The sequence below is a fragment of the Solanum lycopersicum genome, chromosome 10, assembly GCF_036512215.1.
Source record: "Solanum lycopersicum chromosome 10, SLM_r2.1".
Taxonomy (NCBI): domain Eukaryota; kingdom Viridiplantae; phylum Streptophyta; class Magnoliopsida; order Solanales; family Solanaceae; genus Solanum; species Solanum lycopersicum.
In genome coordinates, this window is record NC_090809.1 from 45028025 (window position 1) to 45100113 (window position 72089).

Genomic DNA, 72089 nt, shown 5'->3' on the forward strand with positions numbered 1-72089 from the left:
AACTTCAAACAGAAGGTAAGACTGTCGAGATGGATATGAAAAGCAAGGCTGTGCTTCAGAGGCAAAACTCTATGGTCAGTTGCTGTTCAGAAGATGAATCTAATGTTTCTCTCGAGTTGAGACGGAAATCCAGAGCAAGCAGGGGTTCAGCAACTGACCCCCAGAGCATGTATGCCAGGGTATATATATAACTAACTGCATGCCTATTACATTTTCTTCATCTGCTACTATATATGTAAAGGATTTTCTTCTTTCTCTAACAGAAAAGAAGAGAGCGAATTAATGAGAGATTGAAGACCTTACAGAGTCTCATACCTAATGGAACCAAGGTAATTAGTTAAGTCAGTGTAACTGCATTAGTCATTGATCAATCGTCTGCTGAGAGAATGTGAACCTAAAATGGAAAAATATTTTATGACAGGTTGATATTAGTACCATGCTTGAAGAGGCAGTTCAGTATGTTAAGTTTTTGCAACTCCAAATCAAGGTAAGCTTTATTATCTTCCCTTCACAAAGTATTGCAATGCATTAAGGATTTTACAACACGAAGACGATATACATACACAATCATATTCATGCGGAGAGAACAATCTATGAGCTCAGACTCTCCAAAAATGTTTCTATTATCAATCTTCCAAAAATACACTACTTCTAGAGGATCTGACACAAACTAAACAACATTTTAAAAGAGTTGAACAGTGTAGGTTGAAAAATATCATCATATTGTGTGGACAGGAGTGGTATTAATAAAAACATTGTTGAGGGGGTGGGAGGAAACCAATGAATAAAATAGCTACTATATACTATATTATTTTATTTGCATATTTTAACATGTTATAGAAGGTCATTTACTTTTTTTCTTCTGTTACCAAAGAGATAGTCACACATTTTAGAACTCTTTACTAATGTTAATATTTTATTATCGTTAAAAATTATTTTTGTTATAGTGAGGCAAAGGTTTTGGGAAGGAATTTCATGTGCTTGTCCCATGAAAAAATATATATATATGACTTGCACATACAAAGCGTGTTTAAAATATAATTAACTAATAAAAATGTACTCTATTTGATACTTTGAAATGAAGAGTTGGATGTTAATGTGGTATGTTTTGTGCATGCAGCTGTTGAGCTCTGATGATCTATGGATGTATGCTCCCATTGCCTACAATGGAATGGACCTTGGGCTTGATCTGAGGATTGGCAATCCAAAATGATAATGGTTGCTCAAAGCCTACACATGGATGCATTCGATTTCTCTATTACTTTCGCTGTCTTAATTTATGTGACATTATTTTTTAATCCGTTTCTGAGAAAATATATCACATTTCTATAATTAGAAATAACTTAACTTTAAAATTTTACTTACTTAAATGACTTATAGCCACACAATGGCTAAAGAGCGTTTTAGATCACAAATTTCAAAAGTCTTTATTTTTTATTTATTTTTAAAGTTTGTGTCCTGTAAATTGAAACCAAGAAATATAGATAATATTGTAATCTTATAACTGTGTTAAATTAAACTTAATGACTAGCCATTATCTAATCCACAACAACTAATCATTCTTCTGATCAAACATATATTCAAATTGAAGTTTCCTTTCTGCCTTCCATCTCAACTTGATGAAGGGTTTTATATTATGTTGACTCAGAAATATTATGGAAGTTTGCAAGAAAGTACTGTAATATAAATTAAGTTATAATGTGTTATCTTTTCAATTATAAGCTGATTGGTTGTATATTGTTTGTGAAGAGTATTTTTTTAATTTGTGATCCATTGATTCTCATCAACAACCCAACACGTTGCATTGAATTAGGTCTTTAAATCGGTCTAAATTACAGTAGGTGATATCGATTGAATTAAGGGTTGGTTACGTTTGATATAAATTTTAATAACGTAGGAATTAGTAATACATTAATTAGCAATGCATGATTTATTTTCTATTAGTGTTTGGTTCATTGCTTCTTATCTAATTTTGTGTTTGGATTAAAACTTTACAAAATCTTTCTTCAATTATACCTTTAAATTGTCATGCGATTTTCTATTTTATGTAATTGGGTCAAGTAGATAACGACCAAACAATATATATATATATATATATATATATATATATATATTTTGGCCTTCTAACTTTAGGAGAAGATCAATTTTAACGTCATGTTTGTTATTTTTTCACTTGATTAATTTGAGAGTAAATAATTGTCATCTTAATAAATCGAAAAGAACGTAAACAACAATAAAATCGAATAAATCATCCATGTTTACATATACAAATTGCAAGTTGTAGTTTTAATATGAATGCAATTTTATAAATCGTTTAAAGTATAAAAATTAGAAAACCACATATTATATATCAACAAATAATAAGTTCAATTAAGATCATAAACGTCATGTGGTCATATATTTGCCCTTTTCAATTAGTAAATATTAAATAATTCACATTTCAAATATTGTATTGATTTGTATTTTGAATTTATTTAGCAACAAATAACTCCCTCTAAATAATAAAATTTATAAGCTAATTTATTTAAATAAATTTACTACTATAAATATAAAACATAAATACAGATAATAAACAAAATTATTAAAATTATTTGAGGGATATTTTTATCTTTACATAGATTAATCCCATAGTATTAAATCCTACTCCCTCCGTCCTCGTTTATATGAGTTAGTTCTTGATAGGAAGTTCAAGAAAGATCTTTTTTTAAAAAAAAATTGTGGTCTAAAATGATTCATAGATATTCGTGTGGCTAAAAATCATTTCACCAAAGATAAACTAGATATTTTAAAATTAATTTGTTATTAAATATAAAAATGTGTCATTTTTAGAAAAATATTAAAAAGGAGAGTAAGCCATATAAAATGGGACAATAAAAGTATGAATTTACTAATACCGCCAAATGATAGGTAGTAATTGATTATACATCTAATAATACCATATATAATGTATAAATAATACGTAGATTAATTATATATAAACCCAAAATTCTAGCAAACACTCTATCCTAACTAATATGATACATAATACATGAACCACTGTTTCCTACGAAATGACACCTAAGGGTAAAAATGTCATATATAAATTAATCAACTTTTTGAGTTTTACACTTGAATTATTAAGAGTATGAGTTTCGTACTTGAACTATCACTCAATTGTAATTAGTGAAATGTATCTCAACAAATTTCTGATGATGCCTGTATACTCTCTTTTTTGCTTAAAATTTTTTCCATGAGGCATTCCATTTGAAAGGTAATTCCCGTGTAACAAATCTAAATAAATCAATATTAAGTTAAAACTTAACGTTAAAAGTCAAAAATACTTTTGTATAAATTGATTCGCTCCAACTGTGATATTCACTATCTTAGGCATGATCTCGATATCTCTAACTTGAGAGTTGAGAGGAGAGAGTTAAGGATATATAAATGTAATGACTCAGAAGATTATTTTTGAAAATTTTAATTTTTTGTTTAAATTGAGTTAATTAATTGATGAATAATTATAAATAATTAACTTAATTAATAGTTAATGAATTAAAAAATAATTTATTTAATACCTTATACTATTTGATCTATATTTAATATAAAAAATAAATTACTAGAATTTGTCACTTTTATTACATAATTATTTTAATTAAAAGAAAAAGAGGAAACGGATGACGGCTATTTCCATCACTAGAAGAATTGATCTGTGAGTGCAGGTGATAATTTATGGATAAGCAATCATCAATTCTTGTATATTTTATTATATAATTATGTATAGTGGAACAGAAAGAAGAAAAGAGAAGCATTGGAAAGTGGAATTATTGGTTTGTTATTATTAATATTATATTATTGTTTATAGATAATAAAGTGAAACAAACTACAATAATTCATCTTGAAATTGGAAGTTTCTGTATTGTTACTGTATCAGCTTAAGGAGTGGAGGAACATTATATTCATGTCCCTTATTGGATACTTGGCATTGACCTATAAATTATTTTATTTGAAACTAAATATGATATAGTATAGACTTCAACTGGATCGTGTTTGTAGTGCACTTTATTAGTATCGTAAATTAGTAGGTTGATTTTTATCTATTGAATTATCATATTAAGATCTAAATTTGATATACTAAGATGCGTGATTAAATATCAGGAGTATTATATTACATGAAAGCTATTAGGATTATTAGTATTTGAAGAAATTATGACTTAACACTAAGCTTGAATTTGAGAAATATGAAGTTTGAATATTAATTGGCATCAATATTAAGAGCTTGATTATAGAGTGAGGTGTTGTAAATTTTGAAATCTCATTGTGATCATCTATTTGAATAGACTGTATTGGTTTATAAGTCAACCAAAAGAGGAAGACTCAAATTCTGGAGTCATTGTTTGACTAATTGAGGCAAGTAGATTTCTAAACTCTTGTTAAAGTGTATGAAATGCGTGTATTTTCTTGTGGTATATGTTTGGGAGTAATCAGATTTGGTGATGGGTTGACTGTCTACATCGATTAATTCTAATGATGAAAAAGGGGGTAACAAAAGGCAACATGATTAATTGTTTATGTGTGATATGTTGAGAAAGATTTGAAAGCTTGTTGAATCATTGTTGTGGTGATATGATATCTGTGTTGTGTTGAATTGTGCAATGTCATAAAAATAGTCATCTCCTCATTATTTGTGTGAACATGTCATTTGTATTATTATCAGACTGGTTGTTAAAAGTATTATGTACATTTACAAAAAATCACAACTTAAAGAGGATGTACCATTGTGAGGGACATATCACGTGCCACGATGAATATTATATTTCGAGGGACGTATCGCGCTCCGCGATGGTTATTATTATCGAGGTTCGTGTCGTACGCCTCGACAGATGCATGGACAGATATGTCCTCCCATGGGTCCCGGACTGAGTTACAGCGGGTGTTTATCACTAGTTCAGACATGCATCATTATACTTGACATTGCATTACACATACTTATCATTACTGAACTTAATTTTGTATCTTATTTATCTTGTGATTGCCTTTTTACGGAACTTGTGATTGATGAATACTGATCTTGTTATTGAGGATATGAAGTGTTGTTTCTAAGGACAAGTAATTTGTGAAAGTGTTGTTATTTTGGATATGTGATTTGTCAAAGTATTGTTGTTGATGATATGTAATTTGTCTAAGTGTTGTTGTTAAGCTACGTGCTATGTAAAATGTAAGATGTTAAGTTGAACTGATTTTTATGCAGGTTATAATTGTGGAGATTCGGTTGGGATGGTAGGAGTACCCATTTTTCTTCCCCTTAGCTTGTGTATAGGGATTTACTTGCTGAGTACCGTGTGATTTGGTACTCACCCCTTGCTTCTACAAATTTTTGTAGGTTATGAGCCTGGATTTTTATGGTACTTGTCATTCGCTTCTAATCCGAGGCTTCTTGGAGATTTGTGGGGTAGTTGTTTGTCGTCTCAATTGACCTTCTTACTCCTGTTAATGATCTTGTTGTATTCTAGATATAAGGTCATTTGAGACTTGTAATTTCTTTGAATCAATTGTAATACAATAGAGGCTTATACGCGTGACAACCAGGTTTTGGAGGTATAATTTAAGTTGCTAGTAAATTTTTTTGCATTTTATTGTAATAGTTGAGTTTTAGGTTGACTTGTCTTAGTGACATAAGACAAGTGTCATCACGTCTAATTTTGGGTTATGACAAAAAGTAATTAATTTAATAATGAAGTTGTAATATATACTAGATGGAGATTTTATGGGCAAACACTTTGTGACAAATATTTTGTCTAGTCAACACTAAGTGTGTTTTACTAACCATGGGTGCAGGGGTGGCTCTTTTGTGTAAAAAATAAGTCATATATCTTAGGCCCCATTTTTTTTTTGGAGGGGGGGGGGGGGAGGGGGGGAGGCTCAAATTTTTACCAAGAACTGATCCAAATCGCCACCCCAAAGCTTTCAAAACTCAAAATGGTGAAATGGGGTTCAAACCCCATAATTTGCAAGTCAAAAAACCCTTAGATGTCACTTAAGTGAACCAGGTTCCGTTTAAGAGAAACCCAAAAAAGTTGCAATTCTCGCTTTCGCTAACCAGATTTCACTTAAGTGGTCATCGTTAAAATGAACCCCGTACAAAAGGCCAGTCTCACTTTTGCGACGAGGTACTTCTTAAGCAACCATCGCTTAAGCGAACCAAGTTCCACTTGAGCGAAGATTGCAGCACCAGAAACACAATCGATATAACATCGAAAGAACCCTCGGAATTCATTTGGAATCCTGCGCACACAAAATACATATGCAAATCAATTAAATCAAAATTAAAGACTCAATGGAATAATCAAAATACAAATATAAGGTCTCCTTGACCTGACATCCGTTAAATTGTAAGAAACTAACTCAACACCTAAAAAGGTTTTAAAAAAAACAGCTCGGAACGTCTCAAAAATAAACTAAGACCTCACCTAGGTCTAAAATTATTCCTGAATCCAATGAAACCCTTCAAATTTTGATCCGAGCATATGAAACCTCAATGTTACCAAAGTCAACCCAAATGCTAAAATTCTACAATTTCACAACTAAGGACCTCAAATTCACAAAAAGACTCGGAATCAGAAATCAACAACTCTCACGTAATAGATTTCACATTTCGGGACTAATGAAATTGATGAAATTCTATCAAGACACTCGAAACTCTAAAAGACACCAAAAACTACTTTCTTAACAACATAGCCTTTCAAACTCAAAACTTACAAAAATTTAAAATTTTAACTCAAAGTTCAAGACTACTCTTCAGACTCAATCATAGAAAAATTATGATTAATATCAGGAGGGTAAAACAGTAATTTTCACAGAAAAATAAAAAATGACTGACCGAGTCATTACAATATGTCTAACAGGCTTGTTATAGTGAGATGACCCTCCAGACTTATTCAGTATCATTTTTCTTAATCTTATAGCTGACCCAAGATGAGATTCTAGGACACTCTAGTTAGAGTTGTAGATATTTAGATGTATGTTTTTGAGAGATGTTATGATTTTGTGTAGTCATTTTGATGTAAGATTTCGAGATGACTTGGTTATATAAACAATTTATGATTTGAGATTCTAGAAAGGACTAGCAATTTTGACGTAAGATTTTGGGATATGTTAGGTTATATCAACGCTTTCCCATGTAAGATTCCAAAATGGACTAGCAATTCTGACATAAGATTTTGGGATATTATTTTTAATAAACTATTTTGCCTTGTAGGCGTTTTTATTTAAATAAAAAAAATAAAAAGAATAAATTACTTAAATACACACTTTTATTTTTTATAATTTTCATTATTCCCTACTATTTTAAAATATCTCCAAAATCCCTTCTTTTCCTTTCAAATCTCATTGTTCTAGATACATTAAGTTTCACATTCAAGCACACGTTTCTATTCCTAATTTCACTCCCTTAATCCCTCCATATTTTACTCCCTTTAACCTCTTCCTATTTTCACTCCCTCAATCTTTACTTCCTTCATTTTTTAATTTTTCAGATTTATTCTCTCTCCATAAGATTTTTCAAGAATCAAGTAAGTTTTCGCTTCACAATTTTTTTCGAAGAACTACCAGATCTCCTCCATTTTCACATTTTTACAAAATATATAAAGAAAAAGTGAAAGACATGATGTATCCTCATTGCTCCTTGCAACATCATCGTTTCCGGTGATTGTCTTTTGCTGATGAAATCATTTTCCATTGTTGACAGTGAGACAAAGATACAGAAGTTGGTATAGAGCAAAGTAAAAGTGTAGGGGGATTTCTTGGTCATTTGTTTCGTTTTGCTTTCAACAAATTAATTGTTGAATTATTTTTTTTTTGTACTTCATCCTTTATAATACATATGATTTCATATTTAATATATCTAGTTGATTTTGTTTCTTAAACTAATGTATAATGCCTTCGTTGATTTTCAATGTAACTCGTTGTTTAATCGATGTACTGATACATGTATTAGATATGTACCACATGTTATAATCTTTAGTCAATGCACTGATACATGTAGTATATATGTATCACATGTTTTGCATGTAGTATGAATTTTCTGAAAACTGATATCATGTATCAGTAAGGTATTAGTTGTTTAGTTGATGAACTGATACATGTTTTGAAAATTGTAATAATGTATCATTCACTAAGTTTAATAACTGCGTCATCAACTGTGCTTGATGATACATATAGAATCATTGTGTGTATAGTGTTTTGTTGATGTACTGATACATGTATTAGATATGTACCACATGTTATAATGTTTAGTCAATGCACTGATACATGTAGTAGATATGTATCAACAACGATAGAAAACGAAATTGAATCTCCAACAACGATTTCGTCGATTTTGTAACTTTCATACTGCAATTCGTTCACCCAAATTCCGGAATGTCTCATCAAAATTGAAGTATTCATCTTGAAAAATCCACAGTAACAACAATAAAATTATTGTAGTTCAAAATTTAACAGATTGTTCATAAAAAAATGTATTCAAACTAGATGATATAATTTTTGATTTTCAAAATTTGAAATTAATATCCAATTATGTGCTGAATTTATGCTGATTAATAATTTGTTACCGTAAAATAAGCTGTTTTAGTAAAAACATTAAATTTACCGTTTTTTCCCCATTTTTTTCTCAACAGTTTAAACTTACCATGTATCACTAGAGTCTAAAGTAACACGGCACAACAAATTTAAGGGATTTTTTGTAAATACTAAATATATCGGGACAAAGTGTAATTATTGAATTACACTATGGGATACCTTAAATTTTTACAAATAAAAATCTCTTATTATACATGATCCAATCAGGCCAGACCCAAAATAGATCCAATCAAATCTGGCCCAAAAAGAAAGCATTATAAGTACTAAAAAAATCTTTAAAAAGAAACAAATAAAACTAGAGATACCCTAGTTCTAACACTTGAATTTTTATTGTCGCTTTTCTCTCAATGTCTTCCACTAGTTGCATGTTCTTTAGCTTCGATTGAGGTAAGGACACTCTAGATCTTACTATTTCTTCTTTGTTTTGCTTGTACTTGATATGGTGTCTCACAATTTCTTTTGTTTGTTTTTACTTGAGAAATTTTTTCTCCTTTGTTACCATCTGTTGTAATTGTTGAGCTTCGAGAGTTCTTCATTATCATGTACACCTCTCTTTTTTCAATTCATGCCTTTCTTAGCTTGATTATGCTAAACCTACTTCTTGTGCTTCCATCCATGTGTTTTATTGTATATCCTTATTTTTATTGAATCTTGAAACTATATCTCCATCTACCACTATGTTGTTGTTAGGTTTCAATAAGTCTTTTGATGTAAGATTCTAGGAAAGACTAGCTACTTTTATGTAAAATTCTGAGAGATGCTAGATTACCTGGGGTTATCCCAAGATCATATTCAGGGAAGATGTTGGTATTTACTATTGAATTGTGTCTTATAGTGTAACATTTACTTATACCCGTCTTGCTTATGGTGTTCAAACATGTTATTTCTTGTATACTTATCGTTGTTAGGCCTTTGTATGTGCACTATGGTCTAAGGGGATCCAATTAGGTTTACATAACTTTACTGCTTTCATTAATTTCCATTGTAGCTTTACTTTGATGCATGTGTGATTCTTAAGACTTTACTATTGCCCTATTTGTGTTAAGTATCACTTGCTATTCTGTTGTAATCGCGAGCTCGATCGACCTATGATGCCTACTAAGTACCCGTTATTATAGTACTCATACTACACTGTACATCTTTTTTCCTCATTTTGAGCTCTAGTCGAGCCCAGTTGATTCTCCTGTTGTCTTTGTATTCTGAAAATGAGCTTATTAGCATATTGGTTGACTCATCTCTTTCAATACATTTTGTACCACTCTTTATTAATTCCAGACATTTTTTATATTTCTTATACCTTGTATAAATTTTTTATGATTCTATCTATTTCTTCTACTCCCTGGGCCTGTTAGGACTGAAAATAAGCAGGTGTGATGCGGAAGCTTAATAATCAACCCAGAATGACCATGAGTAAGAAGACAAACGAGAAACACACAAAAAGACACAAATATTTAACGTGGTTCGGTCAATCGACCTACATTCACAAAGGAGATGAGTTACCCACTATAAATATGAGAGTACAAAATATAGAGAGAAATAACTCAACCAATTCACTCAGAATATAAGAAGGTATACAAAATTCTCCCCCATAGCTGCAACTCTCAAAATCCTAGGACTACATGGTGAATGTTAATTAAGTTCAAAGGAACATACATATGTTTATAGAGTCTAAAAACCTTTCCTACAACAAAGAACTACTCAAAATATTATAATATTTTCCTAAAAGGAAAACCTATTTATTGTAAGAAATCGGGGCAAATAAACCCCGATAAATATCCCCTTTGGCAATAATTTCTGATAAAGTAAATTTGTCCACCTTCTTCACATAATCTTTAGGATCTTTGACCTCTTCTCCATTATCTTCTCCATCAAATCTACGTCTCGACACAGAGAACCTCTTTGAAACAATTTTTCAAATAAAGATCTTCATTATTGTCAAAAAGGTTACGGTTAGAACTATAGTCGCCAAGATGAACACCCAAATCTAAAATGGTTTCTTCCTTGAACCATGACTATGATACCACTTGTTCATACCAGAATAAGCAGGTGTAATGCGAAAGCTAGCAAAGAAAATTTTGAAAGACATGAGTAAGAAGACAAATGAAAAACCCACCAAAAGACACAAAGATTTAGCGAGGTTCGGTTAATTGACCTACATCCACAAGGAGATGAGTAATTACTATAACTATGAGAGTAAAAAATATAGAGAGAAACAACTTCAACTATTTCACTCGGAATACAAGGAGGTTCATGAACAAAATTCTCCTCCATAACTACAACTCTCAAAACCTTAGGACTACATTGTGAATGCTAATTCAGTTAGAAAGAACAAACTCATATTTATAGAGTCCTAAAACCTTCTCTACAATAAAAGGACTGGTAAAATATTAAAACTTTTTTCTAAAAGGAAAACCTATTTATGGTAAGAAATCAAGATAAACAAAAACCAACAGATCTCCCACTTGGCCTGCATTTCTGACAAAGAAATTTGTGATATAGTATATCTTCTCCATAATCTGTTTCATCAAATTTATGTTTTGACACAAAGAAACTATTCGAAACAATTCTCCAGCACAATTTTTCATTACTATCAAAAAGGGTGCGGCTAGAACTACACCCACCAAGATGAACACCCACTTTTTTCACTTGGTTCCATCAACAAACCGTTGCACCTGCCTCTGATACCACTTTTTAGGCAAAAAAATAATCAGGTGTCATGTGAAAACTAGCAAAATAAATCTCAAAAGACAATGAGAAAGAAGACAAACGAGAAACACACCAAAAGACATAAAAATTTAACGTGATTTGGTCAATTGATCTATGTGCACAAAGGAGATAAGAAATCCACTATAAATATGAGAGTACCAAATATGGAAAGAAATAATCCCAACCAGTTCACTCAGAATACTAGGAGGTATACAAAAAATCCACCCCATAATCGCAACTTTGAAAACCCTAGGACTACATGGTGAATGATAATTAAGTTAGAAGGAACAAACATATATTTATGGAGTCTCAAAATATTTCCTACAAGAAAAAGACTAAAAATATTAAAACTTTTTCCTAAAATAAAAACCTATTTGTGGTAAAAGAAAAAATCAATGCAAATAAACCACAACAAATCACCCTCTTAGCCTGAATTTCTAAAAAGGTAAATTTGTCCACCTTCTTCACATGATCTTTAGGATTTTAGATCTCTTATCCATAATCTTCTCCATCAAATCTACGTCTTGAAACAGAGTACCTCTATGAAAATATTTCTCCAACAAAGATTTTCATTACTCTCAAAAAGGTTGCGGCTAGAACTACATCCGCCAAGATAAACATTGATCTCTAATATGGGTCCATTCTTGAACCATGACTCTGATACCACTTGTTAAGATCCAAATACGCAGGTGTAATGCGGAAGCTAGCAAAGCAAACCTCAAAAAAACTAGGAGTAAGAAGACAAACGAGAAACTCACCAAAAGACACAGATTTAGCATGATTCGGTTACTTGACCTACGTCAACAAAAGAGATTAACAATTACTATAAATATGAGGAGAGTACAAAATATAGATATAAACAACCTCAACCAATTCACTCGGAATACAAGGAGGTGCATGCACAAAATTTTCCCCCATAACCGCATCTCACAAAACTCTAGGACTACACTGTGAATGCTAATTGAGTTAGAAGGAACAAACATATATTTAAAGAGTCCTAAAACCCTCTCTACAATAAAATGACTGATAAAATATATAAAATTTTTTCCTAAAAGAAAAATTTATTTATGATAAGAAATCAGGGCAAATAAACCCTAACAAATCTCCCCTAGGCCTAAATGTCTGAAAAGAATAAATTTGTTCACCTTCTTCACATAAGCTATAAGATATTGTATCTCTTCTCCATAATCTCTTCCATCAAATCTATGTCTCGACAAAGAGATATTCTCTACAATTTCTCCAACAACACTCTTCATTAGTGTCAAAAAGATTGCGGCTAGAACTACATCAATCAAGATGAACATCTAATTTTTAACTTGGTTCCATCAACAAACCGTTGCACTTGTCTCTGATACGACTTGTTAGGACAGAAAATAAGAAGGTGTAATGCGGAAGCTAGAAAAGCGAAGCTCGTAAGACCAGGAGTAAGAAGACAAACGAGAAATACACCAAAAGACATAAAGATTTAACGTGGTTCGGTCAAACGACCTACGTCCACAAAGGAGATGAGAAATCCACTATAAGTATGAGAGTACAAAATATAGAGATAAATAGCTTCAATCAATTCGCTCAGAATACAAGGAGGTACACAAAATTATCTCCCATAACCGCTACTTTGAAAACCCTAGAACTACATTGTAAATGTTAATTAAGTTAGAAGGAACAAGTCTATATTTATAAACTTTCAAAACCTATCTTACAAGAAAAAGACTATCCAAAATATTAAAACCTTTTCCTAAAAGAGAAACCTATTTATAGTAAGAAATTAGAGCAAATAAACCCCAACAGGCCCATTATTATTGCTTACATGCTGAGATCTGACTTACCAACTAATGGAATTTAATTAATAGGATCAGAGCCTCAAGATAACGGGTGTTGTTGGTGCAAAGATATATCTAGTAGAATCATTCGAATCAATGTGGTGACATATGTATCCCAAATTTGGAAGTCTATAAAGAAATCCTTAGGAAGATTCTTTCTTTGATCCCATATCATGTGTTCTTAGGCCTATTTATTTTTTCGAATTTTCATTTGTTTCACTCTTTCACGAATAGTGTACATGCGAGATTCCGCAACCGAGAGCGATGCTTCCAAGAATTAAAGTAATAGAAAAAATAAAGTATGAAAAGGTACAAGAAAGAAAGTTTAATTCATAATCTTATTTTTCTTTTGCACATAAGATGCTTAGAGTATATAAAACATACCGAAGGATACACTAAGATAATCAATGTACGGTGTTGGGAGAAGTTCTCGTTGGGGGGCTAATATTTATGGATCCTCATATGACGGCACCAAAGAATTTTAAACTTAGGAGTGGACATGGATGACTAGTCCATCGACGGGGGAGGCATCAAATAATGTTTGTCACCCTTTGCTTTAGTTTTTTTTAGCAGAGTTGAAGATCCAAACTTGGGTCTTAATGAATATTGGCATTGATTGGAGGCAAGTGAGGCTTATATTCTTGTTGTAAACTGTAATGACCCTTTAGGTAATTTCTATATTTATGCCTTTCTTTCATCGTTTGTAGTGTACATATAGCGGCCAAAAGTCATCTATGACTTGTTGGGACTGATAGCTCAATTGCATAGTCGTTCATTTGGGTTTCATGTCAATTTCTATGTTTTGGCTTTTTTGAACCTTGAACGATTGATTTTTTTACTAAAATTTCAATAAGACGACCTGCGAAAGTCATTTTAGATTAACTTTGGAATGTCAATTTTGTTCTAGAACAACCCTTCGTGTGGTTGTTGAGTCTTTCGGGCTAATACTGAGCCTCCTTGTGGCTCCTTGGCTTAAAACATAGTTAGGGTGTGAGACTCACTTTTTATAAAAGGTGTCATCACGACTTGAATTTTTGGGTCGTGAAACAATATAATCAAATTTATAGTAGAAAAATATAATAACATGATTATATATACTTGCTACTATGCATATATATATAACCGACAATATAGAATCTCTAAATTTTTCCCCTTTGATTATTTAATAATATATAAAGTTTTGAACAAAATAATAGTTATATAATTTTATATGAATCGTGATATGAATTATTCCATCTTCATCGCTTTAATGAATTATTTTGAAAGGTTGCCAGAATGTTACAAATTTGAGATAATTTCAAAACAACTCTAACAGATGTAGTAAGATCAATCATTTTGAGATTCAAATTCGTTGCAGAATAAGATGAAATTTGGGGAAGATTTTTACCCCTGTTTGTGAAGAAATAATTAGGAGATACGAGTTTTCTCTTGTTTTCTACACCAAAAAAGAGCTCTTTTTCAGTTTGTTATTCTCCCATTCTCCTTGATGGAGGCAAACCAGTTAAATTTGATTTTTGATGTGGTTATATTTTACGATTTTATTAATTTTTTAATAGTGATATTGATGGTGTTTACATACCTAAATTATGTATCGGTAATTACTATCTCTCTAAGGAGGCAAAATCGAGATTTAAGCTTTACAAATTTAATTTTCTAGGTTCTTAACATTGAACTTGTAATATTTTTAATGTTGCAGTTCATATCTACTATTTGTTGAATTTATCATGATTTTTTACTCATAAATTCATGTCTTGGAATGGAAGTGTTGGGTTAAGATTAATCCAATATTAATATCTACATATGTTTCTACTCTCGCCAACACATGTACTAGACAATAATAGAGTAAAAAATGTATATATGGAGATTAAAAATATCTAAGGTATCACTCCTATGGTTTAAACTTGTAAGCTAAAGCAATATCTGAACCCTCTAAATTACTAATTAAACTAGAATTTTTTTCCCTTTATGTTAATTGGATTCAACTATTCATATACAATTAAAAAAGTATTTAACCCTAAGTCCCTCTAATTTCGAGCAAGATGATTTAATTGAACCCTTTGTCTACCTCTTTCTCTTCTCCTCACAACTCTTGACCATCCTTGATTATCTTTCTGTTTCTGCCCTTTAGACAATCAACCACTTGCTAGCATATCCTTTTATTTCTTTAGCTTCTTTTTTCCTATGCAGCAAACACTTGTGTATTTTCATTCTGGCTCTTTTCACCCCATTTTTTTAGCACATTCATGTGGGAATAAAATCTTGGCAGCCATACTAGTTAAAATTACTAGCAAAAAACGTGAAATTTGATAGTAATATTTGTGGAAGTAGATAGTCAAAGTTTGGTAGAATTTAGGTAAAGTTTGGAGCCAAATTTTGTGGTTATTACATTTATGTCAAAGTTGTTTACCTACAAGTTTGAATTATTAGTTTCCACTGATGTCATTAATGACATTAAATGAGCATATATTTCCTATAAATAGAGCACTTATGCTCATTTGTAAGGACACACCAAAATAGAGAAGAAATAGAGAGTAGAGAGAGTAATACACAAACTACTTCTTAGTTTATGAGAAAATAGTGTGCAACTAATATTATTGTGATTTGTAAGACATAAAAGAGTGTTGAGTAATATTCTTTTGATACTATCAAATTTTTCATAAATATTATTGTATTACTTATTAGGGTATCATATTTACACCCATTTAAATATTTGGGTTGTTACTCTCTTCATATTGCTATTTAGTTTTGACATTATCTTGGGTGTGATTATCATTTTGTCCAACAACGTGGTATCATAGCCATGAAAAATAATAGTATGTTGTCCTTTCAGAACCCTCATCTCACAAGAGAAAATTAAGAAAAATGGTGTTTACCAATAAAAGTCATTCTTGGCGCTCAAGATGTTCGGGACATTGTATACAAAGGGTATACAAAGCCCTCTAATGAGGAAACTTTGTCCTCAAATAAATAGGAGGTCTTGTTAAAAACAAGAAACAAAGATCAACAAGCCCTCACTCTTATCCATCAATATTTGGATGATGGCATGTTTGAGAAGGTGGCTGATGCAACCACCTCAAAAGAAGTTTGGGAGATTTTACAAAATTCTTTCGAAGGAGTTGATAAAGTAAAGAAGATAAAACTTCAAACTCTAAGGGCTAACTTTGAAGTTTTAAAAATAAAAGAATCTGCATCCATTTCAGATTTTTGTTCAAGATTGATGGATGTTGTAAATCAACTAGGAAGATACGGGGAAGAAGTAGACGATGTGCGTGCGGTAAAAAAGATATGTCGTTCTTTAATATCTAAATTTGATTATGTGGTGTGTGATATTGAGGAGTCTAAAGGTCTAGACTCTATGACGGTAAAACAATTGGAAGTTTTTTTACGAGCCCATGAAGAGAAAAATGAAAAGGAGTAAAGAAGAGACACTAGAGCAACTTCATAAAACTCATGCATCCTTCAAAAGATTTGAAAGTAAGAAAAGTTACCAAGGAAATGGAAAAAGGAGAGGCCATAGAGGTCGTGGAAACCGAGGAAGAGGAAGAAGTTATACTAATCATTTCAACAATGAAGATAAAAATCATCAGTCAATCAAAGATCGTGGACGTGGTCAACGAGGAGGTAGAGGACGTGGAGCCTATCCAGGTACAAATGAAATGAGGTATGAAAAATTTAAAATTGAGTGTTATAACTATCATACAATTGGACGTTACTCTTGGGAGTATCGTAGTAATGTTGAAGAGAAAGTTCATTTTGTTGACAATAACAAAGATGAAAATGAGTCAACGATGTTATTAACACTCAAAGAAGAAGATAAAGATGATTGAAACTCATGGTATCTTGACAATGGAGAAAGAAATAATATGTGTGGCAAAAAAGACAAATTTGTGGAGATAAAAAAGACGGTGAAAGGCAAAGTGTCTTTTGGAGATACCTCAAAGATCAAAATTGAAGGAATAGGTACGATTTCGATATCTTGTAAATCTAGTGGCCATAAATTGATTATCAATGTTTATTTTGTGCCAAATTTATTAAGTAATATATTGAGTTTGAGTCAATTATTTTGAAAAGGATATGATATTCAAATGAAAAGTATGCATCTTTGGCTTAGATATTCAAGTAACAACTTAATTGTTAAAGTTCATATGACAAAAAATAGGTTATTCCCTTTGAATATCAAAACGATTGATGCAAAGTGTTTGAAGGATAATGTGCAAGATGACTCATGGTGTTGGCACATGAGATTTGGGCACTTGAACTTTGAAGCGCTCTAATCAATAGGAGACAAGAACATGGTTTATAGGATACCATTAATCAACCATCCAAATCAATTGTGTGAAGCTTGTCTTTTTGGAAAACATGCAATGGATGTTTTCCGAAAGAGACTACATCAAGAACAAATACTCCACTTCAACTTGTACACACTCATGTGTGTGGTCTAATCGATCCACCTTTTTTTGGTAAAAGTAAATACTTCTTGCTCTTTATTGATGATTTTAGTAGAAAGACTTGGGTATACTTCTTGAAGCAAAAATTTGAAGTTTTTGTTGCCTTTAAAAATTTCAAAGCACTTGTAGAAAAAGAAAGTGGCTATGAAATAAAAGCATTAAATTCCTATAGATGAGACAAATCCACTTCAAAAGAATTTAATGACTTTTGTCAATCTCATGGATTCGTCGCCCTCTAACGGTACCTTACTCGCCCCAACAAAATGGAGTTGCAGAAAGAAAGAATAGAACAATTCTTAATATGGCTAGATGTATGTTGAAAGCTAAATATCTACCAAAAGAATTTTGGGTCGAGGTTGTTTCTTGTGCAGTTTATTTGAGCAAAATGTCTCCAACAAAAAATGTACGAGATAAAACGCCTCAAGAAGCATGGAGCGGAAGAAAGTCAAGTGTCAAGAACTTGAAAATATTTGGGAGCATAGTCTATGCTCGTATTCCACATCAAGGAAGAACTAAACTTGACGATCGTAGTGTCAAGTATGTGTTTGTTGGCTATGACGCTAGTTCAAAAGGCTACAAATTGTACAAATCCAAGCAATAACAAGGTGATTGTGTGTCATAATGTTGAATTTGATGAAGAAAAATCATGAAATTGGGGAGACTCCGGAAGAAAGAACGTATGATTTTCTTCCATACTTTGGAGATGAAGAAGAACAGGAGACCATGGCACCTGCACAAGATGCAACCCACCTCCTTCACCAGCAAATGTTACATCTCCATTTTCTCGAGAGAGTTCAAGTGAAGACCACGTAGGATGAGGAACATTCAAGAACTCTATGATGACATAGAATAAATTACTTGATTTTTTGTGTTGTCTCTTTGTTGATAGTGAACAATGAATTTTGATGAAGATTTTACTGACAGAAGGTGGAGACAAGCCACGAAGGATGATATCCAGTCAATAGAGAAGAAAAACACTTGGGAGTTTACAACTCTTCCCAAGGACCATTGAGCAATTGGACTCAAATATATATAAAAGACGAAGAAAAATTCTCATGGAGAGATAGAAAGATACAAGGCAAGACTTGTGGCTATAGGCTAAAAACAAAGCCATGGCATCGACTATGAGAAAGTATATGCACCCGTTGCCCACATGGAGACAATCCGTCTATTGATCTATTTAGTGGCGCAAATGAAGTGGAATATCAATAAACTAGATGTCAAATCAACATTCTTGAAAGAATATCTTAAAGAAGAAGACAATGTTGATCAACCATTGGGTTTTGTGGTAAAAAAAATATAAAGATAAGGTGTTGAGGTTAAAGAAAGCCTTATATTGGTTGAAGCAAGCTCCACCAGTTTGGAATAGTCGCATTGACAAATACTTTAAAGACAATGAGTTTACTAGTTGTGTCCATGAATATGCTCTTTGCATTAAAGTTCATACTAATGGAGACATTCTGCTTTTTTTTTCTTTAGGTTGATGATCGCATTCGAATGGGTAACAAATCAGTTTTATTTGAAGCTTTCAAGAAAACTATGTCCCTTGAGTTTGAGATGACGGACATAAGGCTCATGTCATAATAGTTGGGCCTATAAGTGAAGCAAACGGAGGGAAGCATCTTCATATATCAAGAAAGTTGTACAAAAGAGATATTGAAGAAGTTCAACATGTTTGATTGCAACCCCGTGAACACCCCAATGGAAAGTGGAACAAAATTGTCAAAGTTTGATATTGGAGAAAAAATTGGACTCCACTTTGTTCATAAGTCTCGTAGGAAGTCTGAGGTACTTGACATGTACGAGACCAAATATAGTCTTTGCGGTTGGAGTAGTAAGTCGCTTCATGGAAGATCCTACCTCCACTCACTTGAAGGTCTCTAGAAGAGTTTTACGTTAATTAAAAGGTACGATCGACCTTGGACTATTTTTTTTTCTTCTAAAGATTTTAATCTTGTCGGGTATTATGATAGTGATTATACGGGAGATGTTAATGATAGAAAAAGCACATCGAATGTTATGTTTTTCTTGGGTGATTGTGTTATTTCTTGGAGTTCAAATAAACAATAAATTGTTACTCTCTCAACTTATGAAGCGGAATACATGGCAGCGACATCATGTACGTGTCATGCTATTTGGTCGAGGCGATTATTGAAGGAAACTAATTTACCAAAAATTGAAGTCACAATGATTTGTGTTGATAACAAATTTGCGCAAGCACTAGCAAAGAATCTCGTGTATCATGATCAAAGCAAGCACATAGTCACAAGGTATCACTTTATCTGAGAATACATTTCCAAGAAAGAGGTAGAGCTCAAGTATGTGAAATCTCATGATCAAGTTACAAATATCGTTATACAAAAAGCCTTTAAAGTTTGAAGATATTCACAGATTGAGATCAATTCTTGGAGTAAAGAAGAAAAATCAAAATTAAAGGAGAGATTTGTGGGAATAAAATCTTGGAAGCCATACTTGTTGAAATTATTAGTCAAAATGTGAAAGTTGGTAGCCACATTTGTGGAAGTAGGTAGTCAAAGTTTCGTAAATTTAGGTAAAGTTTGGCAGCCAAATTTTGTGAAAATTGGCTACCACAGTTATGTCAATGTTGTTTACCTACATGTTTGAATTGTTAGTTTCCATTGATGTCATTAGTGACATCAGTCATCAAATGGCAGATTTTTCCAATAAATAGAGCATTTATTCTCATTTTTAAGGACACACCGAAATAGAGAAGCAATAGAAAGTAGAGAGAGTAATCCACAAACTACTTCTTAGTTTGTGAGAAAATATTGTGCAAGTAATATTATTGTAATTTGTAAGAAATAAAAGAGTGTTGAGTAGTAGTCTTTTGACACTATCAAGTTTTTCATAAATGTTATTATATTACTTATTTAGGTATCATATTTACACCATTTAAATATTTTGGTAACGCTGTTACTCTCTTCCTATTCCTATTTAGTTTGGACATTATCCTGGGTTTAATTATCATTTTGTCCAAAAACTCACACTTTCTCTTTTGCATCACTCTATCTTCTGGTTAACCTATCCTTCACTACATAGCACATTAAGGATCATTATGTGGATCAAACTAAGAAAGGGTGCCAACGAAATGTATTTGGATCATCATACGGCTTATCAAAGAATTATAGGCTAAAAGGAGCTTCACTAGGGACAATATCCTGGAGGCACAAGCTAGAATCAAATGGGCTATGCAAACAAATGCCTAGATAATATTCAAAAATTCGTACAAATTCTAGATGAAGTTTTATGCACGATCAAATCAATCCTCACCACAAATTGAACCATGACATACATGCAAGATTACATAAATAGCATGCTCACACACGATACATTGAGTGCATTTCGCTAAAATTAAGCCTAATTTGTTTTTATGTTTTCAGAGTCCAATCAAAGAGCCTAGGTGTTTCTCATGGATTAACTTCATTAATTAGAATTCTCAAGGATGAACTACCCATGACGTCTGATTGACTTCTAATCAAGGTTTCAAAGCACAAAAGGACGAGATTCTGGAACTAATACTTAATGACTAACTTTCTCTTAAAATGGTCGTCATCCATTCATCATCGGAAATCTTCAAATTGCACACAAACTTGACTAATCAAAAGACAACACAAAACATAAACCTAGTCTATTTAAGGGTCCTCAAGAAAAGAAATCGAAAACAAAAGTTGAGGAGGCCAACCTAATAATAGAAGAAGACTCAACAAATAAATAAACCACTAATAGGGAAATCCATCACACTTAGACAAAGCATTATATCCAGTGCAACAATAGCAGAACATATATCGAGTAAAAGAAAGAACTCCCTTTGGCATCTACGCTGCCTCACCATCATCATCAACGTTCTCATTCATCACATCAGCTGCACCATCAACCAACACGAGCATTGTATCAGCATCATCAACATCCTCATCCTCATCTTCATCACTAGCATCATCAATAGTCGCCTCATCATTATCCACAAGCTTTTGAAATGTGGGTCCATCCTACACATGTTAGAATATGTGCGTCAACTACCAGTCAACGGACCAGGTCCCTTGACACAACAAGAACAATGCAGAAGATTAAACAATATGAAGAACACAACACAAGAAATTTACGTGGAAACCTCCTTGCTCAAGGGAGTAAAACCACGACCTGTTGCACAGGTTTTACAACCGTTTTCACTAATCTTCTCAAGCAAAAGTGAAACCCGGTTATAATCAATGTGAGAAAAAGTTATTAATCTCACGATCAAGTAATCTACCTATTACTTGAAGAGCTAAGCGGATACAACACTGCCCACTAAACCACCTAACTCTAGATGACTTAGAATTCGACTAAGCAACAAACAAATGTTGCCCACTAAATCAGTGAACCTTAACTGATTTAGACTTTTACAAACCCTAAAACAAATATCTGAATCCTTTATAGATTAGGAACAGATTTACAATGTAAGTACATAGACACAAAGCTCTAAATACAACAAAGATTCTTCTTTACTCTATCAGGTCCTTCTGTTGAGTTCAGCAATGTTCTTCCTTGAAGATGGCCTCTGTTCAAGCTTGTGAATTTTCAGAGAAAATCCAAGTTTAATTTGCCAAGTCTTTGATTTGTGTTTGTTGGAAAAAGATAATATAATTTCACACAAATTCGTTGAAGTCCTCCCATTGGCTGAAGGCCTGCTGTTGGAAAAGCTGTACACCTACCGCATCAGAGATGACAGCTTTTCTGACAGCTGTCTTTTCGTCCTTTTCACGTCACAGTCTTGCGGGTACCAGGTCCCTTGCTTGCGGGTATCAGGTCCCTTGCAAACTTCTATATGAGTTCTTGAAAAGGCTTGCTGGCTGACTTCCTTCTTTGGATGAATGAATAATATGGTGTTTGTCATGCTAAAAGTATCAAACATAAAGAGTTATTATCCGTTGGACAAACACCCTCCTCCATTCTGATTGGTGTAGTACACTGACGCCTTACCAACCTCTGACGTGACAACTTTACAACTTTAACCAATTATGTACTGATGGAGGAAACTCTGCCTGGTACCAGGTCCCTACATTTGTGAGATACTAAAACATACAATCTCGTCCGCGCTTCTTATTGGTGTAGGATACTGCACTTTTCACCTACCACCTGACATGACAGCTTTTATGATTGTATCCCATTTATATCTGGATGAGAGCACTCTGCCAGGAACCAGGTCCCTGCATTAGTGAGGATCATCAAAACACCTAGAATATAACATTTTCCCCCTTGATGATAGCACACAAATATACCTCACACTGAGTTTATCATTCATCTTATTGTCAGCAGTTCCAATAACAAGGATTTGGTTCCTTGTTAGATCGATAAGTTTGTTAAATCGTCAAAACATCATATCAAGTTCGATCTATCATCTTAACTCCACTTCGAACTAACATTTTCCCCCTTTTTGATGATAACATACTTATTCACCAGTTCCCCCTATCAAAAAGAATTCTTAGGGTAACTTGAGTTTCATCATCTCGAAGTTTGTCAACTCATCAAAATATCAACATAACATTTTCCTCCTTTTTGATGATGACATACTTATTCATCAGTTCCCCCTATCAAAAAGAATTATTGGGGTAACTGGAGTTTAATCATCCCTAAAGTTTGTCAAATCATCAAAACATCAACATATCATCTTCCCCCTTTTTGATGATGACAAACATCTTCTTCCCCCTATCGACAGGACCAGGTCCTCGTCAGGTAGCAAGCATTTATTCCCCCTGTCAGCTTGACCATATCTCTTCAAGTAGCTACCATTGATTCCTTCTATCGATGTGACCATGTCTTCTTCAAGCAGTTATAACACTATTGATCTCATACCTTACCTTAACAACTTTCCCCCTTTTGACATCATAAAAAGGGTTAAAGTAATAAACCAAGTTGACAGAAATATAGTTCTTGCAAATTCATGGCCACTTGGGCAACACAGAGCATGAGCAAAAAGGCATAAAGTAATGAGACAAGTCAGTAGAAACAAGACATTTAACATCCATAAATAAAACATTAGTCATCAAAGCATTGCATGTATGATTACAGATGAAAACCAGAACAATGCCCATGAGATAAATGCGGATTGGCATAGAGAGGTAGGAAGAGAAGGGATGATTTAGGCAAGGGATTGAAAGAATAGAATTAGTAGAGCATATCCCTAGCATAAGATTTCAAGAATCTTCTCTTAGCGTACAACATGATGTGCAGCCCAACCTGTATGTTTAACCTTCAGGGCTGCCAATTTTTATATATATTTTTTTTTTTACTTTTTTTTTGTTGGCACCTGGTCCCTCTGATAGTGTTGTTTCAGAAGCTGCACTTTTAAACAACCCATTTCAGTATTCCAGTTAACACGAGCAACTGTCATAGCTTCCAACACCAGCCTGAGTTTTTCATAACAAAAAGATTGGTAACACAAACAACTCAAGGCCTCCGAGATGAATAGATCAACAATTGAGGAATCAAGAAGATTTTCCTTTTCTTTTTTTTTTACACCTTCCTCTTCAGAAAACTTTGAGTTCTCAGAATATATCAACTTCTCCTTTTTTTAGCATCATCTTTTCCACTTCTTCATTTTTCATGGAGGACCAGATCCCTCTTCACACTTAAAATATTTTCATCAAAGAATTCTCCAGCAAGAATCAAGGGGTTAACAATTTGAAGTGTTTTTGAAAAGAAGAGAAAAAAGAATTTTGAAGCACCTTGATATTTGGAAGGCAACTCAATTTTTCTGGGGAAATAGAAGAAATATGGAATATAAAGAAAGAGAAAATAAGGTATCATTTTGGCACTCAAAAGATGAGACAACAGTCAGATTCCTGAAGGACAGACATGTGGCAATTTCAATGGTTCTCATGCATAATTCAAACTGCAATGTTAAGATTGCTAACCTTCGAGAAAGGACCAGGTCCCTCTCTGTAGTTTGAATGTCATTGTCTAGATCTATCCTGACCTCCTTTTTTCTTCATCCCCTTTTCCATGTGCATATACCTACAAAAGGTATGAAACTGAATTTGCTAAAACATACATAACCGAAAAGCAAGGATACCTGCTCCCTTTTCATAGTCATTAAAAGAGTTGATTGCTTCAGGTAGGATCCATTCAAGAAAGTTTTAGCATTTCCATCATCATCTTGATTAATTCAGCCAAATTTTTATGAGCTTCAAGATGTTTCCTGATCCACAAGAGTTGACCCCATCAAGTTGCACTTGCTACATTTATTACCTCAGTTGATGAAAGAGCAATTGAATCTTGCCTTTTAATTCCACATGAGTGAAAGATCAGCGTAACACAATCCACTCTTTAGGTACTCAATCTATCAGCTTGATACTTAGCATAATCAACAATGCCATGTACTATAAATCAAAAAGTCTCCCAAAGGACAGAATAGGACCAGGTCCTCTATCTTCTTCAGATGACTTAAGATTTTCTCAGCAGCCTTCAAAATATTTTCCTTTGTACATGAGTAGAGTCTTTGAACCAGATCGATCAGCATCCAGCTTCTAGTTAGTGCCTAAGAAAGTATGAATTGTCTATACACCCAAAACATGAAGCCCTTTCAGCAGCTTCTTTGAACTGGTACCAGGTTCCTTCTTTGATCAGACATCAATGACCCCTGAATGTTGTGCTCTCTTCTTCTCTGTAGCTAAGCTCCTATGAGAGTATTCGACTGATCCGTGCTTAGAGCTTCAGTGAAGATGTCATCCACTTGATCTTCCTTCTTACAAAGCTTCATGATGACATTATCCCTCTTTATCATTGTCTTAACTTCAAATATTTACAACATTTGATAGCTCATTAATGTGCTTTTCAGGACAATCGAGGGTACCTTTCGAGGTGCGCTAAATTATAGCTCTAAGAAGAAATTTAGTTCTTCCATTATGCTTATTTGAACACTTACTTTCAATGAGTGAAATAGAAATAAGATATTCACACAACACCTCAAAGATTGCCTCAAAGATGACATCATCAATATATACCTAAATGATCAGCAGTTCCTTGCATATTGAATTCAAACAGAAGAGTTTTTGATAATTTTACCTCTTTTGAAGACATTTTTTAGGAGCAACTTGGACAACCGATCAGCTCGTTGGGTAATCGACTATCAGAGTTTGCTTCTTTCAAACTGAGCTTGATTAGCTTCTTCATTCTCACCTTCGAAAGTCACATTATCAGTTTAAACTGCATCATCTTTTTACATCGTTATCTAGAGGTTTGGGTCCCTCATCAGGTTCGTCATCCCTGATAAGCTTTGCTGAAGAATATTCTGATTTGCTTCTTCCTTAACATCAGTCACAACCTTTGTCATCTGCAAATATCCTTTTATGCAGACTAGAGCACGTTCCTTGACACAGGTTTGTGAAGCAAAGGAACACACGCATGAGCATGTATCTTGTGTCATACCTCAACATTCTTACCTCGAGCATTAAGTTCAGTGAGACTTTTCTTGCCATCACCAAATACGACACCTCCACCTTGAAGTGCCTTGAGAGAGAGGAAGTACAGTGCTTTTAGCATCCATCGTTCATGAATCGACACTGGTTGTTGCCACTTCCTCTCACAAGAATGTCATATCACGTGTTAGCCTTGGGAACCCACTTTAGTTGGAGTTCCCAGTAAGCAGTTAAAGAAGTGATAAGAGAATTATTTTTCCAGTGAGGTGAATTGATCTTTTTCAATTTAGGAATAGAAGCACGACCAGGTCCCTTCTTTTGCAAGTTCTTCTGTTTACCAGGTCCCTTCTTCTGCAAGTTCTTGTGCTGACCAGGTCTCTTATTCTACTTTTTGCTTTGCTGACCAGGTCTCTTCTTTTTCTTGTTCCTCTGTTCAGAAGATTTTGTGAGGTTATCTTGATTTTTTTTACAAGTTGGACAATCCTTTTTCAAGTGACCCTCACGACCACAATGAAAGCACAACAAATTGTCATGCATAGACACATTTTTGTTTTGAAGATTGTAACAAGGACCTTTGCTTGAATTTCCTAACCCCTTCCTATAATTTTGAACTTGACTGGGATGATTGGCAAGCAATTTTGAAGATCTGGACTATTTGAGAGATTTGTTCAGTTCTTCTTTGACGCGGACCAGGTTTCTCTCCAACTGATTATTTCTCTCCAAGGCCATAGCAAGTTTTGTTTCAGCAGTGTCCAGACTAGTTTCTAGCTTCATTTGCATTCTACTAGCCTCTTCTTTTCCTTTGCCAGATTTCTTACTCAACATCTTCAATCTCTGCTTGAGTTCTAGATTTTCAGCTTCTAGAACTATCACATTTTCTTCCACAACAGACATTTGGTCAACCAAAGCTACCTTTTCTTCATGAAGAATATCTAGGCTATTGTTCATCAACTCTGTTTCAGTTGTTGACTCAATGATAGAGTCAATCAAAACAGCAGCTAGAATTCTCAACTTCTTAACACAGTAAACATGCAAGTTTTGTTTAAGATCGGAAAGGGTTACCTCTTCTTCATCTTCCTCATCATCAGATTTTGCCATCAAGGCAAATGTGGCATCAAACACATCTTTATCACCTTTGACTGCAAGCATGGGTACATCTACATGACATTCTAATTCATCTGACTCACTTGAGGAGTCTCCCCATACATCAAAAACTTTCTTCATGATGTAGCCAACTGCAACTTTTCTTACTTTCTTATCAGAGACCGGGTCCCTGTTTCTGCCTTTTTCTCCTCTAGGTCTTTGATAAGTTTTGACTTCAACCTTATGCATAGGGCAATCTTTGATGAAATGCCCTGGCTTTCCACACTTGTGGCACAGGTGGTTTGCATTTACAGCTCTGTTTAAGTTTTCTGCCTTTTGTAAGCCTCTATGTTTCGTTTCCAATTTTTGATACCTTCTCGTGAGGCATGTCATGTCCTTATCTTCATCAAATATCATCTTGATAGCTAGAGACTTCTCTTTCTTCAAGTCCTTCTTTGATGCTTCTTGATTTCTGTTAAGTGGAGCAACCATCTTTCCACATGAATCTCTCTTGGTGTTAACCAACTATAGAGCACCCGCTCAGATACCACTTGTTAGAATATGTGCGTCCACTACCAGCCAACTGACCAGGTCCCTTGACACAACAAGAACAATGCAGAAGATTAAACAATATGAAGAACACAACACAAGCAGTTTACGTGGAAACCTCCTTGCTCAAGGGAGTAAAACCACGACCTGTTGCACAGGATTTACAACCGTCTTCACTAATCTTCTCAAGCAAAAGTGAAACCCGGTTACAATCAATGTGAGAAAAAGTTATTAATCTCACGATCAAGTAATCTACCTATTACTTGAAGAGCCTAAGCGGATACAACATTGTCCACTAAACTACCTAATTTTAGATGACTTAGAATTCGACTAAGCAACAAACAAATGTTTCCCACTAAATCAGTTAACCTTAACTGATTTAGACTTTTACAAACCCTAAAACAAATATCTGAATCCTTTATAGATTAGGAACAGATTTACAATGTAAGTACATAGACACAAAGCTCTAAATACAACAAAGATTCTTCTTTACTCTATCAGGTCCTTCTGTTGAGTTGAGCAATGTTCTTCCTTGAAGATGGCCTTCTGCTCAAGCTTGTGAATTTTCAGAGAAAATCCAAGTTTAATTTGCCAAGTCTTTGATTTGTGTTTGTTGGAAAAAGATAATATAATTTCACACAAATTCGTTGAAGTCCTCCCATTGGTTGAAGGCCTGTTGTTCGAAAAGTTGTGCACCTACCGCATCAGAGATGACAGCTTTTTTGACACCTGTCTTTTCGTCCTTTTCACATCGCAGTCTTGCGGGTACCGGGTCCCTTGCTTGCGGGAACCAGGTCCCTTGCAAACTTCTATATGAGTTCTTGAAAAGGCTTGCTAGCTAACTTCCTTCTTTGGATGAATGAATATAATATGGTGTTTGTCATGCAAAAAGTATCAAACATAAAGACTTATTATCCGTTGGAAAAACACCCTCCTCCATTCTGATTGGTGTAGTACACTGACGCCTTACCAACCTCTGACGTGACAGCTTTACAGCTGTAACCAATTATGTATCTGATGGAGAAAAATCTGCCTGGTACCAGGATCCTGCATTTGTGAGATATTGAAACATACAATCTCGTCCGCTCTTCTTATTGGTGTAGGATACTACACTTTTCACCTACCATTTGACATGACAGCTTTTATGACTGTACCCCATTTGTATCTGGATGAGAGCACTCTGCTAGGAACCAGGTCCCTGCATTTGTGAGGATCATCAAAACACCTAGAATATAACAAACATCCTCATCCTCATCTTCATCACTAGCATCATCAATAGTCGCCTCATCATTATCCACAAGCTTTTCAAATGTGGGTCCATCCTACACATGTTCAATACACTTTTCGTCAATGGGTAGCTCTCTGCAAATTAGCATTCATCTCCCATCGGTATCTGGGATCCCACCAATGCACAATTGAAACTTAACCATACCAAACATGCTCCCTATTCAGTTATCATCATAGGATGATGATTAGTAGACAGCAACATGGACCCATTGGATATTTGTGGAGCCTTAGTCTTCATGAAATCCACAATGTTACAGACCAAGTAAGGAGCCTTAGGTGGGCACATGATAAAATTATTTATCTTAGTACATCTGCTAGAGTTTTTTTGAAATTATTTCAAATTTTCCACCTTTGGAAAACCTTTCAAAATGATTCATTTGGGCAATGAATATGGAAGAATTCATATAAAAATATATAACTATTACTTTTGTTCAAACTTGAAATATGATTAACTAATCAAAGAGGAAAAGGTTTTAGAAAGCCATCTTATTGATTATATTTATAGTAATAAGAACAGATAATCATGTTATTATGTTTTTCTAATGTAAATTTGATTATATTGTGTCACGACAGAAAACTCGAGTCATGATTGCACATACTATAACCTAAATAGTAATGCATCAAATCACAACATATCTTCGCACTGCTTGAACAGATAAATATTTGGAATCACCGGCCTCATGAAGGATCAGATGAAGAATATCACCAACTCTCATAACAAAAAGACGGTCTTCAAACCTCAAAACCCCGTCAAAATTGAAGGTAGCCTTCCCAACACCACCTTAAAAAACCCGATCTCAGAAAGAAATCAAGGCATCATCCTCAACTAACGACCATTGATCCGCTCCAATAAAGACGACTAAACTCCCACATATGCTGACACCTGCCTAGAATGTAAAACATCTATTTGAATCATCCTATTGGTTAAAAACTAAATGTCTAAAGCCAAAGGTCATTCCAAAGCTGAAAGAAAGGCTAGACTACTCATACTCACCGTCTTTCGACTCAAGGCATCCTCTACTACTTTCTCCGTGCATACATGGTATAGAATATAGAGGTCGTAGTCCTGAAAGATCTCAATCCACTTGCACACACATGAAAAAAGGAAATCACAACTCTTAAGCTCAAATCCTTTCCAACCACTCAGATTTGTTGGGATATTCTAGGAGAGGATCTATGGAAGTTAGTAGTGGTTTTCTTTGTAAGGTTTTTAATCAGGCATCCATAATGCGTATTATTAGATATATGTACTCTTTCTCATTCACTAGATTTTATTCCAACTGATTTTATCTACTGATGTTTTAACGAGACACATAATCTATTGACTTCAAGGGAGAGTGTTATAAATATATTTATATTATAGTGAAAGTCTAATTATGTGGAGTCATTTTAGAATATGGTTAGGAGTCTTTTAAGGGGCCAAGTTAGGGTTTTCCCTATAAATAAAATGTCCTTCATTGTAAATTAGATTTGTGGATCTCTAAATATATACTTCAAGAGGAATAAAAAAATTTCTTTTATCTTCCTACTTTATTCTTCTTCTTGTTTATATAGTTTCATAACAAGAATAAAATTAATTTGATATAATACATATCTAATTCAGATTTATTTTTTTATTTTAATAAGACTCCTCAATATCTGGTTTAAATTTGGATACTCTCTCTGTCCCTGATTACTTGTCCATATATTTTTTAGTTCTCTAATTATTTGTCCATCAAGAAAGGACAATTTCTTTACCTATTATACCTTGAAAATCTTAAGGTTTTAATTCATTCACTTCATAATTAATAAGGGTAAAATAATAAATTCACTATGTCAATTATTGTTTTCTTAATAGATTTGCCTAGGGGTGTCAGAATGGGTAATTAACATGGGTATCCACTCATATTCACCCATTGAAAATGGGTTGGATATCCAACTCATTTAAAATGGATAAAAACAAGATGTTCATTCACACAAAAAAAGGGGTGATAAAGGGTACTAAGTAAGTCTTTTTCATTAAAAAAATCCATAAAAAATGATTTTTTTTTACATTTTTATTTGGGATTTGGGTTGGGGGGGGGGGGGTAGAGGGGTGTTGTAGTAAATTTTGTAAAAATAATTAGAAATTTAATGGATTTTTTTTTAATTTTGGTAAAAAAAAAATTAGGATAGAGAGGTTGGAGGCTGATAGAGGGTAGGGGGCTGGTAGAGGGGTGGGTTTGATAAATTTAATTTTAAAAAATAAAAAATCTATTTTTTTGTATAGGGTATGGGTAGGGTGGGGTAATTCTTTTTTGGGAAAAGGGTCAAAATTATTCTGAACTTTGTTTTATTGGTTGATTTTATCCTTACCATTAAAAGTAGGTTATTTTTATCCCTGGCGTTAATAAACTCAACAAATATATCCTCCTTAGACGGAAAACTCCAAATCAGTTGAAATTATCCGATTTTTGTTTAAAAAATAACCAAATATAACCCAAATCCGACCCATCTAACTAAATAACCGAAATAAATATACTTAATTAACCAAGATTATAATTCCCAAAGAAGAGAGAAACAATTCCCAATTTGTATCACATTTTCAGATTACATACTGATTTGCCACACATTATCATCTCCAAAATTTTAAGAATGATACAGTCTTCTTGTATGACTCAAGAATCTGTCAATTCTTTAAATTTGTATCCAAGTTGGGATTTTTGCGTTTGATAACTCAAATAAACTCAATAAGAGTTGCTATATTCTGCATTCACTTTGGGCTCTTTTTGTTTTTGATCCATGAGAAGAAGCCACCAATGTCATGTATTTAGTTTGAATAGTCGTAAAAATCATGGTATTTCAAGCATTAGAAGAGTTATTCTTCAGTTCATTGGGAAAAAATTTCATTTGTGTTTGCCTCTGTCGGTGTTAATTGTGAAGTTCTCAATGAGTTGAGAGAAGATGGGATGTTAGCAAGAATGATGTAGTAGTACCCATCAATGGTGTTGAATCAGAATGTCCAAAAAGCTATTAATTTGGATGAGTCATGCTACTGGTGTGGTCACAGGGCAGCTGTTGAAGCCTTGACAACTTTCAGCAAACAATTTGAAGTCTTTTCGATTGATTTTAATAGACAGTGTACGATTTATGTGTTAGCTATAATATTGTATGTTCTTTGGGTACTTAACCAAGAACATTGAGAAGAAGGGGAACAACACTAAGATGAAGAAGATTGGAAATGGGTTAATTTGTTATGAGTTTTGTGTAGTTTAGTGGTTCGGTTTTGGTTTGGGTTAAATTTTTTTTTTTGGATAATTTCAATAAAAATTGGGTAATTTCAACTGATTTGGGGGTTTCCGTCCAAGGGTATATCTATTGAGTTTATTACCAACAACGGTAAAAATAACCTACTTTTAACGGCAGGGGTAAAATCAACTAATAAAACAAATTTGAATAGTAATTTTGACCCTTTTCCCTTCTTTTCTAATTTTTTTGGGATGGGGATAGGAGGGCTGGAGGGGTGGAGTAAAGTGAGAAAAAAAACTTTTTTTAAAATTGTTCTTAAAGCTTTTAACAAGATTTCCATTATAATATGGATAAATATGGGTATCCGTATTATTCATTGGGTAACTCATTTTTATCAATATAAAATGTGGGTCGAGTAGAGTAATTTATCAATTTTTGTTTAACTCATTTTTTATAGACTCATATTCGACTTGACTCGCTCATTTGCCTCTCTTAAATGTATCAATTCAAAAGTGAACAAGTAATTAGGGACAAAGAGAATAATTTGTAGGTGGAGTTGTGTGAAACTCGTGGATTCATTCCCCCGAGGCTTTGTCCAAGTCTACCATGTGATGCATATGAAAGTTTGGAGTTCTTTCAAAAAAGACATAATACATAAACATAAACTTTAACTTGGTTTTAAATTATATCCTTCTACTTTGAGCGTGTAACGTAGGTACTTAAATTTGTATAAATTTAAACAAGTATAAACGCATGTCCTACATAGCATAATATATGTAGGACGCCATATAGGATACAAAATTTTCGTATAAGGTTCCATGTAGGACGAATCTGTCTATTTATTCAATTTTATACACGTCTAAGTGTCTACTTGTGTACACCCAAAATCGAAGGTCATAATTATCCGTTGAAACCAATAAGGTTCAAAGGCATTTTTATATATTATGCCTCCAAAAATGTGAAAAGGATAATTTAATATATCTATACAAGAAAATAATGAGAATTATCCATGTAACACGACTTCTTCAATGAAGGGCTACTAGCAGAATTTATTAAAGAGCTTCTAATTTTTTTAAAAATACACTACAAACCAATACTCAGGGATCGTTTGATAGAGTTGTAGACATCAAAAATTTGAAAGCAAAGATGAGCTTAATTTCAGTTAGGATTTTTATAGATTATCTTAAATCCTACTCCACGTTTATACAAAATATATTCTTTTGAATAGTCATCTCAAAATTTTATAAACTTCTAGATATGCAAACAAAAGATCAAGGAACTATATATTATCTTTTTCAAAGTCATTGTCTGATGTTCTTAGCAATCCAAATCATTCCATTTGAGAAATATGCTATTAACTCCCTAGAATTATGGAGAATACTTAAGATAGGAAAAACAAGGGAAAAAAAATAAAATTGTACTCGCAGATAGATAAATAAAATGACGTTTCATCAAATAAGTAAAAATATTGAATAAGTAATATTTTATCTCAACTTTCAACAAATAAGATATATATATTATTTTGATTTTAAATTTACATGCATTAAATATTTTACATTATTTTATATTATCAAGTGCCCGTTTCACTTTTAATTAAAAAGATAATGTAAATTTTTTAAGATATAAATTGTACTTAAAGAGGAACATGATAACTCACCATGGATGTAAAAGTCAAAATTATGTTGGTATTGTCATACGCAAACACACTCATGACACTAAGATAAAAGGGAAAACAAACTACGTTATACTAAAATCTCAGTAAGTTAATACATCATAAATTAATAATCTCTCTAAGGTAATTTTTTTTTTGTCCTGACTTAGGCCAACGTAAAAAAATCACCAATTTCGATTAGATAAGAAGATAATATATTTTCAAATGACCCCTATATAAATATATGGTCTCATTAATATTATAAATTAATAATTCATTAAAAGTATAACTATATATACGACAATTTAGAAAACTATGATTCTATTATGTTTTATTTTTGTTAGTTAGTTCTTGTTAAAGTTCATCTCTAACTTTTTTATTACATTTAAATGTTCTGGTGTGTCCATAGCTACAAATTTTTTTGAGTGCATTAGAATGATCTCTTTTGTACTCACATAATACTTTACGTGTTTGATCTGTCATTTTTTATAATTTGACACATTTTGTCACGATCCAACTACTTGGTTGTGTGGTTACCTAGTCTAACACCTATATAGGAGAACCCTTACCACCCAACTACTTGGTTGTGTGGTTACCTAGTCTAACACCTATATAGAAGAACCCTTACCACCCAACTTTAAAAACAGATAATGTGAAACTTAAATAAACTTAAGAAAACTATTTAATATTCTTAAATAACATGAAACACGAATATATGAGTCATTCTTTTACAGTTACTCGAAACAGCCTCAGAAGAAACTAATCTAAATAGGTATAAGAGGTACTAAGAGAGTGAAATATATAAATAAAATAAGATACAACTCCCATTATAAGGAAAAATAAGTAAAAGTTGTCGGAGATTATCATTGTCTTCGTCTAAGAAACATTAGTAAATACTGCAACCAAACTAAGTCAAGTGACATAACAAAAATAATATTAATACAAACAACACATACTTACACATACTTGTAAACATCATCAGTAAAACCGAATCCACCACATAATATCATGTATATAATTAAGAGCAAGAAAATAAAACAACACTATTGGAACTCACACATTTCACAAGTCACCCACCTTCTTCCGATGTCAACTCCAATAAGTCATTTCATCATCACATCATATCATAACCTAAACCCCCCCAATTGTTACTTTGGTTGTTATTAATCCTGTTACTTAAATTACTATTCCCCTCAAGCTCTCATGCCAACTCCTTACCTCATGCCAACTCCTTACCTTAATTAAGACACTCTAATTGTACGGAAATATAAACAAATAATACCCATTAGCAAAACAAAGATAAACAAGTATAACCACGATTATAAAACAGTATGTTCATCCGATCCTCATCCTGTAATACCTCTATATAAGAAAGAGTTAAATTTAGTAAAAACTAAATTGGAAATAGCTAAATTGAGATTTATTCAAGATATTATCAAATTGTGAGCTTTGAGTCAACTTCAAACGATCAAAACTTTCAGCACATGATGAGTCGTTGAGTCTTTTTTCCAATGCCACCGAGTTTGGATAAGGAAGATATGTCCTAAACATGACTTTGACGGAGGCTGATAACTGAATAAGGAACTTAAAGGCCTAAAAATTTTTACATTTGTGTACCATTGCTACAAAATAAATTCTATTGCAAATATTTTTTTTCGTTTCTTATCTGGTGTCTGGAGCCCACATTGAAGTTTCAACCAAATCTGAATCGCGCACTGCAGGATCAATCTCCCAACATGATTTTCTTCATATCCAGGACAAACATGACTTTCACGGAACCTGCAAATAAAAAAGATATGTTTCAAACGTCTAAGTTCTAACTATGTATATATTTTTCGGGACATTCCAGCATATCTCGTACTTCGAACTCTACATGTTCTTCAAGTATGTTAGTATGATTCATTTGGATTAACATATCATTTGTAATCTTTTTTGTAGTGATGTAAGCAAATGTAGTGATGAAGAATGGAAGAAAAGAAGAAACTGTATCGAAAGTGACACACATCTTTTCCTAGCATACACCAACTATATCTCTACCAAGGAAATGCACAATGCAACTACTTGAACTTGATTTGTAAACTTTGTACACCTAAAATGTTAAACGGATATTCAATAGTAATGTGTTTCATTATTTAATCTCTCAATAAAATGTACTTCCTCCATGGCATATTACTTGTCCTTCCAATTTAACGTTAGTTTAGTAAAATACATTATCAGCTAAAGTTTTTTAAAGGATATGTCAAGTCAATGAGGTTCATCAAATAATATAAAGAAGAGAAAATTAAATATACATTTTCCACTCGATCAATTTGCATATAAAAAAAAATGTCATTGGAATGCACAAATTTGTGCCCGTGCAGAGCGTCTAAAACAGAGATACATGAGAGTTTCTCCTTCAATACCTGATAACTATATGGTATCAACCTTTACATTTCCATGCAAAATATTGTAAAGTTTACCTGATTGTGATTAAATTTCTTTTTAAAACAAACATCAAATATAATGTAAATATATCAATTCAATCATGTTTTAGTCACACTTAATTGATAATTATACTATATAATATTCTACTGTCACAAACTTAATTAATATTTGATAAATAAAAAAAAATTAAAAAAATTATTTGTACTCCAGAATAAAACAAAAAGAATGAGAGGGGGTGGAATCAAGAGTAATAAACATAAAAACAATAGCCTTTGGCCTCAAGGGTGGGGTCAAAGGGTTGGAGTTGGGGAGTTGTATGGGTGAGTCAGGATACAACAACCATAGAATATCACTTGTAAAATTTAATTTCTTAGGTACTTATTTTTGTAGAGAAAATATTTTAAATTTTTTTATGCAATCAAATACAAAAAGATAAGAAACATTATTGGAAAAATATTTCTTCGATACGGAAAAAACACTTAATATCCTTTATCTATCCGTAATATATCATTATTGGCAATTTTTTTTTATGGAAAAAACTTACTCGTACTAGCTGCTTACATCGAGTCAATGCAAAATGCATTATTGCTTGATTTAATTAAGTAAAATGAACTATAAATTTAAACACATGACATACATGTAATGACTTAGTGTAAACACCCGTTGCGGATAAATTATACCCCTCTTTTATCTATCCTTCATGCTTAAGAAGTCTAATGGTCAAATAATTAGATTGCTCAAATTCCAAAATTCTAGGTTAAAATAAAATGCTTTTATTACACCCCTTAATTTAGATTGCTCAAATACTTCCTACCTAACATTCCTGTTTTCTTCAAATCAAGGACATAATTTGAGAGATGACTCTACTTTTTATAGATCTCGAAAATCTCTGTGTCCAAGAAGTACCTTAGCATGCCAAGTTTATGTCGAAGGTGCGACTCAGGTAAGCCTTCAATCTTGCAATCTCATCAACATCATCATCAGTGACCACAATATTCTAAACATTTACTATGATCCGGCTCACTTTCTCACCCTTTATTACGAAATGTGTGTGATCAGAAGCACACCTTTTTTTTGTAGCCAAACTAAACTATGGTCTTACTGAACTTCTCAAACCACGCCCTCAGGGATTGCTTCAATCCATACAGGGCTTTCTTCAATCTGCATACCTTTTGTGAATCCCCTTTCCTTCCATATCCGGGTGTTATCTCTATATACACCTCCTCGTGAGAGTCCCCATGCAAGAAGACACTTTTCATATCTAACTGATACAATGGCCAATGGGCTGATTGATTTAAAGTCAAAGGAAAATGTTTGACCTTTTCTCTTCACTTTTCCTTTTTAGCTATTCTTAATTACTTGTCCACATTTCATTTTTTAGCTCTTTCTAATTACTTGTTTATTTTGACTATTCAAAACAAGGATAAAATTCTTTTACCTAGTATGCCCTCAATTAACTAATTTGAAAAATGTAAATTTTCTTAAAAGTTTTAAATTTTAATTCATCAATTTTTTAACCAATAAAAATAAAATGATAAATTTAATATATCATTAATTACTTTTTTTAATAGATATATAAATTTAACAAATGAACAAATGATTAGAGACAAAAAGATACTTCTGTCATCCTTTGTCAATAGCCAAAAGGGCATGTCAGTGTGATCAAATTTTCATTTTAACAAAACATCAAATATAATGTTATATTACTCCAATTAGATCATCTTCTAATCACAATTAATAAATATACTTTTAATAAGAATTTTATGTATGTCACACAAAATAATTATTACTATTATAGAGAAGTGGTCATAATGCACTTTTTTATTGACTCTTCTAATCAAGGTTATTGATGATCTTTTTTGTATTTTTCCATTTTAATTTATTTATTTTACCTTTTATCTAGTATGTTCTGCATTTGAATTAATACAATGGAAAAGGATCTAAAATATTCTTCAAGTATTGGAAATAGTACAAAATTATCATTCATTCACCTATTGACTTCAAATGTCGTTTTCATCCACCTATTGACTCCAAAATACCCTTGTCATCCACCTTTGAGTTCAAAATTGACCACTTATTTAACTGTTTTAAAATTATATTGTTTAATATATTTGGCGCTCAACTATTGGTTATAATTTAATTTATTAATATAATTTTTAAATCAACTCACTACCCACTTATTACTAACTAAACCCCACCCAATTAATAAACAAATTATAATATCAAAATCGTCATAAACACTACTAAAACACGACGAAATTATAGATTCCTGAAAATGACATAAAAAATTATTCGAGTCCGAATCGAAGTTCCAATTAAATTTAAGTTGAGCCGCTTATTTAGGAGGACACTTTCAATAGGATTCTCTTTCAAGTTTGAATTCAAAATTTATTATTAAAGGTAAAGAAGTAGTCATCCCAAATTAATTCATGCACTTTTTGTAAATATATTTTATAAATATTTATTATTTGTTTTAAAACCTTTACTATATCCTTCTTTTTAAAAATTATTTATGAAGTAACATCACATAATTGAGATGAAAGAATAATTAAGATGAACATAGTCAGACTTTTAAGTTTATCGGTAATTTTTATTTAGACACTTGAATATATAATAATTTACTTTTATAAATATTTTTGCCTTAAATTTTTAAAACACTCATTGACAGTAATTTTTTTGTTGTTGCATTAATAATGTGACGGGTTTATTAATTTGGTGGGTTTAAATTAGTAAAGAGCGGGTAGTAGATTGATTTATAAATTATACTAATAAGTTAAATTATAACAAATAGTTGAGTATCACGTATTTAAAAATATATATAAATAGTTTAAATTTATAACCGTTAAATAAGTGGTCAATTTTGAATCCAAAGGTAGATGACAAGGGTATTTTGGAGCCGATAGGTGGGTAGAAAGGGTATTTTGGAGCCAATGGGTGGACGAAGGGTTTATACCATCTCCAATACTTTAAGAGTATTTTAAGCCTTTTTTCGTTAATACTATATAGACTCGGTCATAACCAGACACTTCGTTGTTGGTGTGCCTACTTTTAGTTGAGGGTATAGATAGATTTTATATATTTTACTTTTTAAAAATTTTTTTGGCTCATTTTTCTTTTTATATATATATATAAATATAACGTAAATATATATATATATATATATATATATATATATATATATATATATATATATAACGTAAAATATATTATGAATTACAATAATTAACAACTTAACGTATCTAAAAGCTGTATTAAAAAAATTATTTGATTCTCAAATTTTATAAGTGTCACATAAATTGCGATACAATGAAAATTTGTATTATTTGAAAAAATTACATAAAAATACTGCAAAGCACAATAATTAACAATTTAAAAGATTGGATTGACTGGGTGCGACATACATTTTGATAATGAAAGTAAACTATATTACTTGAAAATTATGTAAAAGAACAACAAATCACAATAATTAACAAATTAAAAATATTTAAAAGATACGTAAAAGAGTCAAATATAGATTGCAAAAATTTAAAGTTGGTCAAATTTAAATTGATGAACTCCCAAAATTTAGATCTAAAAATTGGTCAAATTTAATTTGATGAATTCCAAAAATTTAGATTTAAAAATTGGTCAAATGTAAATTTCTGAAAATTTAGATTTAAAAATTGGTCAAATTTAAACTGCTGAAATCTGGAAAAAAAATTTAAAAGTTGGTCAAATTTATAAATTGCTAAAATTAAAAAGTTAAATTTAAAAGTTAGACAAATTTGTGAATTGCTAAAATCCAAATATTTACATTTAAAAGTCAGTCCAATTTATTAAGGAAAAATAACTTAAATACACAACTATAATTTTTATATTCTCCAATTTCCCCTACTTTTTTTAAATATTACATGATTCTCTTTTCTTTTTTTTTAGTGTAAGTTTTTAGATACATTACATTCTCTCTCTTATAATACACATGCCTATTTTTTCTCCATTAAAACACTCAACCTCTTAAATCAGTTTTTGAATTTTAAATTTTATCCATTTAAACACTAAACCTTTTAATCAGCTTTATGATTTTGAATTTTTAAATTTAATTAATTTTAATTAAAAGACCAAATTTTGAACTTTTGAATTTCAAAATTTAAAAATTTTGAAATTTAAAAAAGTAAAAATATCAGGAAGCAAGACAACTTCCATTAACTTCTACCGTCTTCTTCTTACTCCATCAAATTTCAATTCTTTTTTTTCCTTAATCATCTTCATTCATCTTAACCCATTACATTTTTTTCTTTTCTTCTTTGCAAGATTCTTTCATAAATTAATTATTGGATTTACTACCTCTCTCGTTGATAAGTGCAAGCAAGCCTCGAATCCTCACTTTCATTCTTTAGCTCTATTATGGTAAATTCCCACATTGGAAAGAAAATAGGAAAAAGTTTTTTCATATCCTATGAATCTTCAGAAGGATTCAAACAAAGACTCTGGCGAAATATCAAAATCAAAGGTTGTCAAAATACAACAAAAAAAAGAAAAAAGAAGCAGCAAACATTGTTGTTAGGCCTACATTGTCTCGGGTTAGTATTTTGGTACTTAAAACTGTTGTTGAAATTAGTAAAAATTTTAAGGAATCTAGTGTGCTTGCCGATACATTTGAATAAGTGTGTATAGTGTTTTAGAGGTGAATTGATACATGAATTTGTTGTGTATCATAATATTTTATATGTATCATGAAGTTTTGAAAATTGTTGTAATGTATCATTCAATAAGTTTCGTAAATGCGTCATCAACTGTGCTTGATGATACATATAGAATCAGTGTGTACATTGTTTAGTCAATTCACTGATACATGTAGTAGATATGTATCACATGTTTTGCATATAGTATGAATTTCTGAAAACTAATATCATGTATCAGTAAGGTATTAGTTGTTTAGTTGATGTACTGATACATGTTTGAAAATTATTATAATGTATCATTCACTAAGTTTAATAAATGCATCATTAACTGTACTTGATGATACATATAGAATCAGTGTGTATATTGTTTAGTCGATGTTTCTCATACATGTATTAGATATGAAATTAAATCTCCAACAACGATTCCGTCGATTTTGTAACTTTCATACTGCAATTCGTTCACCCAAATTCCGGAATGTCTCATCAAAATCGAAGTATTCATCTTGAAAAATCCACTGTAACAACAATAAAATTATTGTAGTTCAAAATTTAACAGATTGTTCAAAAAAATTGTTTTCAAAATAGATGACATAATCTTTGTTTTTCAAAATTTGAAATTAATATCCAATTAAGTGCTGATTTTATGCTGATTAATGATATGTTACCGTAAATTTAGCTGTTTTATTAACAACATTAACTGTACTGTTGTTTCCCTTTTTTTTTCTCAACAGTTTAAAATTACCATGTATCATTTACTATGTATCACTAGAGTCTAAAGTATCACGGCTCAACAAATTTAAGGAATTTTTTGTAAATACTAAATTTGTCGGGACAAAATGAAATTATTGAATTACACTATGGGATTCTTTAAATTTTTACATTTATTAATTGGTAATATCCTAATATTCAAATTTTAAAGTTGTTCAAATTTACTTAAATCCATATATTTACATTTACAAGTTCATCAAATTTATAAATAGCTTAAGTCCAAAAATTAAGATTTAAAAGTTTGGTCAAGTTTATATATGGCTAACATGGGAAAATAGTTAAATGGTCAACCCTTTTTAGCATAACAATTTTTGCTATATAAATGCCTTTCCCGCCTCACAAATGTCACTCATCATACAACAACATTCTCTTCAGGGAAACAGACACACTTGTGGCTACTCTTGAGTTTTTTCTCCCAGCTAAACCCTAATCAATGAAGCTCCGTTCTCGTCCTTCTTCCTCTCCCGCCGAAGGTTTCATCGGAAAATCCTTCCTTTTATGGTTTCTGCTTCTCTATACATATGCGATCATACTTTTTTTTTTCTTTTCATGTGAATTTTTGCCCTTTTTTTAATTGAATTTTAGTGATTGCAAAAATTGATATGGGAGTTTTTGTTTTTTTAAAGGTGTGTTTGGTATGGAGGAATTTACATAGACCATTTTCGATTTTTCGGAGTCTGAAACAATTTTCTTCTCTGTTTTTTTTTAAAAAGATCTTCTGTTTTGAGTTTATCCCCATCCTTATAAACAAGTAACACCTACTTTGTTTTAAAAAAATGAATTTTAATTTGTGTGTGTGATAAGGCATTTCTCTGAGATGGTATATATATGTCCTATATCTAGTATGTGTTGTGCATAAAGGTAAATGATGTGGTTGGACTTGATGTGAATTGTGAAATTAGGAAAACAAAGCCGCCAATATCAGGACAGCTCTGATGAGGATGACCTTCTTTCTATACCCTCGGATTCTGAGTACAATGTAATCAGTGATGAAGGTAATTCATAGAACTTTTTATTATTCATGCAAAATGTTGTCAACTTATGAAACAAAATTAATATGCCCTCAATTTGGTCTTTTTTAACTGTTGCAACTACAGTGAAAACTGATGCTTGATACCTATTGGATAACCTGAGGCAAAAACTCATGCAGACAAATATGGATGTGTTGAATAGTGAATGTAAACGGTTAATTATGTGATTGTCCTAATTGGTTTAATCATATATGCAGATGTAGCTGATGAAGTTGTTAATTTAACTGAGGAAGTGGTATGCTTTAATAGAACAAAAAGAAATGGGGGCAAAAAGTGGATTGAAACAAAAGAAGATCAGGGAGAAGAAGAGGAACATGTAGATTTGGTATTGAATGAAGTAGGAGGGGGTGGTGAAGTAGATGCTGGCTACCTTCAATTGATAGGGAGGATAGAAGATAGGAAGAAGATCCGTGAAAAGAATCAAAAGAAGAGACCTATTTTGCTGTGGGAGATCTGGGAAGAAGAAAACGATAGTTGGATGGCTGAAAACTATCCAAATGATCCTGACCTCAATATTCAGGATGAGTTGGTGACTGAAACTGCTCAGCCACCATCTGATTTCATTATGCCCTTGCTGAGGTACCAGAAAGAGTGGTTGGCTTGGGCGTTGAAGCAAGAAGAATCTAATGCTAGAGGCGGTATACTTGCTGATGAGATGGGGATGGGGAAGACTGCTCAAGCCATAGCTCTTGTGCTTGCTAGACGTGAACTAGCGCAAGCAATTTCTGATTCCAGTTTGCTCTCATCTGCCCCTTGTTCTTCCCAGGAGCTCCTTGCAGTGAAAGGAACACTAGTTATATGTCCGGTTGTTGCTGTGATTCAGTGGGTCAGTGAGATTGATCGCTTCACCGCTAAAGGAAGCAACAAAGTTCTGGTGTACCATGGTGCCAATAGGGAGAAGAACATTGACAAATTTGCAGAATATGAATTTGTCATCACTACATACTCCACGGTGGAGGCTGAGTACCGGAAAAATGTGTTGCCACCAAAAGAAAAATGTCAGTGGTGTGGAAAGTCTTTTTATGAACAAAAGCTCCCTTTTCACCAGAAGTACTATTGTGGACCACATGCCGTTAAAACGGACAAACAATCAAAGCAGCAGAGCAATCCTGGAGGAAAACCATCAAAGCTGAAAAAGAATCCTATTGAAGGTGATTCAGAGATTGATACGGGTAAAGGAGGTCGTGGGAAGGGTATAAAGCGCAAAAGCGATACTGATGCTGGTTCTGTTGATGATTCAGCCTGTGCCAGTCAAGATATGTCCCCGAGGAAGTCAGTTTTGCACTGTGTGAAATGGAATCGTATCATTTTGGATGAGGTAAAAAGTTTGTCTTTGTCCTAAAAGCACATTGAATACTCTCATGACATGAAACTTTCGTGTACACTCTTGTTTGGTCTTTGTTACCTTGTTTTTCCATTCTTAATAAAGGTATGTTAATTTTGGTCTTCATAGTGAAGCCCTGAGTAGTCTGTTCCTTCCATCTATATGATCATAGTATACATAAGGCTTGAAGTGTTTGCGTCTGCATCTCAAAAATTTTCTTTACGTGCAATACAAACCCTTCATCTGCAGCTTTCTCTCTCTCTCATATGTATATATTGTGTGTTTTAACTAACCCTTCATCTCAAGTTCTCTAACTGATTGCACTTTTGTGGCATAGGCCCATTATGTAAAAGATAGACGTTCCAACACTACAAAAGCTATTCTTGCGCTAGAATCTTCTTATAAGTGGGCCTTAAGTGGTACTCCCCTCCAGAACCGTGTAGGAGAGCTTTACTCTCTTGTAAGTTTCTTAAATTAATGTTCTTTTGTGGCTAACATAATTGGCATCTTCATTCCCTGAAATTAATACATCCTCACTTTTGGACAGGTCCGTTTCCTGCAAATTCTTCCTTACTCGTACTACTTCTGCAAAGATTGTGATTGCAGAGTTCTGGACTATAGGTACACTTAAAATTTTCTTTCTGATTTTGGCATCTAACTTGGCTTTGAGAGAGTAACATATTTCTCAAGATTTGTTTTATTTTTACTCTGTTATATCTATTCTTTTTTACCATAGAATTTGTCGTTGAATCATGAATGTTTAAATGACAGTTGAAATCTTTCTTACTTGAATCTATTTTTAACTTACACCATTTTGAAATCTCAGTTGTTCCCTCTTCTGCTTGTGTTTATTTTAGCTCATCCGATTGCCCACATTGCCCCCACAAACCTGTTCGGCATTTTTGCTGGTGGAATAGAGTAAGTTATCAAATTGATTTACTTATTCTGGTGCTTGCTGTTATTTCGGACAAAAATATAGTTGCTGACATCGAGACGTTTGATACGTTTTCTGTCTCTAGTATATTGCGTCACCCATACAATCTCAAGGGAATTATGGGACTGGTAAAGATGCGATGGTTTTGTTGAAACACAAAATTTTGAAAAGCATATTGCTAAGACGTACTAAAAAGGGAAGGGCTGCTGATCTTGCACTTCCACCAAGGATTGTAAGTTTGGTTCACATTAACGCAGTGCTCGAGTTGATAATCATTTACTCTCCACTCAGCCTGTTAGTTACTTTCGCGTTCAGGTTACCTTGCGGAAAGATTCTTTGGATGTTAAAGAAGAAGACTACTACACATCACTGTACAATGAAAGCCAGGCACAATTTAATATGTATGTCATCTATTTTAGTCACTACTTATGTAACTGGATACTTTCTTATTTGAAAGGTATTTTTGTTTTTTTGTTGCTCTCGATCTGCTACTCATGGTAATGTTCTTATTCAGTTTGTTTTAATGGGACAGATCATGGTGTGTGTGTATATATATGTGAGTGTGTGACTCTGTGTGTGTGTGTGTGTATATATATATATATATATATATATATATTGACACTCCTTGAGTTCTTCCTGGAAATATTTTACACCGTTTTTCTTCGAAAGTGCTCAATACTAGCTATTTCACCTTCTTCTTATCACTATACTATTTCTTCCTGATGTATTTTGTTGCAGATACATTCAAGCTGGTACTTTGATGAATAACTATGCTCACATTTTTGATCTACTCACACGCCTGCGACAGGTATTGAGACCGTACTTTCAATCTGAACTGTTCTGAATAATGTAATGAAGCCTGCTTGCATTTGGTTTTAGTTGTCAATATTTCTACATAAATTTTGGTAAAAGAACAAGACATGGAAACGAAATATTTGATGTTGTTAATGGGTGAAAATCTACTGTCAGAGCAAATAATTCTTACAAAGACAAAACCCTTAGATGTCCAAAAACTTAAATAAACCTTCAAAACATGAATTACAAATTACTTGGTAAATGTACTTTTACACAATAGCATTGGCAGCACACTAGCGATCCTAGGTCAAAGATCAGCACACTCTTTTCCAATTGGGCAAGTGATTGCAGACCCTTCCGCGTTTCACCCTTTGGACTCACAATCACCACAACATTATCTTCAAAGTACATGTTAACAACGCCCTTTCTATGCCATGGCTTGCCAACAATAATAGCAGGCATAACCTTCTTCATAAGATCTGGTTTACCCTTGTTGACAGTGGGCGTTATCATGTCTCCAACATAAGCTGAAGTTAAATAATGTACAGAGTCTTTGCACCAATGTTATTAGCGCAGTTCACCATCACTATTACTGGTAAACCCAGCGACATCATGAATTCATTGTCCTCATTTTGACATTGTGGACAGTGTTGGTTTGGATTATAGAAACCCAGCCTGATGTGTGATCCAGTGTGGCAAAATGTTAGACAATGATACCAATTTAGCCTACAGTTCCCTTGCTAATAATTTAACTTTTTGCGATACAATCCCGAATTATCCAGTTTAGTTGAATGGTCCTTCAGAAATAGCATTGAATATGTTAAATGCATGTCTAAAATTGTGTTTTTTTTTCTGAAACTATATTAAAGTGCGTATTTTATATTTCTTATTTTAAATTCCTTGAATAAAGAAGAGCAGGAGCGAGCTTTGACTTCATTAGTCTCCTTTGTGATTGCTAGTGGTTACTCTGACTATTTCACTGTTTTTAGCGTGCCTTGGCTACAATTTTCAGTATTTGGGATGTTATTCTCCAGTATATGACCTTGTATACAAACCTTGCCTTCTCCGTTTGCATTTTCTTAACTTCTTTAATAATTTTAGGTTCTTAAAGAAATAAACAGTTCAAATTTCTCGTACTAAGCACAGAATTTGACTTTCTATGATCTATGCATTATTTTATCTCAAAAGTGATAATTTAGAAAAAAATTGCTTATATTTGATGGAATTTATTTTCCTCGATTTTATTTTTGATCTGACCACAGGCAGTTGATCATCCTTACCTTGTGGTATACTCGAGTGTTGCTTTGGCTAGAAGAGAAAGCACAAATGATGCTGGCTCTGTTGAACAACCATGTGGTTTATGTCATGATCCAGTAGAAGATCCAGTTGTGAGTTGCATCCTTCCCCCCTTCCCTGAAAAAAGAAATAAAAAGTAGTAAAGAAAGAAAAAAAGAAACTTGATAATTCACCTAAAGTTAATACTTGTACTACATTAATGTTCCATCTATTATATGATGGATATTTCAAATCTTAATGTGGCCATATTTCTCCGCATTTACATCTACGATGTCTTTTCAAAAGCTATTCAGAATAGCTTTTTTAGACTTTTTTGAGTGCCTGAGCTTCTGTTAATTCTTCTCCAGCACTATATGAAAGACCTCAAATATTTAACTAGAAATGCTTTTAAGAAAGCCTTTAAACACCTAAAAGGACTTCCATAAAATTTGTGGACTTCATCATTTAAATTCATGTACCTCATTTCTTGACAATCTAAGAAAAGATGCTATAAATTCTTTTACATTATTCTGTCGTTTGAAGTTTGAACCGACTCTCTTATAAAACATGTACCTCTTTTGATTATTGCAGGTTACTTCTTGCACACACGTCTTTTGCAAGTCATGTCTAATAGATTTTTCTGCAAGTGTGGGACAAGTTTCATGCCCTTCATGTGCTAAAACACTTACAGTGGAATTCACGGCAAATGATAAGGGGGATCATAAATCTAAAGCTACTATCAAAGGGTTTAGGTCCTCAAGTATACTGAACAGAATTCATCTTGATAATTTCCAGACAAGCACAAAAATAGAGGCTTTGGTATCCAATTACTTTTCAATCAATATATATATCTTGTCCCTTCTTTATATGTTGCTTTATTTTATTATTTTCCTCTCACAAAGAGTGCAAGATGCTGCAATGTTGCATCATTTTCAGGAATTAGATATGTTTCCTAAGGCACCCATACCATCTAACTTACCAGGCATAGGATCAAGATGTTACGCATGCAGAAGTTCAGGATAATGGTTTCAGTCTTTTTAGATATTGTATCTTGGTGAATTTGCTTGATATGCACCTAGGAAAATTGATAAATTTCTCGTGAAGTTTGGAAGTGAGCAAAATGGGGGATACATGAGGTCTAATTGAAGTTTTGCTTACCATTGGAAACGTTGCATCAACTACCGCCCCCACTTTGAGTAAAAACTAATTGAGTTTGCTTACCATTGGAAATGTTGCATCAAATACCACCCCCACTTTTAGTGGAAACTAATTGAGGAATAATAAGTACTCGTAGTGGTCTCAATCTTATATATGTCCTTTGATATTATGTCTTAAACTCGTCTAATGCTTTTCTTGTGAATATCTATGGTATCTCTGTTGTGGTAAAAAGAACCACTATGCGTCGTTCTCATTGCTGCTTCTTTTATTGGCTCTAGAGAGAAGAAATAAGGTTCATGATTGAAAGAGATGGTTCTGCGAAAGCAATAGTCTTCAGTCAATTCACATCATTTTTGGATCTGATACACTATGCTCTACAGAAGGTAAGATATGCTATCTTTATCCCCTTCCACACCTACCCCTCTTGTTGCCATCAGTAGTCACAACAAAAACCATATCTTGTGTGCATAAATGGCAGTCGGGCGTCGGTTGTGTTCAGTTAGATGGATCCATGTCTATGACTGCCAGAGATTCTGCAATTACAAGATTCACGGAGGATCCAGATTGCAGGATATTCCTTATGAGCTTGAAAGCCGGAGGTGTTGCCCTCAATCTTACAGTGGCATCACAAGTAAATTTTTTCTTTCCTTTCTCTGTCAATGCATATTTTTCATTTCTTGTCAAATACCAAGTGAGTTGAATCTATTATTTGATTCCTTCTTCTCCAGGTTCCAAATATTTATTTTGTTGGGGAAATTTTAACTTCCTTAACTGTTCACCGAAAGAACAAATGCTTTTTGGGACGTGTAATTTTTTGTTGAATGACTTAGACTATTTTCCTTGATGTGTCGCTCTCCTCTTGCACTTTACTAGGTTTTCTTGATGGATCCTTGGTGGAATCCTGCTGTGGAGCAGCAAGCCCAAGATAGAATCCATCGAATAGGGCAGTATAAACCAATCAGGTGTGTGTTTGTATTTCTTTAACCAGCTATACCAATGAAGGGAGCTTATTTTTGTTTTCTCATTTCTAGGATTGTGAGATTTGTGATTGAGAATACAGTCGAGGAGAGGATCTTAAAGTTGCAACAGAAGAAGGAGCTTGTTTTTGAAGGGTAAGTTTCTCCAACTTCATTGTTCTAGTTGCATGGGTATTCAAAGAAAATAATTCGACGACTACAAATTGTTGAGTAATTTTGATCCGTTTTCTTAGAAATGATTTCAAGATAAATTAAGAGAATTGAGATTTTCTTTTTGTGAACATATAATATTGGGCTGAGATGAGTTTTAAATGGAGCGTTATGGTCAGAGACTTGTTAAAAGTTGAGTTAAGGATTGGAGTAGGGTCATACACTATTTTATCTTCATTCCTTTTTTTCTTTCTCATTCATATAACTCGCAACTATAAACACTTAATGCTTCTCCCTTCAAATCTCACTTGGACAGATTATTGGCCTATACTGTTTTACACTTGGCTTCCGATTTCCCTCTTTTACTCTTAACACTCTCCTCTATTCTCTCTCTGATGTGCTGATTGTACAATATTTGATGTTTTGTGCAGGACGGTCGGTGGCTCTTCTGCGGCCTTGGGGAAATTAACAGAGGCAGACTTGAAGTTCTTGTTTGTAACCTAAATTAGATTATGCAAGAAAGATCATTTGATCTTTGTTTAGTTTCTTGCTTGAATATTATCCCTAGTGCTGTTGTTTTTGCAAAGTTAAGAAAGTCAATCCTCTTCTGTTGGTTTTACTAATCTTAACTTTATCACCATATGTCGGAATTTCAATTATTGTTCCAACATTTATCTACTTTATAATATTGTTAGTCTTATAATTCCAGTATCATTATTTTTCACTTCAATTGTCTTGTTTTGATCTTTTGTTTTACATCACGTAACACATGAAATTGTGAAGTTTTTAAAAATTATTTTCTTGCGAAATCTTTTTTTCTTTGAATTTTATATCTAAATCATCTGGTATGAGAAACATATCTTAATGTTGACGGAACCAAATGTGTGTATGCATACATTCAGGCGTATCTGATCCAAATTTTTTGTCCATGTGTTTTTATTTTTTTTGCTAACAAGTTATTTTTGAGTTGAGTATCAAAACACGCTAAACTATTTTTTAAAAATTCATATCTAAACTATTGAGAGTGAAAAATACACCTAAATTATAATTTTAAAATCATTTTTTCTTTTATCTTTTTAAACTAAAAATGCAACCTATAATCGGTCAATTCATAATTTCGCCACATCAACATAGAGCATATTACACTTCTTTTCTTTCCTTGATTGTCAAAAAATAGTACTCCTCCGTCCCTTTTACTCGTTGAACTGTGACTTTTTACTTATCATTTTCGATAAATCAAGAAAATACAATATTTTTTGTCTATCATATTTTCAATTTAGTTAGAGATTTAATATTTTTGAAAAAGGTAGAATCCTTTTGATGAGTAAATTGATTTTGAATTCTATCAATTAATGGGGGTCAAATGCAATTATTATTTTCTTAATAGATGTGTCAAGTAAAAAATGGACAAGTAATAGGGAGAGAGGGAGCACTTACAATTTTTTAACATATCTTAGTTAAAATATCTAAAAAAAAATTATATCAAACTTTAGGTGTCACTACATGTGTTAAACCGTTTTTTAAAGAAACACCTTGCAATAGGTTAAAGAACAAAAAGAAAGGCTTAACTCATCCGCAGCCCCTTAAATTGTCCACATAATTCGTTTAAATACCTCAACTAGACCTAATACCTATTGAACACCTCTACCAATCAAGATTTGAACCGCTTAAGTTTTTTTTTTTGATCACTTTTCATAAATTGTGTGGTGTGTGTTAATAAGCTCGTTACATGTATCCGATGTGTATAATATGACCATTTAACAACTACCACGCGTGTTCATCGTGTATTGTTAATGGATTAATTCAAACTAATATGTATTCAGAGATAATGACTATTCAGTTAGCTGCTGAAATTTGTGTGCATAAAGGCTTCACAAATGTGGTGATTGAGACTGATTCAACCATTGTTAGACTGATCATGATACAAGAGGTGTCTGCACTCTGGGCTGTTGATGCAATAGTCAGGAAAATTATTACATTGTTGAGGGATATGCGATTTTCTCATGTACAGGGAAGGAAATGTTGTGGCAGATAGCCTAGCTAATTATGTCATTGATGAGGAGATTTCTGACACTTTTGAGGAGTTCCACCAGCTGCCTGCACAAGCTAGAAAGCTTATCAATGTTGATAAAGCTCGGATTCCTTCGTAATGGGCAAAATCCCTAAATCGTTAATTTTGGCAGAATTAAAGCGATTTCTTCCAGATTGAAGTTGAAATCGCTTGGTTTGTGTTTTGATCTTGAAGATTTCTCCTTGTAAGCTAGGATTGTTAATGTTTGTTTTTTTTACATGTTTTGTGAAATGAATTCAAAAGGCTAGGGTTTTGTTAAAATCTAGGATATGTGATTTATTTTGTCCCTCATTACAATTTCCCAGTAAATATGCTTTTAAGCTTTCATTTTTAATTGTTGTATGGGTTATATGAGTATATTATGCAAATCTTAAGTTAGGGTTTGTTTGATATTTTGCAGGGTTACCTAAAAATTGACCATGGAGGAGATTATATTTACAAACATTTCTCATGGTGAAATCTTATTCGAGATTACTGTCCCTACTCATGTTGAAAATGGTGTGTCAATACCTAGTTATAAGGACCACTTTTCCATTTTGGAACTACTGTGTTATACTAAAGAATTGGGCTAAGAAACTGTTGGAGGCTTTTGTGTTTAGGATTTATTGAATAAACAATTTGTAGTAATTACATCTAACCAACATATCCTACACATAATTAAAGACTTAAAACATGAGGACACTTTTGAAGTATTTATCTGTCATGTATTAGATGTACCCTTACTTGACATTGAAAGACCTACTAGCTATCTAACTAATAATAGTATTGATGTTGGTGAGGCTATTGACCTAGGTAGAAAGGGTGAGGTTGTTAACCTTGGTTGGTGAGGGTGTTGATATAACCTTGGTGAAGAGGGTGAGACTGTTAACCTAGGTGGTGAGGGTGTTGATATTAACCTTATCTTAGACTTTCTTTCTTCACAACCTGGTACATCAAGTGAGAAGATTCTATATGATGCAACAAAATTGAAGAGTGATTCGCCAACCAATATAAATATTGGCTTAAAACCCATGGCCTAAATGGAAGGTAAAAGATGCAGTAGGAAAGCAAAAAAAACAAAAACAAAGGGCCTTGTGGAACCTCCGAGAAGTAGCTTATTTGGAAAGCTGTTATGATTTTGGCCTATGTCAAAAGGGTCTTCAAAAATCTACTCTTTAATTTATTTGAACACTTGTGTAATGTATTTTTAAACACGCCTTGTATTCGCAAGACTATGTATTTTGAACCATGCTTAGCAGCACAATGATTTTTGAACAATAACTAGACAGTCTCTCAATGCATTTGTGTTATGTATTTTTCAACCATACCGTTGTATTATGTATTTTTCAACCATGCATTTGTGTTATTGGCTCAATTTCTAAACAACAACAAGATAATTTCTTGATGCATTTGTGTTTGTCTCGGTAAGACTACTCAGTCCGAGAACTAATTGGTCTGAAAAATTGCCCTGCTTTCCAGAAAACATGGCAAGTTACAAAAAAGAGGCAAGTTACAAAAGAGACTGATCAATATGAACTTAACATAGGCCTAATTATTACAAAACAGACCAATTTGGTACAACACTAATTGGTCCAGATTAGCCTCCTGACTACTATAAAACTAAACAATTTAGTACTATAATTTTGAACTACTATGAAATACACCTTATTAAAGAACCATTTTATAGTTAGCAGGCAAAGAAAAACACTTACAAGTCGGTTAAATGAAGAAATATGGTCACAAACATCAAGGATTGATAGGTTTTGGATATCAGTTGAATGGGATGAGACTTTCAATAGATATCAAACTATCTATTACATCATAATGCTCTTAGATTAAACCAATGATGCTAAAATGTGAAGAATGGGTTACTTTAAATTTGAGAACATGTGGTTTTAGGTTGAAGTCTTCATGGAGAAATTAAAAGAATAGTGAGAGAACTATGACGTTACTTGCAGTCCTTATCAGGTACTTATGGAGACGGTAAAAAGGTTAGGAGGAGAAATAAGAAATGGAATAAGGAGGATTTCGGAAGATTAGATAAGAGAAATTGGAGAAGTTAGCAAAACTCGAGAACTGAATCAGAATGCTGATTGCAGTCAGCTTAGGCAAGGATGCGAGGCACAGCAGCCTGCAGCTTTGCAAGAGCTTCCAGTTCCTCCTTTATTGCTTTAGTACATAAGAAGAAGGGTGCCGACCATCTAAAAGATTTTAGGACCATTAATCTGATAGAAAATGTTTATACAATTATATCTAAGCTAGTTTGAAAAAAGGCTTAGAAAATTTGTTTCTGATAAACAAAATTCTTTCTTAAAGAGAAGGAAGATTATAGATGCTTCTCGTATTGCAAAATGAGGTACTGAACTGGAGAATGAAGTAAGGGGAGCCAGAGATTCGATGTAAACTTTATGTGGAGAAGGGATAATGATTGTTGGTGACTTCTATTTAACATCTCACAGCAAATGGTTTGTGAACAAAAATGGATAAGTTTTGTGTCGTATTCCATTTTGGTAAATTTTGAAGCTGTGGGAGGGTTGTCACAAGGTAACCCTGTGCTTCTTTTTCTTTTATTCATTTCTGTAATGGAAGCTTTCCGTAGCATGACACTAAAATCAGTCCAGAACCAATGGATAAGAGGTTCACAGTAGGGTCCAAAACAGGAGAAGAAATTTCAGTTTCTTATCTCTTATTTGCTGATGATACACTAAGTTCTTTTGTGAAACTCAAAACTGGCCAACGGAGACATCTGAAGATGTTGCTTATTGTGTTTGAAAGAGTCTCGGGCCTGCTCATTAACTTGAAGAAAATCAGTCAATTTCTAGTTAATACAGTGCACGTAACACAGGAGGTTCTTGGATGCAACATAGGATCTCTTCCCACTACCTTTAGGAGCTAAATATAAAAGTAATCAAGTACCTTTCATTGCGAGAGAGTATAACTTTGATCAATAGTTTGTTGGATAGCATTCTAACATATTTCACGACCTTGTTTCCAATCCTAGGCAAGGTTATCAAGCAATTAAACAAAATAACAAGGTTTTTAGGGAATAGAACATTACACAAGTTTCATTTGGTGAAATGGGCCAAAGTGCCAAGGAGAATGGACGAGGCTTTGTCAAGAAGGTGGTGAGAATTAAGCATGAAGGGAACATAAACTGGCATAACAAGATCGATAGATCATCCATTACATGGTGTTGGTCCATGGAATCATCTTAGCAAGTTATGGCAAGAATTTACTGGCAACAAGAAAAACACACTCTTCAGCTACATACCTGTACGGTCTAAGGAGGGTAGAGCGTATGCAGACCTTGCCCCTACCGAGTTAGGATATCCATATATGAAATGCTTCAAAGAAGAATTTAGATTTACTTTTGATTAGAAACAACTTTAACACATTATGGTTCATTCAATACTGATTGTCAACTTTGTCTATCTGAGCTTCATCATAGCAAAGTTAGTCCCAAACCTGGATAAATTTAGAGTTACATTAGGTTTGTTGACAGCTAGCTAGCTAAAAAATAGTCTCTATATGAATTCTCTAATTTTACCTGAGTAGAGCAGAAAGGATGCATATAACATTATTTGGGAAAGGTAACATTATTATATAAAATTGTATGTAATTCAGCCTACGATGAAACTGCATAAAATGCAGGGTAATACCTTATGCATTCTTCCTCCATTTCAAAACACAGATTTTGAACTTCTGCTGATCTATTATTGTATTACCATATTCCAACAACTATAATTGTTAATTATCTAGTATTATAATAATGTTACTAATCTTTCTATATATTTTTACACTTCCTTGAATAAGTAGTCCAAGATTGGAGATGCATATTTACCAAATGACAAGATTCTAACATCGATAAAATTAAAAGGAAGTGAACATGCGGACTATATACATACATACATATATATATATATACTAGTTTCTGGGTACGCGCCACGCGCGTGTGGCCATATAAATAAAAATATTTTTGTGAAGATCGTATATTTTAAAGTAATATTATGTGTTATAAAATAGAAAATACAAATTGCATGTTCTTAAAATTGATAAGTATCCTATACAGTGTTTTTGTTTTTAAGATCTACAATATTTAAATGTTATGTGCTTTGTTTATAAAATATGTGTAAAACCAGTAACATATAGAAATAGTTTACCGTAAAATTAATGTTGTGCATTGCACATATTAAGCCCTAGCAAGGAAATTAAATAATAAGTGACATGACTGTATTTTTCACTAAGAAATTTCTTTGACGAATCCAACAACATCCATAGCTGAAATTCTTGGACAAATCCAAGAACTTTCATAACGTATTTTAATAGCCTTTAACTTTGACATTGATTGAGAAAAAACTGCTCAGAGAATTGATATACTCTTCTTTAGAGTCCATAAAAATGGAGAGGGAACTTGAGGAAAGTGAAAACTATTCTTGGCTTTATATAATACTTTCACTTTAAATGATTAATTAGTCTCTTTAGCTTCTTTTCATGTATTGATCATAGGAAATAACATATATTAATATATTAATTATGGGATTCATTGTATTGAAATCTACAACTTTTAAGATTCTAGCAATGTAAAGGTAACTGCTTCTATATTTTAGTTAATGTGCAACTTAAATCTCTACCTATTTGCTCTCATTAACTAACATTTGTCTCTTCATTTTCTTTAACATTTAAATTATTTAATTTTTATAACTGTTCAAATATTCTCAATTCATTAATAGTAAAAAAAGTTTGCTGCTCAATATTTTTTAAAAATAAAATAATCAAATATGAATCTAACATTTTTATTTAGTATAGGGATAAAATGGTAATTCAACTTTACATATTGGAGCTTCCCACTTATAATATAATATGATGTAGCCACCATATACATGTGACATTTGCTTTTTTAATTTCAACTTTATCATCTCAAACATAATTTTCAAACTAAATAGGTGATTAAAATCTTATAATTTTTTTACATAATAATAAGAATATGTTTTTGGTTAATGCACCTCAGTCCTGACCCAGATATGTTTACCAAGTTCTTTTCGGTAATTCTTTAATTTCAATTTTTTGCATGTTATGTTTAAAATTATAAGATTAAAGAACATTTTGTTACATTTAATACATATTTTTAGTTTAAAACTACAAGATTCAAAAGTTTCTTTACTTTCTTAAACTCTGAGGCTAATTAAAACCAGACAGACTAATTGAAAAAGACTAACGGAGGCAGTACCTAAAACTGAAGCTGGAGTTTTCCAATTGCCAATTGGAGTAAAATTTATCTAGGTTGTGCAGATGAATATACTCAAATACGTTCTGCAAATCCCTTTGGTTTTAATGCTTACTCTGTGATTTGCAGGATTTTCACTATTTGCATGGATGGTGTTGGACAAATTGCACCCCGTAATAATGGAGAACATCTCTGTTAGGAAGATTATAAAGGCTGAAAAAAAATGCTTCAGGAAACGAAATTGCATATGAAAGTTAGGTCTACGACATAATTTAAAATGGTATCAGAAGCAGGGTCCATCTCATCAGATGTTGGAGTCTCCGAAATTAAAAATTGTTCACGCATCAAAGCTAAGCATTGGGCGTGAGTTAGGGGTGTTAAATAATGACAAAAGTCCAACATCGAGTGGTTCATGAGATGGGTGACTCCTTATAAGGCTTGAACAATTCTCCTCCTTTGAGCTAACTTTTGAAATGTGAGTTAGACTTAAGATTTGAAAATGAATTATCAGATGCAAGCTCGAGCTGAAGGAGCTATCGTGTTGGAACTTAAGAAAAACTTTTTCTTAAATATGATAGTTTATTTTGTTAGGTTATTAACACTTTAATATTAATATTTAACATATTAAATTGCTTTATTTTGGAGTTATAAGAATAAACATTGGTAGGCATTTGTGTTTTAAACTACCAATTTAATTATGCTATTCATCTTTGACTTGGTAGCCATGTAATGCCATTACTTTTGGCTTTATTGGTTGAATTCATTGTAGAGATAAAAACATTCCAATAAATATTGGAATGAATAATTTCTACATCATCCATTAGCATTGGTTATCCATCACTTTATTTCATTCTTAATTCCTTCATTAATCTTTGTAACCTATGTAACTCTCATTGTAACCTATGTAACTCCCATTGTAACCTATGAAACTCCTAAAGCCATTATCTTCACTATTTACTACCTCCATTATCTTCCTATTCATTGCTAGGAAGACTTCTTATAGTATAAATAGTGGTGGTCTTCATTTGGTTTGATACACACAAAACACAAGAGAAAACAAAGAGTGAAAGAGTTAGTCTAAAAGAGAGTTCTTATTAGTTGAAGGGAGATGTTCTTTTTTGTGGAGCTTTGGACTCAACTCTTGTCCAGAGTTGTTGAGTAATACTTTGAGAAGGATGTTGTATCCAGGAGGGGACAAGTCAAAGAGGACTACAGCTGGACAGGTGAAAACATTTGTTGCAGTGGGCTTGAATCTCCTTAAAGAGAGCAAGATATCCGCGCCTCAGCCTGAAGAGATTAAATTCTTCATTTTATTTTCAATTGTAATCTTGCAATTTTATTATCTTGTATGTTTTTTTCTCTAACATATTTTATTACAATCAAACACTTCACAACCAGTTGCAGTCAATAAACCATTTTTTTCCAACATTGATAATTTTTAACTTTTTTTTTCTCTGCATAGTATAATATTTCAACAATAAAGTTTACTAGTACAAAAAATTATTTAGTTGATTCTCACCTTAAATATTATACAATTTAATATTTAAATATAAAAATATAAGGTGAAATTAATGATATTAGTAAATATCAAATTTTGTATGGAATATATTGTAATTTTTATCAATTTAGAGAGTAATTTCTAAAATTAGTTGATTTAACTATGATCATGATATTTATTAATATAATATAATCTTATCCTTTAAATTTTAAATAAGACACTATCTCTTATCTAGAGGCGCACTTCTAATCAAAATGGGTACGGAGTAGGGGCATTGCTGATTGCACCTGATGAATCGCACACCCCCATTGCCATTAAGCGGAACTTTTAAGGAACTAAGAATACCTGCAGGCAATGAGACTAAGTCTTATTATTTTTTTCCTGGGCATTGATTTCTTCCTGTATAGCATCTCTCCAGCAAGAATGATTGGAGGACAGGTGCACGAACGACAACTCCAAACGTCACACATCCGCCGCCTACCTACCGTTTAGGTGGCCACCAGCGAGACGAAATGAAGGGAAGAGATAATGGAGGGATGGAGCCAAGTCCGAGATTCCCCATTTTAGGTTGCACCTTTTGAATTTAGATTAATAATATGTCCCTCTTGGTCATTCTAAATTATTTAAAAAAAAAAGGGCAAGAAGGTCATTGCAGACACCATTTTATCTGGTGAAAAAGTATTTCTTGACGACAATAACAAATTAGTGGTGTTTAGCCATGGTTGCTTCATCCGTAGGAGGAGGAAGGGTTTTTCGTGCTCATAGATATATTTATATAATTTTAAGAACAGAGAAATATACAGTGACAGACCTACCTTGGTCCAAGGGGTGTCAAGTGTGACATTCCTTCGTCAGAAAATTACGTTGTATATAATGATTAAATTTTAATTTTATAAATATAAATACATATATTGACACCTATTGAAACAATAGGCTTACAAACACTATATGAAATTTTGTGTTCAAGCTCTGCTAGTGCATTGATTCTTATTTTTCATTTCTAAATGAAGTTAATTGTCATTTTTTATTTGGTGAAAAGGGTTGGGAAAAAAAAAGGTAAGTGAGAATGGGAGCCGGGAGGGGTTTTGAAATATTTTTCCTTTTATTCATTAAAAAGAGAGCAAAATAATATTTTTCATCTTTACTTTTATAATTTATGATAATTATAAACACGTGAAAATTCAAGAATGATGCATGAAAATCACTTCTTTGTTTACTTATTTGGATTGATAAAAAAGGAGACAATAATATTATCTTTCCGTAGAACAATAATTGTTCACTATATTAAAAAACAGTTGTATAATAGTGCTTGTCAATTTTAGATAATTAAGAGATAATTTACTTTTTATGTCTATTTTACCTTTGCTATTAACTATTTATCATCTAACACATTTTTCATAATATTAAATGTAATAAAGTTAGAATAATATAGTAATATCACCCCTATTATTTATTATTTTTAAGTGGTGTGTCAAGTAAATAGTGGACAACTATGGTGGAGAGTAAGACCTCATTTGTGCACTTAATGGAGGTCTGAATCTTAATCATTCAGACTCAGCCTATTAAGTACGTTTGGTTTTATGATCTGAATCAGAATCATTAAGAACTAGTGAACTTAGTCGCGCTTTGCGCGATAAAAAATTACTCGTTAAATTTGCTAAATGATTAATTTTTTGAATAGTTGATTACTAAATATATTTCTAAAGATTCTTTATAGTCTTTAGTCTAAATATATCAAATTTTAAGTCTTAAAATTAAGTTTATTATTAGTACTTAAATTTTATATCTTTTGTAATTTGAAATCGCTTAAGAATTTTCGAAATTATAAAAAAAATCCTAAATTTATTCTCTTTATTTTAATAAGAAAAGTAAATTTAATGTAATAAGTTGTACTTTTTATGAAATTTAAATTTAATTTAATAATATAATAAGCTTAATGTAAATATAGTTTTTTTCTATATCTATTCTTTTCCTTCAAAAGTATTATACTTTCCTTTAGTAATGAATTTTCTTTTCATCTTTCACTAATCTTAGATCATGAAATGTTTGTAAATCATTTTCTATCTTGACTAATTATACTACGATTATAATATACTGCCTATTATTTATATAAAAATGAATAGATTGAAAGATAAATAATCTCAAATACGTAAATAATATAAAGTATTCAAATAAAATTAAACCCAAATGATATATATGTATTAACTAAAATACAACTTTAAACTTACCTATATTTTAGTTACAATTTCTAAATTATTCTAAAAGGTAAACATAAATAAAATTGTGAAATTTCCTAATCCTCAAAATTGATTTCATTATTCAAAATAAAATATATACAATGTTGAAACCATTAAAAAAACCTTAAAAGATAATAAACAAAACGATTCAAGTCTTCACAGTTAAAATTAATATACCTAAAATTTCAATAATATTATTTAGTGTAGGTATAAATTATAATTAGATAAATTAATCAAAGAATCCTTGTTGGAGTACCAAAGAAAATTAAAATAAATTAAAATTAAACAAATAAACAAAATAATCTTTGTAGGAATACCAAAGAAAATTATCCTAGCCTCTAATTATTCAATTTGTACACACTCTCAATGTTCACTTACACCATTTGAAGATTAATGGACATAAACATTAATGTAGGGTTCCTTTTCCTTGTGAGTTTATGAAAGTTAAACTTAAATATTGTCATATGTTCATCTTGTCTTCCATTATAAATAATAAAGATTATTTAAAACAAATGCGCAAAATAATAAGTACACTAAAATCATCAATAATGAGGAAAAAAGCAATTAAAAAAAAGAACAAAAAAAATATTGTAAATAAAAGACATCAAACAAACTGAAATAAAAAGAGTAACAAGAGTGAAATATTGTACTCATCAAAATTGAATTTGAATTTCCAAAATTGTCATATACTCGTCTACTCGTCTACATTGTCAAGTGTTAACAGTAGAAGTTAGTCACAAAGAATCTCTCTCTCTCTATATATATATATACAAAATAAGACATAATCAAAGTGATGTACCTTGGTAACTCAAATTAGATATTGTTCTCATTGAATTTGAATTTCCAAAATTGTCAAATGCTCATCTTATCTTCCACATTGTAAAAGTTAGTAACAAATAAACTATATATTATAAAATTAGAAATAACCAAAGTGATGTACTTTAGTATAAATATGATGAAGAAAGGAAAAATAAAATAAAAAATTCTTGCATTGGTGAAGATGACATGGTTTTAGTATTTATAGTAATCCATAAATTCTTAACTATTGAATAAATAAAGTAAAAGAGTAATGGAGTAATCAATACCTACAATTGTAACTTATATTGGTCATTAGTGTCTTAATTATAATTTAGTAATACTTTTAAGAAGGATAGGGAAAGGTTTAAATATTTAAAGGGATAAATTGTAACTTATATATACCTAAAATAATAAAGATATTAATGGAGGAATTTAAAGAGAAATAATGAATAGAGGATATTTATTTAATTTAACTAATATATCAAGATAAAATTAAGAGAAAAAAAGCTTTAAAAAAAGATAAAATATATAAATTCTAATGCTGACCTATGAGGGGTGCCACATCAGCACTTTCATATCCAGATTTATATATATATATATATATATATATATATATATATATATATATATATATATATATATATATATATAGATTAGTCCATTAAGTTCATTTGTTTTATTTTTTTAAAAGCCTGTTAACTGGTCTGAAGATGTCTGAATGAGTCAGATCCGTAGGAGACTCTTAATAACATTTAGACTCATTGTATAAGTTATCAAATAATAAACTACTGCTTCTTTACTTTAAGCGTATCTTTTTATCTCATAACTAAAAAACATTTTTTCTCTCTTTTCTCAATCAAACACCATTTTTCCCTCTTGAACTGGTATTTTTCATAAATCCATTTTTTTATATGTTAATACTTTTCTTGTATTGACTGTGTCAAGAACGCTGTTGGTGTATTGGCGTTTATCAAGGTTTTTGAATGAAAAAAAAATTGTACTTCCAAATCATGAATATTAAAACTTTTTAATTTTTTTTAATCAAAAGTGTTATATTTTGTTGAAATGAAATTTTTATGACATTTTATTAATTTAATGTTAATTTCACTTGCACATTCATATATTGAAAACAAACAACATTAATTATTTAGTATTCAAATTTAGAGACCACATCTTAATATTCAGATTTTGTATTCAGATCAAAACACCTGAATCTTAATATTCAGATGTGTATTCAGATTCAGACATCTTAATCTTAATGGAAACAAATGAGGCCTAAATATTTAATATCTCATTTGCTTGCAATAAATGAATGTCTTAATCTTAATTAATCAGTAATTTAGTATGTTATTTAAGGTTTGAATCTTATAATCATTAAGTATATTAGTTTTTTCTTATCTTACAACCACTTAAAGAATTTGAATATAAGTAAGTCCAAATGATTAAGAACTATAACAAAGTCTTCATATCATTAAGATGTTTATTAAAAAATTTGTACAAATTAAAATGACAGTTATTCGCTACTCCATCTACTTTCAGCGATCACTTATAACCACCATTTCAACCATAACTACTACCAGTGAGTCAATCATCACCCTTTCCATCCACAACCACACCCATCCTCTGCTCCAACTACAATCACAACTACAGCTAATCACCAAAATTAATCATCATCAACATTAGTCATCATTTACAATAATCACCACAACTTATTATTACATCCACTAATCACTATCAATAATTATCATCATTAGTCAACACTATATACCGCTAACAATTACCATATATAATCATTCACTATCTATTATTTCAGTACTAATTATCAATCGTCATCATTAACAACCATGATTAATCTTTATTGTTCAATCATTATACCTTAAGATACTACCTAGAGATATATTTATATAATTTCAAGAATTGAGAAATAGAATAAAATGATGATTATTTATCTAAATTTACAATCATAATAACACAAAATAGTGGATTGATTCTTGTTTTTCATTTCTTAATGAAGGTAACTGCTGTTTTTTTATTTGTTGATCAAGGTTAGGGAAAGGCGAAAAGTAATTGGGGGATGGGAAAGGGTTTTGGGGAGGAGTTTGGAAAGATTTTTTCTTTATTTATAAGAGAATAGTATTTTCTCATATTTATTTTTATAATTTATGATATTTAATATATGAAAATTTGAGATTGATACGTGAAAAATACTTTTTTAATAACTGGGCTTGATTAACAAAAAGAGAAGGAAATGATATTACGTTCAAGTTGTTCAAGGGACTATTCAAGGGATTATAAGACTTCTGCAAAATGTGTCTTTAACAAAATAGGCACTATTAGGGTAGACATTATACATTTTTCTAATTGTAGTTTTATAGCTTTATGTGTTTATTTGATCAAGTAATCTAATCAATATAAAATTGATACAAATAATAAGGAATAATTATACTATTCAATTTTGAAAGAGAAGCGCAAAAAATTAGCACTCGTTAAGGGTGTGTTTGATATGAAAGGGAATCTTTTTTATGAAGAATGTTTTTCTAAATAATATTTTTTTTAGATAACAAGCGTGGTTTCTAACTCATATTCTCATATTTGATTGGTGAGTAGAATTTTTTAATGTTTGGTTGGTAAATGATACATTAAAAATATTTTCCTCCATATCAAACACACCCAATATTTGCTATGGCATAAAAAATATTTTTCAGAAAATGTTTTCCTCTAATAACAGATAGTATTAAATAAATAGTATTAAATAATATTAGTATTTACTGTGTACTAATCCTAGTCCTATTAGGATTAGTACTCCTTAATCCTAGTCCTATTAGGATTAGTACTCCTTCCTATATCTCCTATAAATATCTCCCATGTATTCCCTTATTAGTTCAACACTTCAATACAATCAATATTTCTTCATGGTATCAAGAGCCATAAAACCTAGATCTTCTTTTCTCTCGGTTTTTTTCTCTCTTTAGGGCACCGATCGTTCCCTCTCTTCTCTTGGGCGGCGGCAGCCATGACAACCGAGGTGGATCCTCTCGATTCACTTCCTTCTGGCGTTAAACTCCTTCTCAGGCATCTTCATGCCCTGATTCCCGAAAAATTATCAGACATAAATTACCCTACATGGAAAATCAGCGTTCTTACAACCCTTGAGGCCAATTACCTTCTCAAATACGTCGATGGAAGCACAGAACCGCCGCCGGCAGTCATCACCGCCACAGACAAATCAGAAAAAACCAATCCGGCCCATGCCGCCTGGAAAGCCATGGATGGCCAGATCCGATCATGTTTGATTGCGGTCATCTCTCGCACGGTTCAGAAATACGTCTGATCCTACACAACTGCTTCAGCCCTGTGGACGGCCCTTGCAACACGCTATGCATCAATTTCCCACTCTCATATTTTTCAAGTACGTGATCGTCTCCACACAATTACCAAAGGCACGAAAACTATGGCAGAGTATTTAGATGAGGTCTCCACCATCATCACAACACTCGACACCGTGAACGAAATCATTCCCAAAAAAGATCTCATCATGTGCGTCGTTCGGGGGCTCCCATCAGCTTAATCCTCCATTAAACAAGCGGTTCGCATCAGTCCAACGCCCGTTGACTTAGCTTCTCTCTCCTCGTGGCTAAAAAGTGAAGAAATCAACGTGGATATGGAGAGCAAACTTCTTCTTCGAGAAGCTGCTATTATGGAGCCAGCCACTGCCCTCACCGCAAGCCAGAACTATCGCGGGCGTGGTGGCGGCTGGCAGGGGAGCCGCGGCGGCTACGGCAGAAACAGCGGAGGCCGCGGGAGCGGCGGTCGGCAGGGCAGTTGTCCGCCGTACGACGGTCAGCAGCACGACAGCAACAACAGTCTGCACTCCTTCGGCAGCGGTGGGCAGTCATCTTCCAGCGACGGGCAGGGCACTTACGAGCGGGATCGTCCAACTTGTCAAATCTGTCAGAAAACAGGACACACCGCTGTTCGTTGCTAGTTTTGGTATGAGGAGAGCCAAAATAGTGATAACCGTGCCAATTATGCATCTCAAGCCGGCCCTTCCTCTGAATGGCTGTTGGATACTGGGGCCAACATGCACGTTACTTCTGATCTATCCAAGCTTAACGCTCCAAATCCATATCATGGCTCCAATGGTATTACTGTTGGCAACGTTGAGTCCCTTAATATTTCTCACACTGGCACGGGTACCATTAAAACCCCCACCGCTATCTTTCACCTGGGTAACCTTACCTACGTCCCTTCTATTAAAACCAATCTCCTTTCAGTTCACCAATTCACAAAAGACAATAATTGCTCACTCTTGTTCACCTCTAATGATTTTCAAATCCTAGACAATACTACCAAGAGGGTGATTTTTCAGGGCCCCTGTGAGCATGGTCTGTACGTTCTTCCTGGCACAAGTTCGTCTGCCCACCCAGTTTCAGAAAGCGTTCCTGTGGCTCAGGTGGGTCTTTCGGCGATGGCCACAGCCTGTTGTGGCACAGTCGTCTGGGTCACCCGTCTACTCAAATAATAAATTCTTTAATGTCTCAATTAGGTTTTTCTTCCATTCATGTAAACAATTGTGACTCCTGTTCAATTGCTATATCTCATAAATTGCCTTTTACTTTATCTGAGAAGCGTACAACTGCACCTTTTCAACTTATTCATTCTGACCTATGGGGTCCTACTGCTGTTCCTTCATTAGTTGGTTTTCGCTATTATATTTGTTTTGTGGATGATTTTACAAAATACACTTGGTTATACCCACTAAAACACAAATCACTGGCATACACCACCTTTGTCACTTTTGAAAAAATGGTCAAAACACAATTCAATTCTCATGTTAAACTTTTTCGAAGTGACAATGGAAAGGGATATGTCAATAACATCTTTGTCCAGTTTCTGCAATCCCTGGGAATTATACATCAAACCTCCTGTCCATACACTCCCGAACAGAATGGGGTGGCTGAGCGTAAGCATCGCCATCTCATTGAAATGGTGGTTACTCTTCTACATCAATCTCATCTCCCTGTTTCCTTTTGGGTAGAAGCTCTAGCCACCGCAAACTACCTCATTAACAGAATGCCCAGTCACACTCTCTTCAACAAATCACCATATCAACTCCTTTACCAAGAACTTCCCAATTATACCAACCTCCGCATCTTTGGGTGTCTTGCCTACCCTTGGCTACGCCCTCATATTACTCACAAACTATAACCCCGATCCCGTCCTTCTATTTTTTGGGCTATCATCCTACCTCCAAGGGTTATCGCTGTCTTGACCCACAAACTCATAAAGTCTACATATCTCGTCATGTCAAATTTGTCGAAAATGAGTTTCCCTACGAGTCTATTTCCTCTTCCACAAATACATCATTCATTGGCGTCCTTCCCCCTTTTCCAACATACTCACAGGGTCCCTCACCATCTTCCCCCACACCTCCACCCACTACACAACCACCCCTCATTACCCCTTCGACCGTCACCCACAATACCCGCAACCACTACCTACACTCACAACCAACCCGAACCACCCCATACCCACAACATCTCCAGCCCGATCCATTTTGGGTCCTTCCCGGCCATCCCCGAATCACCACCACCCGTGCCACCCCCCAATACTCATCATATGTTAACCCGTGGCAAAGCCGGTATATTTAAACCCAAAACCTTTCAGGCTACCATACTAGCAAATACACCCCTTCCCGATAGTGAACCAACAACCTACTCTGTTGCCTCAAAAAATGCTTATTGGTGTCATGCTATAGAGGACGAGTTTAAGGCTTTGACTGATCAGAAAACTTGGGTCCTTGTACCTAAGCCCCATGGGCGGCACCCAGTGGGCTGTAAATGGGTGTACAAAATTAAACACAATGCAGATGGCAGTATTTCCAAGTACAAGGCTCGTTTGGTTGCTAAAGGCTACAATCAGGAGTATGGGCTTGATTACTCCGAGACATTCAGTCCTTTTATTCGGTAGGAAACCATTCGCCTAGTACTGTCACTCGCCGTGCGCAACAATTGGCTCATCAATCAGTTGGATATTTCCAATGCTTTTCTTCATGGCATGCTTGATGAAACTATCTACATGACGCAACCACCGGGCTATGTTGATCCCCGCTTCCCTCAACATGTTTGCAAACTCCAGAAGTCTCTGTATGGGCTCAAGCAAGCCCCCGGTGCTTGGTACACACGTCTAAAAATGTTCCTCCAAGGACTCGGCTTCACGTGTTGCATACACGACATGAGTCTGTTTACTCGACATTCAGCACACGGTATAGTCATTCTTCTTGTCTATGTAGATGATATCATTATTACAGGCTCTACTGCAGCTCTCATTCAGGATGTCACTCGAGCTATGCATACTATCTTCAAAATGAAGGACCTTGGCCCGTTACATTATTTTCTGGGAATGGAGGTTTCTCGGACAGGCAGCGGCTTGTGTCTTCATCAGTCAAAATATGCTTGAGATCTGTTGCAGAAAGCTGTACTGGAAAAATGCACCAGTCAACCAACACTGATGGCAGTCTCTTCGTCTACGAATGGAGCCGACACCCCCTTTGCCGATATCACCCACTTTCGCAGCCTCATTGGGGCTCTACAGTATCTGTCCATTACCCGTCCTGACATCCAGTTTGCTGTCAACCGAGTTGCTCAGCGCATGCATCAACCAAGTGAATATGATTACCATTGTCTAAAACGCATTCTCAGGTACAGTTTTGGCACTCTTGGTCGTGGTTTACTCATTCGACCCGAGGACTTGGAGCTTCGATGTTTCTCAGATTCAGATTGGGCGAATGATAAAAATGACAAAAAATCTACATTGGGGTTTCTCGTTTTTTTGGGGCCGAACCTGATCTCCTGGTGTACAAAAAAACAACCCAAGGTCTCTCGGTCCTCGATTGAAGCTGAATACCGCACCCTTGCTCTTCTCGCTGCTGAGACCATGTGGGTCACATATATTCTTTGCGAACTCCGCGCCACTCCACTGTTCTTAATCTCTATTGTGACAACAAATCAACCATCTGTGTGGCTAAGAATTCCGTCCTACACACCAGAATGAAGCATGTTGATACCGATTGTCTCTTTGTTCGCGATGAAGTTCAGGCCGGCACCATGACTGTGCAGTCTGTACCCACTGAAGAATAACCGGCTGATATTCTCACCAAGCCTCTCCCGAGCTGACAACACGATTACCTGAGTTCCAAGCTTCCGTTCGCTTCCGCTCAGCTCAGCTTGAGGGGGGAATAATAACAGATAGTATTAAATAAATAGTATTAAATAATATTAATATTTACTGCTTACTAATCCTAGTCCTATTAGGATTAGTACTCCTTAATCCTAGTCCTATTAGGATTAGTACTCCTTCCTATATCTCCTATATATATCTCCCATGTATTCCCTTATTAGTTCAACACTTCAATACAATCAATATTTCTTCAACATCACTCATCAGTTACAATCATTACCATAACCATTACTATATCCTACTAATCACTATCAATAATTACTATCATTAGTCAACATTATATACCGCTAACAATCATCATCATTCACCACTGATTATTTCACTACAAATTATCAATTACCATCAATGATTATGATTAATCTCTATTATGTTCAATCACTCTATCTTAAGATACCACCGAATATATTTATATAATTTCAAGGATAGAAAAATAAAATATGATGATTTTTTTTCTAAAATTACAATAATAAATAACACAAAATAGTGGATCATATTGATTCTTGTTTTTCAGTTCTTAATGAAGGTTACTGTTGTTTTTTATTTGGTGAACAAGATTAGGGAAAGGTGAAAGTAAGTAGGGATGAGGAGGAGTTTGGAAAGATTTTTTCTTTAATTATGAAAGACTAAATGTGAATGGCCCGTGATATGGCTAATGACAAACATCATATCAGTATTAAAAACCATTATAATTTGGAAGTATGAACAAAAAGCTTCTTCAAGTGATTCATATTAAATATTTGTTCCTAAAAATTAATACATGATGTTTTATTATCTATGATATAACATGTTCTTTTATAAAAGATCAAGGATAAGTCATCTAATACAATACTCTTTTATTCAAACTCGTTAGGCAATTGAAAAGGCATATAAACTTCATGTTGATGTCAGACACGATTTTGTTTGGACGATTTGATCATTCGAATAACGATACTGAAAAACAAAACTTTCTAAGATTGTCTCGCACCATCACCAAAGCAAGATAATTGCAAAATATGTTTCCTGTTTAGGTTTAGCAAAATCGAAGTGATTTGTTTAACCCACGAATTAATATCAACAAAAAGTAATCTTATACCTCAGAAAGTTCTAGAAAACACAATTGATATGTTACTGAACAATAGATAACAACTTGAAGTTAATAGAAAATAACTGAAGGACTTGGTGCTTCTGAATAGATGAGTTATGGTACTATCCTAAAAGATATTTTCTGAAACAATGAAGATAGTAACTCTACTAACCTTCAGCGTGCTTCAAAGCTTTCTTCGATTTGGCAGAAGTCACCATTTCAAGGATCTTTTACCTGCAAAAGACCAAATGGATGAGACAAATGGCAGAGATGTTCATCAACACAGGTAAAACTATACATGTTAAATCCATATACTCAATAGTAGCATTTCTAGGAGAAGCTACAAGAAATCGATAGTTTTAAAAGGTCAAAACTTCAACTTCTTTGTCCTCCCCACTCCACACCCCCTTAAAAAAACAAATATCATACCTGAATAATGTTTCCTTTATCCACCTCATCTTATCACCAATAAATCTCTAAACTAGGTGCCCGCCTACTACACATTCCTCCACTTAAACACTACACCTTTCTCCACTTTAACACCAAATCTTCTTTCAAATCCGCTAGTGTGACTAACAAACACAACACAAATTACCCTTTCATCAATCCACCTGAAACCCACAAAATGTCTTTTTATCATCTTTTATTACTTGGGCACAAATGTCACATAACCCCATCAATCAATTAAATCAACTAAGCTCTGCCCCAAACCAGTAAAGTCAAACATATTAATACAATGAGTTTAATACAAAAAAAATATTAACTCAATACTAAGCTGAATCTAACTATGTTTGAAAATAGCCTCTAAACTAGACTAAAATACTGGAACAAGCCCCACCTGAATCTAGCAAAAACTGAAATTAAATGACTAAAGACTGAAATGAAACTCATGACTGTTGTTCTCGGAGAATGAGGACTCAACACTGAATTTGCTGAACTGGAGATCGGTAAATCTATCTATGCGTGATCTGGATGCGGAGAACCTGAACCTACACCACAAGAAGATGTAGCGCACGTACTCAGTACTTGAAAGGTACTGAACATGTAGGATAGAGTAAAGCTGAAATAAAACATAACTGAACAAGCACAAAAACAACTAAAATAATTTGAACGTGATGTGTTCATTTCTGAGCTAACTGGATGCAATGACCAATTTATAACATGCTGAAACTGAATACTGAATATAGTGATAAATGGTCAATACAGAGAGTCTGACTGAACTGTGGGAGCTACTAATAACCAATAATAAAACCACATGAACTAAATGTGGAGTCGATGTATATGCCTCATCGAGAGGACCCAATATACCCTACCAAAGGTATAAAGGCATGCTAGAGTGATCACTAAACTAATTGCCCACAGAGGGGACTTACAACCTACTTTGCTAGTAGTTCTGGGAATATCGGGTATGCTAAACCCTAGTCCAAATCGGTATTATGCTACTTTAGTAAATTTTGTAAATTTACTGATTATCTCTGAGTTTCTGTAAATACTGGATAGCTCAAAACCACATGCAAACTGAGAGTGCAACAATTAATCTTGTAATTCTGCATTTATAATTGAGGCATGTATATCTGAAGTGTCTGAAATATCTGACCTAGCATGTGTAATTCAAGAACTAAAGAAATACAAAGCTAGGGTTCTGAAACTCATGAAATAAACTGAATCATAACATGATAATCTGATTTGAAACATATAACTAATACATTCATGAAGTTCTAACAAAGATCTAGAAACCCTAGGTTTAATCATCATAAGAGAATAAAAAACTAACTAAAACTAAGGACCCAATGGGTGAAAGAAACCCACTAGTGAAATCCCACATACCTGGTGATAAAATCCACGGAAAAATAATTAATTTTTGGGGCTGGAACTGCTGGAGCTTGTGGCGTTCTTGAACTAGGGTTCTTGAACTTTTTTCTCCTCTCTTGCTTCTAATTTTCTAAGTTTTGATTTAATGATTTGACTTGGATATGTGTTAATTATGTTTATAGGCTTAAACTGACTAAACTATGATGATTTAGGGTAAAAACGACGTAACTGAGGGTTTAAAGGGAGTGGGAAAGGTCAAAAAGACCCCTGGGAAGGTTGTTGTCGGGCTTCACGACGGCCAGAACCGACGGTCCGTCGTGCACCTGACGCCCGTAGTTGGGTCCGTCGTGAGGGCCTATTCCACCGGCCTTTACTAAAATGGGCATAACTTTTTACTCGGAGGTCTGATTTTAGCAAGGTCGGTGGATATGGAAAGATAATTCAATTATGTATCTGTGGGTAAGTTATAGGAGATCTAATTCATTTTGTGCTAAGAGTTATGATCATTTTACGTTTACCAAATTGCATTTCCCCTTAACTGGCAGCAAATTTTCCACCTACGGTCAGACCTACGGACCGTAGGTCCACCTACGAACCATGCTGGTCATCCATAGCTCTTGTCAGAGAGTGGTTGAAGGGAGTCTTGATCGACGGTCACGGACTACGGACCGTCGTTTGACCTACGGACCCTAAGTCCGTCCATCTTCCAAGACTTGATCAGTTTTTCTAGGTTGAAATTTTTGGGATTTTCTGATCCCATCGACGGTTGTGCAGGATGGATGGCTACGGTCCGTCGATGCCACTATTGGTAGCACCTGCATATTTTTCTGAAAAACTAATTTGTGGTCTGTTTTGGATACGGGGTGTTGCATTATCTCCCCATTAAGAAGATT

At 33.2% G+C, this 72089-nt stretch overlaps 2 protein-coding genes, 2 long non-coding RNA genes and 1 pseudogene across 4 annotated transcripts in view; 3 read left to right on the forward strand and 2 right to left on the reverse strand.

The window, feature by feature from the left end:
- LOC101254954 (transcription factor bHLH139-like) overlaps positions 1-1573 on the forward strand; it is a 2427-nt gene extending 854 nt beyond the window's left edge. The window contains exons 2-5 of the mRNA XM_004248867.5: positions 1-179; positions 264-329; positions 422-487; positions 1121-1573. The exon at positions 1-179 is cut by the window's left edge and continues 25 nt beyond it. Coding sequence (XP_004248915.1) covers positions 1-179; positions 264-329; positions 422-487; positions 1121-1213 — 404 coding nt within the window. The 3' untranslated portion in view covers positions 1214-1573. The remainder of the gene's footprint in view (positions 180-263; positions 330-421; positions 488-1120) is intronic.
- A 14059-nt stretch (positions 1574-15632) lies between these two features.
- LOC138339074 (uncharacterized) lies at positions 15633-20293 on the forward strand. Its single transcript, XR_011212105.1, has 2 exons — positions 15633-17099; positions 19067-20293. It is a non-coding gene; the product is annotated as an uncharacterized lncRNA (long non-coding RNA).
- Positions 20294-40628: 20335 nt separating this feature from the next.
- On the forward strand, positions 40629-49986 carry LOC101254345 (DNA repair protein RAD16-like). The gene is made up of 16 exons (XM_004248866.5): positions 40629-42104; positions 42534-42626; positions 42860-43980; positions 44324-44446; positions 44534-44607; positions 44844-44904; positions 45006-45152; positions 45236-45321; positions 45659-45728; positions 46978-47103; positions 47582-47809; positions 48427-48531; positions 48627-48779; positions 49022-49110; positions 49180-49260; positions 49707-49986. The coding sequence occupies exons 1-16, from the start codon at positions 42065-42067 to the stop codon at positions 49777-49779; spliced, it is 2670 nt and encodes an 889-aa protein (XP_004248914.1). The 5' UTR covers positions 40629-42064; the 3' UTR covers positions 49780-49986.
- Positions 45966-46969, reverse strand: LOC104649707 (large ribosomal subunit protein uL14x/uL14z/uL14y-like; annotated as a pseudogene).
- Positions 49987-70232: 20246 nt separating the features above from the next.
- The window catches only part of LOC104649660 (uncharacterized), a 10244-nt gene continuing 8387 nt past the window's right edge, over positions 70233-72089 (reverse strand). The window contains exon 4 of the long non-coding RNA XR_011212112.1: positions 70233-70373. This is a non-coding gene — a long non-coding RNA (uncharacterized lncRNA). The remainder of the gene's footprint in view (positions 70374-72089) is intronic.

What these genes read in the sequence shown, in the direction of transcription:
- LOC101254345 (XM_004248866.5), top strand. Translation starts at nt 42,065, where the DNA reads ATGAAGCTCCGTTCTCGTCCTTCTTCCTCTCCCGCCGAAG. An exon ending in TAGGAGAGCTTTACTCTCTT is followed by an intron (nt 44,447 to 44,533) that starts GTAAGTTTCTTA and finishes ACTTTTGGACAG; the next exon opens with GTCCGTTTCCTGCAAATTCT. An exon ending in AAGGAGCTTGTTTTTGAAGG is followed by an intron (nt 49,261 to 49,706) that starts GTAAGTTTCTCC and finishes TGTTTTGTGCAG; the next exon opens with GACGGTCGGTGGCTCTTCTG.